At 38.4% G+C, this 72,089-nt stretch overlaps 4 protein-coding genes across 4 annotated transcripts in view; 2 read left to right on the top strand and 2 right to left on the bottom strand.

Moving 5' to 3' along the window:
- Positions 1–2,551, top strand: part of ppp2r3a (protein phosphatase 2, regulatory subunit B'', alpha) — a 38,294-nt gene extending 35,743 nt beyond the window's left edge. The window contains exon 13 of the mRNA XM_066708903.1: positions 1–2,551. This exon is cut by the window's left edge and continues 625 nt beyond it. The gene's annotated coding sequence lies outside the window, so the exon portion shown is untranslated.
- A 1,632-nt stretch (positions 2,552–4,183) lies between these two features.
- On the bottom strand, positions 4,184–12,093 carry msl2a (MSL complex subunit 2a). Its single transcript, XM_066708904.1, has 2 exons — positions 10,671–12,093; positions 4,184–7,620 (listed from the first exon to the last, which is right to left on the bottom strand). Exons 1-2 carry the CDS (start codon positions 10,810–10,812, stop codon positions 6,005–6,007), a joined length of 1,758 nt encoding a protein of 585 aa, XP_066565001.1. The 5' UTR covers positions 10,813–12,093; the 3' UTR covers positions 4,184–6,004.
- A 1,804-nt stretch (positions 12,094–13,897) lies between these two features.
- On the top strand, positions 13,898–23,602 carry pccb (propionyl-CoA carboxylase subunit beta). The gene is made up of 15 exons (XM_066708906.1): positions 13,898–14,164; positions 15,485–15,604; positions 15,909–15,977; positions 18,043–18,099; positions 18,338–18,451; positions 18,563–18,673; positions 18,956–19,064; positions 19,934–20,054; positions 21,273–21,354; positions 21,495–21,618; positions 21,966–22,073; positions 22,292–22,392; positions 22,641–22,739; positions 22,878–22,977; positions 23,363–23,602. Exons 1-15 carry the CDS (start codon positions 13,928–13,930, stop codon positions 23,482–23,484), a joined length of 1,674 nt encoding a protein of 557 aa, XP_066565003.1. The 5' UTR covers positions 13,898–13,927; the 3' UTR covers positions 23,485–23,602.
- Positions 23,603–25,371: 1,769 nt separating this feature from the next.
- stag1a (STAG1 cohesin complex component a) lies at positions 25,372–69,698 on the bottom strand. The gene is made up of 34 exons (XM_066708902.1): positions 69,528–69,698; positions 42,341–42,531; positions 41,337–41,457; positions 40,760–40,912; positions 40,530–40,626; positions 39,876–39,952; positions 39,094–39,298; positions 38,331–38,482; positions 38,029–38,102; positions 37,817–37,940; positions 37,367–37,465; positions 36,905–36,984; positions 36,278–36,385; positions 35,496–35,610; positions 35,206–35,323; positions 34,750–34,853; positions 34,558–34,650; positions 34,302–34,391; positions 33,987–34,190; positions 33,808–33,878; positions 33,579–33,666; positions 33,351–33,431; positions 32,968–33,060; positions 32,679–32,853; positions 32,283–32,422; positions 31,933–32,034; positions 29,985–30,133; positions 29,458–29,586; positions 29,039–29,244; positions 28,417–28,588; positions 28,156–28,266; positions 27,803–27,917; positions 27,505–27,585; positions 25,372–27,230 (listed from the first exon to the last, which is right to left on the bottom strand). The coding sequence occupies exons 2-34, from the start codon at positions 42,367–42,369 to the stop codon at positions 27,207–27,209; spliced, it is 3,780 nt and encodes a 1,259-aa protein (XP_066564999.1). The 5' UTR covers positions 42,370–42,531; positions 69,528–69,698; the 3' UTR covers positions 25,372–27,206.
- Positions 69,699–72,089: the final 2,391 nt, after the last annotated feature.

Genomic DNA, 72,089 nt, shown 5'->3' with positions numbered 1-72,089 from the left:
TCACAAACAGGGCCCCGTTCCTCAAAGCTGCCTAACTGAGTTGGCCATATAACTTTCAGGATAACTTGACAGAAGTCTGGCTTTTTCTCTTCCTCAGAGTCAATTATCATAGGAGATATACTGTCTTAAATTATCAGATTAACTGAATCCGGCTGATTAGCCTGAATTAGTTAAATCAGGTATGAGGAACAGGGTCCAAGTGTCTGCCACAAGGAAAATCTCCACACAAAGCAAGGGGGTCCTCCAATAATTTGAACAATTGATTTATTTACTCTACATCTCCACCTTGTGGTCATAAATTGCAACAACCACAACATTGAATCTCCAGTTTGTCCCATGTGAGCCAGTGCAGAGCTCAGTTGTCTGGAAGTGGCAAAGTGTCCTCTCTTTGATTAACAATGTAAAGTAGAAAAATAAGGGAGCACCCAAGGTATTCTTTACCACAAAAACAATGCATTCTTCATCCATAGCAAACATATTTGCCATTACACCATCCTTAGTTCACAGTTGTATGTTTAGCATTGCCCATAACAGTCTTGGTAAAGAAAAACGAAATGGTCAGGCTTTGAATTTATACTTTATATTAAAACTAATGGAAAAGCTAAACTAAGATTTTTGTAAAAGTTTCCTCAGTATTACCCAGTGGGTTAATTTAATCTTATTTTGTAAGTATTTGAATTATAAGTCCCTGGGCCCTGTTTCTGTAGCTTGGAGGAAGTCTCTCTTTCTCTCTCTCTCTCTCTCTCTCTCTCTCTCTCTCTCTCTCACTCATATATATATATATATATATATATGAGAGAGAAATATATATGTGTGTGTGTGTGTTTACAACAAGAACAAAGTAAAATGCTTTTATCTGCCATGTGCTAGGAAATATTAAAAGTGTGAATTGTACTTTGTCATTCTGATTATAGATATGTGTACAGATGTATCGGGAGTTAAAGGTTTCAGAATCTGAATTAGGCTCCGAGTGCCAGATCCTTGGTGTCAAATTGTCAGGGTAAATGGATAGATAAAAAGGTTACCTTCAAGCTTGTAATATAGACATAGTTATAGATTTAAATAAAGAAAACAAAAGTGTAAAGTAAAAACCTGATTAATGTAATTGTAAATAGGAATAAAAGCATAATATGTCTTTCTGTAAAGGTACTGGTACTTTTAATCTTCTGGGTTTTATTCAGGGTATCTCCCCCCTCTCTAATGGTGCTCACTTCAACTAACATTATCTTCTATTCAGTTAGCATTATCAAGTCATTCGACTTCTCACTTTGCAATTTTTATGTTTGTTTTTATGCTCTATTGCAACTGAGGTCCTTTGAAGGTATTTTTTCAGATGTTGTACTTTGATGTGTGCATCATACAATTTGACTTCTAATTCAGATCTTACCTATTGAATTGAGCCATTACCTATGAATCTCAAACAATTTAAAGGTAAAGTTAAATGATGATTATTGTAATTTATCATTGCCTTAGTGATGAACTCTAGTCAGTCCATTTTTTTCAGTCATTTTCAATGGTTATAATAACCCTCTCAGAATGCTTTTATGATATATATTTTAATTACCAGTGTGTATTTCATAGCTTTACTAGTAAAAAAATTACATTTGATATAATGTATATTGTTTTGTGAATTTACAACCATGTTTCCACAGTAGCCAGACAAAAATTGGTTATCTTTTGCTCATATCCATAAATGCTTGTACAGCACCTTCTTATTTTATATACATTTTAGATTATTTTGCTCCAGTATCATAAGGCTGGTACTAGGCAAGCTAGTCTCCATGAATTAATTGTACTGTACACAACTTCTAATATATATATTATATATATATTTTGTAAGTAGTGTAAAATATTATATTGCAAAAAGTGCCAAGTTGCAGTTTATATTGTAATATGTGCCACATGTAGCTCTTTCTGTAGTACAACTGTTTTTACACTTGCAATAGGACAATTTTCTATAGCCATTGTAAATCTTTGTATTTTATTTTCCCAATTGATCTGTTCCGCCACTGAGTGGCATGGTTTTAAATAATTGTACTGCGTGTTATATTATACTCAATCAAGCTAGGTGAAATTAGGGAGGAATCCTGACAGAATTCACCGTATGAAGACAATCAACTGGATGTTTCAACTGGTTTTGATGTATTAGTAGACATTTTTGTTAGTATTAGCTTACTAAGCAATAAAACTGCTGTACTTGTAACACACTTTAATAGAATGATTTCAGCAACCATTTACCAACTGCCTAAAACAAAACTTGAGGAAAATAAATACATGCAACTTGTATTTTTTTTTTTTTTTAGCTCTATGCAAATCAGAAATTTTGTACAGAAAAAGGCAGCTGCTTAAGCTATCCAAACTGCTTGGTGCAACTTTTAATTCTTAGGTTTTAGCTTTTGTTCCATGTGTAATGTTTTGTTTGCAAAAGATGCAAGAGGCAAGTGGTATCCATCCCACTTGGAAGTGTAACGATGACAGTGCTTGTGTTAGCATGGCTTTACTTTTTCCTTTGGAATTCTGAAATTAAATAAAGTTTAAAAGTTGTAATTTCCTATTTCGTTCACATACTAATCAATATAAGCAAATTTATTATTTAGCGTTTCCTAGATGTAGAAGACACATGTAGAATGTACAGAAAGTATTACAATTGTTTTAAATGAATGACCATATATTTTGGAACTAGAAATTAATTCTGTGGTTTGAATCATGGAATAGCCCTCCTTGCTAAATTATAATTAGAAGAAACCTAGATAGGAACAGCAATTTGAGGATTCAAATAAGCAAGAGCTATTGCAAAGTAATGTACAGAACAGGCTTTCTTGTTTCTTGAGACTACACAAGGTGTTTGTAGTTTTTATATTACAGGTCACCTTTTGTATAACTTACCAACTTCCTTATTTACAGGGAACAATGAGAAACCATGAGAAACAAAATAGGTACTAGTTCAGTGCTATTAAATCTGGTGCAGCTGTTCAGATAAATACTTTATGTACAGTGGACTATAGACTATTTTCCCATCTTAGAAAATTGGAGGAAGTGGGTTTACAAACTAGGTAACTAGTATGTGCAATTATATTTTGGGGATGTTATTACACATTTGTGGAGGGAAATTGATAGTGTATTCAGATTTACAATCTTCAATGAATTCCAATCCTACAAATAAAATGTTAAGATCTGGTTTAAAGAAACCCCAGGGGGGTTACTTTTTTTTAAAACATATTCTTCTGACAATATCCTGGAAGTATGTCAATATCAACTGAATTATGCATGGTTCTGTCCTAAAAATGCAAATACACAATTGGAGGTTTGTAGAAAAAGTTAGCATTCCCTTTCTTAATCCTCAGGGGTGGACTATCTTTTAGATAAGTGTTTAAATTAATATATTAAATTAGCTTCAAAACATTTGACAAACTTAGTTAATGGTTGTGCAAATATTTAAATAATTGTGGAGCATAATACTAATATTTGATTAAATTTAACTCACTCGATCACAAACGATAAGCCTGCATGACAATGGAGTCGCTGCACAAGGAATATGAATATTACCTGTTACTTGAAGGCCAGTTCGATGCACAACAGATCAGAGCCCGTTTTTTTAACATATCTACAACATTGCAGTAGAAAACTATCATTTATTGATCATTGCATTACATGTTTTAAAATGTGGCAGTGAATATACCAGCAATAACAGGGAAACTTGTTTCCAGCAACTTGAACTATCAACAACAACAAAACTGTAATCAGGGCTCTAACCAATAACCAAGTTTGCAAATGAAAAGAAAGCATGTTCTATTTTCTAATCTCACTGACCACTACATTACCTGGTCTAACAGTGTAGCACTCTTTATATATTTGGTCAGTTTAGAGCCCTAACAATAGCGTTATCAACCATTTTATTAAAACTCTGCAATTGATGAAATGTTAACTGCTGTTTACACCAGTTTTCTAATACAACGGTGGAGTCGTAAACACACGAGTATTTTTTAAGCACCAACACTGTTGGTGATGGGTTGGCTTGATGGGGTCTTTTTTTGTTGTTTTTTTATATCATGTTTTCTTTTTGGTCAACATACAGAAATCACAATACAAATGCAAAACAGTTTAAAAAACTGAGGTATTGGGGGGGGGGGGGGAATAAAATCATGTGCGTAAGTTGACAAAAAAAACACAAGAAAACTACATGGCATTTTCCACCGTTTACTCATTATCAAAAATAGTTTTTTTTGTTTTGTTTTTTCTCCAACTCTTGCAAATCAAAACAAACAAACAAACAAAAAAACAAAAGAAATACAGACGGGACACAAATCACATTTTTTTTTCCTATGGCTTCAAAAAACACTACCTGACCACATTCACAGGAAATGACACCAGGTAAAACTACAAAACAGAGGGTGCCATCATATCTGTCAGAGAATACCTGCACATTCTTTATTCTGTACACTGGGTGAAGAACTGTCATTGTGCATGCTGTGTGCCAAATCAAATAGGTTCTATATTGTCAGGCTGCAAAAACAATGCTTTCTGGGACAATATTAATGGAGGAATGGGGGGGTAGATGGGGTGAACAAAATGCTGTTTTCACTACACATTGTGCACTGAAAACAAAGACCAATGCAAGGACCTAGAAATGTCTGAAAACTTGCATGCACACAGTCGCAATGCCCGTTGCCTGTATGCCATGAATTCTTGGCTGTATGAAACATTTAATTCTGCATGCACAAATTAATCCGATTATTTTTGGACATGAGTAATGCTGACAACTCCCACCCCCTGAAATTCCTAGAAACATTACCCTGATGCTTTTGCATGTTCCTGGTCTGACGGATGAGATGCAACACAGATGTAAAAGAGAGGTGGCCTTAAATTTTGCAATGCTGTATGTACGAAGATATCTAGATATCATCCTGCATAACCGATCATGGATGTGAATGTCATGTAAACTCACACTTAGGGGGAACAGTTACTGTTGTGAAGGAATATTGCTATGTTTTACCAAATAGGTTCCATCGTTATTTGGCGTATTAATCACACTAAGTGCTTAAATCCAAGTCTCTGCCGACATGAAGTGCAGATAAAGCAGATTTCCACCTATCTATTTGAGTGGCAGAGACTGAATCCTTGCCTGCAGACTATAGCATTGAAGACAATGCTCATTTCATAACTGCTGGGGGAGTACTGTGCACATTGTGGAGGGAGGTTACCAAGGCTGTGTGCTCGACTATATAAAACACATATTTTACATTCGGGAGGGGAAGGGAGAAGGGAGAAGGGGAAGAATAAAAATCAACATTTATAGTCTTGTTTTAACTTTCATTTTTGTGGAAATGCTATGTTACAGGTATGTTACAATTTTGTTTTTCAATGCCCCGAAGGTGAAAAAAATATTTGAGACAGCAGAAACTAACACAAACAGGACAGTAACATAATTTAGACAAACTGTACATACTGCATTTCACCACCTTGCATCTGTAGAAATGGTATCCTGATGATGCCCTAAATAGACAGTACTCTATGTTAGATGACATCCAATAAATACTGCAAATGTTGTTAATGTAACTTATAAAATATATCTTAAAATGTTTTTTGTTTTGTTTTTTAAATGGAATTCATTAAATTTGTATACAAAAGATTATAAATACAACCCATTCTCTACTGACATTGCAGGTACCATTTCTTGAACATGTCTCTTTACCTGAACCTTTTATTTGATTATGCACAGAGCATGACCCGCAACAATGAGGTCAAGTTTCTCTTGCCAAAGATCGTGAAGTATAAATCACTTGTAGTAGATCACTTACAGTAACAATACTCTCCTCGATCAAAACTGCAGCAGTGTGTCAGACAGAACACATGATACAAGGGATTTACAGGCAGGAGCTTTGGCAATTACTTTTAAACTGAACTGGAACAGAACCATAGCTGCCTTAATATTGTAGTGACTCCTCCCTTGCTTCCCCAACCTCCCTGTAAAACCTGGTTTAAGGGAGGATCACCTTAGTAGAGCTCAACAGTCGAACCTCATGTCTAAAGTCTCGTCAAAGCTTTTGTCCTCATGAGGGCTGGCAGCTAGGAAGGAGGTGACAGGGGAGCCTGCTGTGAGGACACTGGTGCTTGTGCTTGCATTCCGCACCGCGATACTGGTGACATTAATACCCAGGGTGAGCCGGGTCTGCTCCAAGGCCTTCTCTGGCACAGCAAAAGCCTCCAGCTTCTTCTCGCCATTGGCCATATAGGAGTTCTGGCAGCCCCGGCAAATGCAGTCCAAGCAGGCTTTGCGGTTGGAGTAGCACGGACACCGTTGGCCGCGACACGTAAGAACACTTGGATTTTGGGTGGCCCGACCGCACTTGCAGCCCTTCTTCTCCTGGGGCTTTTTGTACACAACTTTGGTGGGACTCCCTGGAATTAAGTTATTATTGGGGAGTCGGTCTTTCGTTTTGTCCTTGGTCTTGGAAACTCCCTGTTTGGCCTTGGAATAGGCTTTCTTGGCCCCGTGGTCAGGATTTTTCTTTATGCTCTTGCTGGACACCAGTACTGTTTTGCTGACCTTGGGTGTTCCCCCATTTGGCACAGTAGCCACCGGCTGCACTGTTACCTTGGGCTCCCGTTTGACCATCACGGGGGCGGCTGCTGCCAAGGGGGGGCCCCGGATGATGCTGGAGATGGGCAAGGGCTGTATTTTCTCACTGTCGCTCTCTGACCGTGACCGCTTCCGGTTCAGCCGTGCTGCTTTGGGCGTGACTGCTGAGCAAGAGATACCAGAGGAAGGCTGGGGATGACAAGGGACAAAGACCCCCGACTCCAGGGGAAGGGAGGATAGTCTAGTTTCAATGAAAGGTCCGTTGAGGCTACTTGAAGTCTCCAAGTTAGACTGCAGTGCACCCGGACCCGGACAGTCCTCTGAAACTGGGTCCGGCTCAAGGCTTCGGAGCACCTCCTCCATGCTTAAAAGCAGGGGGTCATTGCTGTGTTTAATCTCCTCACTGAAGCTACATATGTCAATGCCATCAGTGCACAGCTCTCCTGAAGCCACAGCCTCACACACGGGCAGCTCGTCAGGAAATCGTTCCGTTTTCAGGTCCTCCACGGTGCTACATACATCAATGGTAGCAGGTGCATTTCCAGGGGAGGGCAAGCTGGCTGCCAGCTCATCCACTGTCAGACCATTACAGTCATGCAGTCCATTCATGCCAGGTGTGCTGACTTTCAGGTCCGGAGCATGTTCCTGAAGGTCGGAGGAGGCCTCCAGCTGCGTGCTATTGTGGTTTTCCGAGGTCGACGGTGCTGGGGAATGTGAGAGATTTAGTGACACAGAAACGTGGGACTCTCCTGGCTCGCCTTCCATTAATGCCAGCCCTTCTTTCAACATTGCCAAAACATCAGGGGAGCCTCCAACAGCACTGGCAATTTGCTGAGCCAAGGGGGACTCTGCGATATACTCACAGAGCTTTCTGTAGCAGTCCACAAGAATGCAAAGTTGCTTGTTTTCTTCAAATTGTTCATAGTCCTTACACCAGCTGCAAGAGGGTTTCATCATCATCTTTTTGCCTTTACAGGCTTTGCAAACATAGTGCTGGCAAGAAGAGTTGGTTGGAGCTATGGGATCTTGCAGCAAGTTCCCTGAAACACAAAAGGATAGGGGTTAACAACAATGGTCTTGAATTAAAACGTATAAAGAAACTATGCAAAATTAAGATGCTTTCACTTGATTGTGTCCATGAAGAAGCACCTGGTGAAATTTCAAACAAGGATGAATAATATGACTAAAGACTCCCTTGAATAGCAAGATTCTGTTCCTGAAATTGTTCAACCACTAGCTTTTATCAAATATTTTGTGTCTTGGCAGAAATGCATAATAACATAAAAAATAAATCTTGTTAAACAAAATCATTATTATTTGCTAAACATAAACATAAAACCTTCAACCAACTACATGTGCAAACATGTACACTTCAGAATTTCAAATAAACAGGCTCATCTTCCTTCATATTTAGTTTTTTCTATTGTAATGTCTTTTTACAACAACCATACTTAAGGACATCTCTTGATTTACAGATGTTTATTCAAAATGATGAATATTGCATTGGCTATAATATATAGATATGCAAAGCAAATATATTTCACAATACTTTTAAGGAGAAGGCAATTGGGATAAAATTGCAAGTATCCAGATTCTAAAGCTTATATTAACAAAAAGCATATTTTTAATATCAGCAATAAGTTTGAGAGCTACTTTGTATTCAGTTTTGCCTTAAATAGACAGACATGCCTAAATATGCACTTGGAAACGTTTCCATGGCGACCCCATCATTCTGCCTTTGTATCAGCACACCACTGATGGTAACAGCATGGATGCATTAGATTTCCATCCACATGCAGACACACTGAACTGGAACAAGTCAAATAGGTTTGAAGAATCCCAGTTAATTTAATCTAACTGCCTAGGACAGAGTTTCTCCTAACGATACATATGTTTACAGTTTATCACACTACAGAAAGAACTTTAATTGCATGTCAATAAATAATGCATGATTACTAAGCTTGAAGATTACATTTACATAACTTTTGCACTTCACTGACAATTCAGTATTGGGGTTTTTTTTTTGGAGGAGGAGGGTATGACATTTCAGAAAAGAATTCCGAATAAAGCATAATGGGGAACATAGCTAACCCCTTATGGTAGTAGTATGCCTAATCATACAGTAGTGGTGTTCTTTAGACGTTAATACATGCAGTTCTTGAGTAGCAATTCATATTATTCAGTCAGTTTATATTTTAAAATATAACCAGTTATGCGGGGGTGATTAAGAGTTTAAGATTGAGCGGTTTATTACACAACGTCTGATACATTATTGTATTTGTTTAATTTGATATGGGGACATATACCACCTTGTTTGAATTAAAATTGGGAATAGTTGAGTAATGTAAGTGGGCAAACTTAAAGCATAAAAATACCGGTAGAGAACGCTTGTTTCTGAAAGACTCGTTTTAATGTAATAAATTGCAATTAAAAGCGGTTCTTTTTCACACACATTGCCTAGGAAATAAAAACAGGAAAGCGACCTGCGCTTTCACACTGGCTTCCTTAGCAACGCCGGCTGGGGAGAAACGTGGCCGATGAGCTCATGTGTTGATGCAGATGCGAGACCAGGCTCAGGGGATTCGTCTTTCCTTAGAGAGGAGCTGACCGCAACGGCCTTCGATACAGCACGAATCTGACTACAACCCCCGATGTTCTGCACTGCTAAAGCTGGACGATAATAAAGATCCCTGAAATAGTACCCTTCATTGACACGATTCACATCGGCTTGGTATAAAACCAAGTCACATCCTCAAATGAGATTTTTTTTTTTTTTTAAGCTGAATGTGTCATTTCCGCTAACAAAATGCACAGAAGAGTTACTGTCACTAGGAGTTTTCACTGACTTACTAAAAATAGACTTAACAGACTTAAGACATACTTTTAACTAAAGACATCTGTCATTGTGGTTTTCATTCATAAAATACCTAATGCGAGATCAACAGATTTGACCATTTTAAGGCAAGATTTGAATTTTAAGTTAAAAAATAAATCTACACATGGGCTTCTTCAGCAAGGGCGGTGTGCACGAGACTCCAATATTGCAGAATTGAGGAGTCAAAGGCACGTGCTGCATGGAGCGCCGATTCCAGCACATTTGCCGTCATTTCTGTCCCGGTACACACACACACACACACACACACACACACACACACACACACACACACACACACACACACACACACACACACACACACACACACACACACACACACACACACACACACACACACACACGGAATAGGCGTGCTTAGCTACATGCAAACACAAAATAATTACGCCTGCAACAAGCATTTGTTCATAATCATGAAAACCAATGCAAGATTTCTATCACTGCAAATATTTTAATTTAAAGTGGGGGGAAAAAAAAACGCACCAATACGAACCGATTCCTAAGAACACCGGCGTTGAACGTTATGTAACAACATTCTTTCATAGCATTACTGATCCTAATATTGATCCTAATAATGCATGCGTCTCATTTTCCAAGTTCCTTTATCTTACATTTGACAAGTTCTAATAATCATATCCTCGCCAAAAAAAATGATTCCATATATTTGGTCATGTAGAAAGTTATGCACATAATATTAATATGCTACTCCATCTCTCCCCCACTACAACACTTCATAATTTATCTACAAGCGAAGGCAATTGGTTCAGCCCCTCAGTACCTAGCATCAATCATCCGACGAGAGCAGCAATTGCAGAAAACTTCACATCCTTCCATTTCTGGACAACAATAACGTTTCAAAAAGGGATCTTTTGCATCCAGATCGCTCATTACAATATTACGTAGACAGAAGATGCTCGGCAGGCTTAGGTTACTTGCTGACAGGAACGTTTTCCGTTAATCGAGAGCGCTGTTTTTGCTCACGTCTGAGACAGCAGAGCCATATACCATATCCATCAACAGACCTACCCATCTGTTTACAATCGTATGGGGATGGTGTGTGGTAGCTACCTACATCACGACTACCTACTCGGGTTTCGGGCAGACATGTACATTGTAATACGATCACGAAATGTGCATTTAGATCCCAAAATATACACACAGTCACATTCAAGTATAATGAGAAGTATAAAACCTCACCACAAACAAGGCATGAAAGAGACTGCCTGAAGAATGGCAATAGCTTGTAGAGCTCAGCAAAGGACTGTGGGTCCCGCGGATCGCACTGCAGCACCGAACGACAAGCTGACACATAGAGAGCGGTGGCATTCACCGGGTTCATCGCAGCAACTTCGCACCAGATAGATCCAGTTCTGGAGAAAAATAACAACACGCAACAGATCCGCCCGTTTACACTGGAAGATATCGAAGCCAGATGCTGTTAATATGGACAAGGTCCGGTACTACTCCAACCCCAGTTTCCAAGGAGGGCGAGGAGCTTGCATTCAGCATGGGTGAATAAAATGAAGTGCGGCACAATTCCGGGGATAAAAAAAAACAACAACTGTGTATCCCCCCCCTCCCCCCGGTGTAAGGGAGACTGATTAGATGTACAAATGTGCAATCAACGGACTCACACAAAACAGTCTGCATTCAGAAACATTGAGTAAAACAACGGCAGCGCAGCACCCGTCTGGCTTAGCGCTTTCCTCTCTTCCATGGCACGAAATACGCCCAAATGAACATCATCACATAAAACAGTTCATCCAAAACTGAAGTTGATGAAATTTAAAAGTCCATAAGAAGTCCGGATTATTGCTCCTGGTCTCGATTCCCCAAAGCGGATCACTTGTCTTCCATATCAGCCGCGTTATTCCTATTATTGTTATTATTAGCTATATTCAACAACAAAACACTGGTGGCGCTCTGCTCACGGTCGAGTCAAACCTGGCTTCCAATCCCCAGTGGTAGTACAGGCAGTCTGGCCAGAAATCCCAACCGAGCCCCTTTGAATCGAGGGCTTTCTTCTGGGGCAAACACTGCCGTTCTTCCTCCCCCCGATGCTGCTCTGATCCAATGCATTCAGGGATTGCGAGGGAGTGAGCAGGCCGGCACGAATGGTGTTTATTGTCCGACGCGGCTGCTCATGCCATGGCGGTGTCGTTGCAAAAACAAAACAGGCCGCTTCTCACTCTCCTCTCCTTACCTCCGGCGAGCGACTGAGCGAAGGGCTCACACACACACTTCCTGTTTTGCTTTCAGCAGAATAAAGTTAGCAATTCAACCCGTCCATTTTCACGCTGCGAGATCTTTCCGGCGGGGTCGAGGCTGCAGTAGGGGCTCCGGGAGATTTGGATCAAAAATAGGCCGCTTTTTTTCTTTTCTTTGGATTTATCCCTCCTTTTCCGTCCTCCCGGGTGGGTTTCGAAGAGCCAGCAGGAGCTACGTTGTGTGTTTGCTTGATTCGGGTTCCACTTCGCTTCTGGATGCGTTTTTTTCCTTCTCCAAGATTGCTTGCGGTTTGATGTTAATATGTATTTATAATTCAACAGTCTGCTATAGCTATGGAGGTTTCTCCCCTCCTTTTTTTTTTTTTTTTCCTCTCCGCATATAAGAAGGAGGAGGAGGGGGGCGCTGCGATTCACATCTCGCGAGATTATAACCCAAAACTCGCGCGATAACGTGGTTCCCTTGGTTACGTAAGGAGTTTTTTCTTAATAAACACAATGCAGCAGGAAGAATGGGCAGAGCGGTGTGGGGGAGCCACCCTCTCACTCGCTTTGTGTGCTTCATTTCACGGCACTTAAAACTATGTTCTGGCCTTCCGTAGACTATAGTATGCCTTTCCGTTAAGGTATAATAACGGTTTACCACGTTTGTATTTTAAAATCCCAAAACATTAGTCTAAATAAAGCCGGTGAATATAAATGGTCTTATGAACGAATATTGCTGTTCGTTGCCATACGATTGTTGATCAGCTAAATGAGTTCATTTCACCGTCGGATATTTCCAGTCCTCTCTGATTTACCTTATTCATCCGTTCCGTGTTCAAACTAAGAAAACAACACATCTAGCAAATGTATTCATGTGTTACAAATGTGCAGCGCTAGCAGACGAGGATAATCCTGGACAGACTGTAGAATGACTAATCGGCAATCTGCGTCAGTTTCTTTTCTTCTGAAGAAAATAATGCACGGATTTTTAGAAAAAAACATGCATCACTATATTGCCGATTAAAAAGCCAACTTTCCTGCATTCGTATGTTTTATTTAATACATGTAATCTGGTATCAAACTATATATCTGTCCATCTTCATGTTAAGATCAATTTTATTTTAACAACATAAATATATGAAGACATACGCTACAAATATCATTTCTAACGTAGGCGTCTTATTATGGGTGCTGGAGTAGACCGTTGTTTCCGGTGGTTTGACAAATTGAGATTTAAGATGGGATTTGTCGCCAGAGGCTAGTGCCGTTTCAAATACAGTAAGCGACGACCGAGCAAAACACGCACACACAACAATAAAACAAATCTGATCAAGAAACCAGGATGTATGCTTTTGTCTTGGTTTATGTGACATACCGCATTCAAAATCCATTATGGCTGCTTCGTAAGTTGTCGGAAAGCTTCGTTTTTCCGAAACATTTGTGGGCAGTGTCCCTGCCGCTCTGTCACATGAGCATTACATATATGTATACACACGCACACACATCATCAGCAGCAATCTGCTCCATCCGCTGCTGGGTGATGGCTCCTCCGCAAGTTGCCATGGTATTTTTTCATCATCAACGTCAATGTTAATAAAAATAACCTACAGTTTTAGGCTACACTACATGACATAACGAAACGTTCAGCATATCAAATCGTACTTCCTTCCTGGTCATGTTATTTGTACCCATAAGGTGTGCATTGGTACATGTATTACAGTACTGCCTCCCGTTGAAACAATGTTATTCGGTGATTCATTAACTGAATCCTTAACTAAACATAATTATTATATTTTCAGAGTTTAAATGCTACATTATATTCACTTTGTTATTGCAGCCTAGATAAATATATCTAAATCCAGATCAACATTCCAGTTGGGTTAACTGAGTCAATTGATGCATATCTATTGATAAAAAGATGAAAAAACAACAATATGGTAATGCATGATGATAAAGTAAGGACCCTGACCAGTCGTGCAGGTCTCCCTCAACCAAACCTCTTTGCAGCTTGCGCTTTGCATAATCGGATTGCGTTCGTTGCGCAGATTTCAGCAGATCTGCACCTCTGAACCAATAATATTACAAGCAAAGAGCAGATCTGTGCAAAACAGCGGGAATCTGCACGACCCTACTGCGCTGTCGACCGTCCAGATTTGTTCCGCCGAGAGAAGAGAAGGAGCCGATTGGTTGAGACAGAGAAACCCCTTAGCCAATTGGAAAGGACTAAGTTGCAGGGTTACAACCATGGCGGCCTTCACTGTAGCGAGCCGCGGCTGTAGGTTGCTTTGCGGATTCAGATCCCTGTACAAGAAATTCCCACCGAGCCATGGAGGCGCCGTGGCCTCGGCCCGATCAGAGCTGCGGTGCCTGCCTCGACTGTACTCTGTCGGCCACGTTTCTGTGCAAGAACGGATAGACAACAAACGCAAGGCAGCGCTAATTGGAGGAGGTCAGAACCGAATAGACGCACAGCACAAGAGGGTAAGTGCCGTTGCAGCCAATGACATATCACATATGCATCAACAGCATATCAATATAGCAGCGAAACATCCAATATTGAAATGCTATTTTTGTTTTGTTTTTTAAAATATGAAGGTTCCCGGTTGTTTAATACAAAATACTACACAATGTAATAATTTATTGCCATAGATTTTCCAAGATCAAAACGCATGACCTCCCTGCAACCTTTTACTTGACTTTAGATAATTATTCATATATATTTTCAATTATAACACAAGTTGCTGAAAGCCCAAGAAGAAGTGTTTTTTCTGGTTTGGACGTTTTTGTATTCCCCCCCCCCCCCACCCCCGAGTTTTACCCAGTCCCTTCTACAAACCAGTTAAACCAGTTGTCCAGTTAATTCTCATTTGAGTTGTATTGATCGTGTACTGCATAATATTAATAATCTTTTTTAAAAACATTTTCTTTGAGCTTATTGAGGCCATGTGTCTTTTTGCTAGTGATCTCATGCTGTGCAATTATTATTATTATTATTATTATTATTATTATTATTATTATTATTATTATTATTATAATAATCTAGTTACATGGTCATACACAACTGTAATCTCACCAAACCCTTCACTAATATGCGTTTAATTCACCATCATAATATAAGCATGTATGTGTAGATTTCTTGTAATCAGTTCTTAGATAAACAGATGCCAAATATCTGCACTACCAGTAAGGCACACGTATTTTAACTTTCACTTTATACTTCCTACATCTGACGCATCTGGATTATATGTATGTAAATATTTTAGTACTGATTTTTATATATATATAAAAAAAGTTCAACAGAACATACTCCAAGCGTTCAGTTACATGTATTTGGCGTCACCCTGTGGTTGAGGTGAGTCTGTGCACCTTGAGAGACCTCAAAACTGAACCACTCAGGACTTAATTATTATTTTTGTTTGCTTAGTTATTTTTTTTAGTGTATTTCTTAGTAGATGCCCTTACCCAGAGTGGCTTACAGTTTTCACAAAATATGCATAATTCACATGAGCATTTTAGAAAATATATTGGAGAACATATAATATGGTCCTAGTTAAAGTGATTAAAACTAGAGCATTGGACTAAATACAGTACAATAATCTTATACTAGGGTAGTTAAGAAGTGAGAAATGTGGCTATGGTTACATTAGTGTTTCAAGCAGTGGGGACAGACAGGCATATTTAATAAGAGTAGGCCGTAACAATTAAGGCAATTGAAAGTGCAAGAATGAATACATTTAAAATAATTGACAACAACTGTTAAATACATTTGCTGACGTTGTTTTCCCATTCTGCTTGTCGTAGGGGAAGCTGACAGCTCGAGAGCGGGTTGAGCTGCTGTTGGATCCAGACACCTTTGTGGAATATGACATGTTTGTGGAGCACAGGTGTTCAGACTTCGGGATGGAAGCTGATCACAATAAGGTGAAATGACCCTTCTTTCTTTGTTGTATCTGTGCAGTACTGTTTGCTCCTGTCAGAAATGCACCACCTGCAGATTCTTCATTTTCATATAGTCTGTAAGTATAGTATATTTGTCTGTAATCATCTTCTTCAAATTCAAGCATGACCATAACACTTCGCTAAACCCATAAAGCAAACCAATAATTATCTCTCAGTGCGTAGCTTGTTGAGTTTTGCAGGGTGACCTTGGTCAATTGTGTATTTATTTATGATTCAGTTGTTAACTCCCGAAGCTCTGGTCTTTTTCAACAATGTTATCTTCCAGTATCCCGGGGACAGTGTGGTGACTGGACAGGGCCGCATCAATGGGAGGCTGGTGTACATCTTCAGCCAGGTACATTTGACAGAATATGCATTTGTTCTGAGGCTAACCTACATTTCCTTTTGAAATGGGACAAACTTGGATTTCAGATGATGGCTGATGTGTAGTCTGCATAACTCAGTATGATATCTAGGCAACCCCATAAACAAGACTGTCATTATGTATGTATGTACAGTACTGTGCAAAAGTTTTAGGCAGATGTGAAAAAATGCTTTAAAATAAGAATGCTTTCAAAAATAGACATGTTAATAGATCTAGATTTATCAATTAACTAAATGCAAAGTGAGTGAACAGAAGAAAAATCTAAATTAAATCCATATTTGGTGTGACCACCCTTTGCCTTAAATTCTTCTAGGTACACTTGCACAAAGTCAGGGATTTTGTAGGTATATAGTCAGGTGTATGATTAAACAATTATACCAAACAGGTGCTAATGATCATCAATTCAATATGTAGGTTGAAACACAATCATGAACTGAAACAGAAACAGCTGTGTAGGAGGAATAAAACTGGGTGAGGAACAGCCAAACTGAGCTAACAAGGTGAGGTTGCTGAAGACAGTTTACTGTCAAAAGTCATACACCATGGCAAGACTGAGCAACAAGACACAAGGTAGTTCTGCTACATCAGCAAGGTCTCTCCCAGGCAAACATTTCAAGGCAGACAGGGGTTTCCAGATGTGCTGTCCAAGCTCTTTTGAAGAAGCACAAAGAATCGGGCAACGTTGAGGACCGTAGATGCAGTGGTCAGCCAAGGAAAGTTACTGCAGCAGATGAAAGACACATCATGCTTACTTCCCTTTGCAATCTGAAGATGTCCAGCAGTGCCATCAGCTCAGAATTGGCAGAAAACAGTGGGACCCTGGTACACCCATTTACTGGTCTGGTCAGAAGTGGCCTTCATGGAAGACTTGTGGCCAAAAAGCCATACCTCTGACGTGGCAACAAGGTCAAGCGACTCAACTATGCACGAAAACACAGGAACTGGGGTGCAGAAAAATGGCAGCAGGTGCTCTGGACTGATGAGTCAAAATTTGAAATATTTGACTGTAGCAGAAGGCAGTTTGTTCGCCGAAGGGCTGGAGAACGGTACACGAATGAGTGTCTGCAGGCAACAGTGAAGCATGGTGGAGGTTCCTTGCAAGTCTGGGGCTGCATTTCTGCAAATGGAGTTGGGGATTTGGTCAGAATGAATGGTCTCCTTAATGCTGAGAAGTACAGGCAGATACTTATCCATCATGCAGTACCACCAGGGAGGCAGCTGATTGGCCCCAAATTTATTCTGCTGCATGACAAAGACCCCAAACATACAGCGACAGTCATTAAGAACTATCTTCAGCGTTAAGAAGAAGAAGGAGTCCTGGAAGTGATGGTATGGCCCCCACAGAGCCCTGATCTCAACATCATCGAGTCTGTCTTGGATTACATGAAGAGATAAAAGTAACTGAGGCTGCCTAAATCCACAGAAGAACTGTGGTTAGTTCTCCAAGATGTTTGTGCCAACCTACCTGCCGAGTTCCTTCAAAAGCTGTGTGGAAGTGTACCTAGAAGAATTGATGCTGCTTTGAAGGCAAAGGGTGGTCACACCAAATGTTGATTTGATGTAGATTTTTCTTCTGTTCACTCACTTTGCATTTAGTTAATTGATAAGTATAATCTATTAACATGTCTATTTTTGAAAGCATTCTTACTTTACAGCATTTTTTTCACACCTGCCTAAAACTTTTGCACAGTACTGTATATATTATGTGTATGTAATATGTATGTATAAAGGTAGATTTGTTGCTCCTTCCGCAAATCACAGTATTCACAATGATCCTTAAACAAAGTCTACAATACAAGGATTTAAACAAGACTTATCCTTAAAGCCTTGTAGAGGATATAAACACTACATAAAAGCAATTAAAAAAGAGGAAGTTCAGCATGTGTTTATTTAATTTCAATCATTCTTCATTCACACAGAAACATGAAGACATACATGCAAGTGAATCATTTAACAGGTTAAGTTGTCGTTCCTTTGTGCACAGCAGTGTTATTTCCAGTGCTGTTTTTGTTGCTGATTTCATATTTCTTGGTAGGATTTCACTGTGTTTGGAGGCAGCCTGTCTGGAGCTCATGCACAGAAGATCTGTAAGGTATGATTTGCAAGACAAACTAGCTACTGGATCAAACTCCTGTCGTTAAATGAAATTAAATGCTGTGGTTATTTATTCCTGTATGTGAACAGCAGTCTGTGATCATGTTTTAAACTTCTGTATCTGGAAAGAAAGTAATTAGGTGCTTATGGAACCTGGCTCTTTCGTCTGATTTTAATTTTTTTAGTTATTTTATTGTCAAACTTTTTAAATGACAGTTCTTTGGTCCCTGACACAGATCATGGACCAGGCAATGATGGTGGGTGCCCCAGTTATTGGCCTCAATGACTCTGGTGGGGCCCGCATTCAGGAAGGAGTGGAGTCCCTCGCTGGATATGCTGACATTTTCTTGGTAAGAGGAGTATCTGAACACACGGAATGGGTAGAAACTGTGGCAGTGGATTAAAAATGAAACAAACATGGGGAATTTGAAAATCTTTCCTATCTTCCCTTCTTTGCTCAGAGGAACGTCATGGCCTCTGGGGTTGTTCCTCAGATCTCACTCATCATGGGACCCTGTGCTGGTGGAGCTGTCTACTCCCCTGCCTTAACTGATTTCACATTCATGGTGAAGGTAAGTCCAATTTCTCATTCTCTCTGGTTCCACCTCCTCAACTCTCAATTAATGAATCAAAGCATTTGTTTGAAAACTTGAACTAACTATGCTTTAATTCAGGACCAAATCTCTTAAATTAGGATCTGCCACTACTGCTGTGTGGAGATATTCTCCATAAACCAAAGATTTGTACTCTCTCACATCGACCATTATCTTGTTGTCATACTGTATGGGGCACGGACAGATGCCCCCTAATTCAGATGTTCTGTAAAGAGTTTCTGTGCTATGCTCATCTTACAGGATACCTCCTATCTGTTCATCACTGGTCCTGATGTGGTGAAATCTGTCACCAATGAGGATGTGACCCAGGAAGAGCTTGGAGGAGCAAAGACTCACACTGCCGTGTCAGGTCAGTCAGCGGGGACGTCACAAACATCATTAGATCTCTGCTACCTCTGCCAGCATGCTGTCCGAACGCACATGAGCTTAGCTTGCAGGACAAACTGCTTTTACCGAACAAAAGTGTAATGCAAGAAGAGGAATAGGAAAGGATGACTATATATAACATTTGATAATGACAACATTGGCATTACTCTCCTTTTTTTTTTTTTTCTTGCCATGGATGAATCGTGATAAAACATTTATATAAAAATAAAAATAAACTTTAGTCATGTTTCCTGAACTTTATAAGTGTAGCCAAATACAGTATTGTATAGTATAGGTTTGCAGAAAATCAAATGACTTGTCTCTGCAGATTACAAATTAACCAATGTTACTTATTGCACATAGCCAACTATAGTGTTCTACCAAATAGCTGTTTGAATGAAGTTATGAATAATCACCTTTTTTGTCCATAAGAATTCGCAGATTTATTTTCCTTAATAAGCTTATATATATTTGGATTTTAAATGGATAGCAGGCAAGACATCAAAGGACCCAGACACTAAAGGAGAGCAGAGTGTAATTAACAAGGAAATGTGCTTTGCTAAAGTTGTTCAGCCACTTATTCCCTAGGAAGTGTGTGTATTGATGTTGGCACTGACTTTTATTTATGTATGTATTTATTTTGGGCAGGGGATTGTGACTCTTTAATATCTGAATTCCTTTTTAGAATTTTGTAGGCTAATCTGCAAATGCAGAGGAATGACTTAAAAGGATTTGACACAGTGATTCTTGTCACTGAGCCAATATAGGTGGGAGATATTGTGTATTTTTGCAGATTTGAACACCTGAGACCAAACAGAGCTGTCTGTGAGATTTGCTTCTTAATTCCCTTAGGTGTGGCCCACAGAGCTTTTGAGAATGACATTGATGCCTTGCTGAATCTCAGACAGTTTTTCAACTTCCTCCCCCTCAGTAACAAAGACCCAGCTCCAGTGATTGAGTGCCAGGACCCCAGGTGAGAGCAGGCGTGTGCATCGCAAAACAATCCAACTGTACCATCTTCTCTTTTTTCTTTGGCATGATGTTTTATCAAATTTCCAAGGAGCTTTTTGGAGTGCAGAAGGAATATTTAAAAAAAATCTCATTGGAGAACTGCATCGTTTTTTTGGCTTTTGAGGTGGTAAGCACTTCTGGTTATGCGGTGCTTAATGGGGATTCCTGTGATTCTGACATGAGATTATTGCTATATCGTCTGAGTAGTTTAAGTATATATTTGTATTCCACAGTGAGTGTGTGATAGTCTGTGGATTGGTTTTATGACTTTTCTGCTAGTAGAAACATAGCGGCAAGACCACCCCATCTCTGTATTTTTTACATACTCAGATTTAAAAATGTAAATTATTTCCCCCCCCACCACTTCCCCTTTTATTATTATTTTCAGTTTCCTGCATTCTCATGTCCCAATAAGGTTTCATGACTGTTTGTAACAGGATCTAAAATAATGTGTAACCTCAGAAGTGTATGAACTGTATAAAGTAGTTCCCATTACAGTACAAAATAAAGGTAAAGGATCAGCAATTGATTAACTCTAACAAGGGGATTTTGTGTACATGCAATGTACACACATCATGATATGCAAAATAAAAATTTGCAAACATACATGAAACATATTTGTTCTTATATGGGTATGTGTAAGCAGCTAACTAGATTCTTTTAACTCAGTTTATTTATTTGCAGTGTTAATTGTTTTTGTTTTGTGTGTGCGTGGGAGCCCTCTAGTGGTTCTACTGCATTATTTCATGCTTTCTTAAAGTATTCTTAAAAATGTATTCATTGTGACAGCTGATGTACAGTCTTCAACTTAACTGGGTAAATGTTAAAATGAAAATGACTGTCATATTTTGCAAGAAGAACAGATTGAAGATGGACAAAATAAGCTATGGATTGGATTCCAAAATTACATAGATGAGCACAAGATGGGGAAAAAGATGAGAAGATGAAATTATAAACTTTGTATGTATGACATGGAAAAGAGAAGCTGTAGATAGTGGATCTTGGGGTGAAGCAGTGGATTGATATGGGCTGATGGTGATGAAATGGGGAAAAAAAAGTGTATGTGTAATATATATACATACACACACTTTATTTTTTCCCATTTGTAGCTCTCCTTAATGTTTAATTCTCATTAGCCTGTTCATTTCAATATTCGATTGTTCTGCTTTTTGTTTTGCAGTGATCGCCTTGTTCCTGGCCTGGACACAGTAGTCCCCTTTGAATCCACTAAAGCCTATGACATGCTGGATATTATTCAGGGTGTAAGTAGTCACTAATAATGATAGGAGGGTAATTAAGCAGGGCAAAAAGATGCTGGGCTGCAGGGCTATTTCCCAGGTTCCCTGGCTAGCCTTGTGGAGGTTGAGTGCAATTCACAAATATGCGTCTTGTTGCTTTGCAGATTGTGGACGAAAGAGAATTCTTTGAAATCATGCCGAGCTATGCCAAGAACATTGTGGTGGGTTTTGCACGAATGAATGGCCGCACTGTCGGGATAGTAGGAAACCAGCCCAAAGTGGCGTCAGGTGAGAATTCTTCTGAATCCTTGTGAAATGTGAGTCAGTAGCTTTAGTGCATTGTAATTATTGATCCCAAACTCTGACCGGCCTGAAAATGTATCCACTGGAGTCAAAAACAAAAGGCTTTGTACTTGCAGCTTCTTAGAATTAAACTGAATGCTCATTGCACAGAAGATCCTCATAGGTATACTTTTAAAAGCTTTGCAGAGGAAAAATTACTACTTTTTATTTTTATCATTATTAAACTGCATTACTTCAAGTTCAAAGTCAGGGTGTTTTATTTATTGCTGCAGAAAAAAAAAAAAAAAAAATCCCATCTCTTCCTCTAACATACTTGATCTTATTGTCCCCAGGCTGCCTTGATATTAATTCCTCAGTGAAGGGGGCTCGCTTTGTGAGGTTCTGTGATGCCTTCAATATTCCCATTATCACCTTTGTGGATGTTCCTGGATTTCTGCCAGGTATGGGGAAGACTGATTGATTGAGGTTTAGTTGATTTTCTTCCAGTGAAGGCAGTGGAAAAACATCCCTTCCCTGTAGTTTACATGAATTGCACATGCTTTACCTCTCCATACCCAAGACACTCACAAAGCAGTTTAGTATATCTAGATATGTTTCAGGACTGTGGATCTGCTGGAATTTGTGGATTCAACTTTTGGTGTTGTCTTTTAATTCCCAGGGACGGCACAAGAGTACGGAGGTATTATCAGACATGGGGCAAAACTGCTGTTTGCTTTTGCAGAAGCTACTATACCAAAAATCACAGTCATCACCAGGAAGGTACAATGACGTACAATTAAATATATAATGCATAAACTGAGAACTGGTTAAAGGCTTTGTTTTTAGATGCTATATTGTAAGTACTGTCTTTCAGGAATATTTAAGGTTTAGTTTCTTGTTTGCCGATAATTTAACCTACAAAATATCTTAATATGAAAGGTATGTTTTTGTATTGTGACACCTTGTTGACCCCAGCAAACCATTAATGCCAGTATGGGAAGTCTGTAACCTGTTCTTGTTATTTTAAGGCATATGGGGGTGCCTATGATGTAATGAGCTCCAAGCATTTAAGAGGAGATGTGAACTATGCATGGCCAACAGCTGAGGTTGCAGTGATGGGAGCGAAGGTAATTAAATAAAATGTTTGTTTTTGTGAAAGCAGAACTGCCTTTCATAGAAAAGCCTTGTATGAAAACTAGCATTTTCTAAAATATAACGTACCATTCAGTATAGCTGCACAATATATGACCACTCTGCTTTTCCAGGGTGCTGTGCAAATCATTTTCAGAGGGAAGGAGAATCAGGAAGAGGCCGAGGCTGAATATGTGGAGAAGTTTGCAAATCCATTCCCAGCCGCTGTCAGGGGTATGATTTTATTTAATCTAAAGTTTTGTTCTTGCTTAGTAGAGGTTTTGATGTATGAACCATGACTAACCAAATAAATCATAGGATAGAGCAATCCTGGAGTGCAACAATCCTACAAGTTTTGTAGCTGTTAATCATGAATTACTAAATACCTGGCACAATCGTTGAAAATTTATTAAGGGGCTTGGGGAAAACAATTCAGATGTGTTTACAGCCCTGTAGGACCAGCTTTTCTGGGATATAGAGTTTAGGAAGACACCACTGTATGAAGAAAGCATCTTTAATACACATGGTGGTTGTTAAAAGACTTACGTGTATAGAAATGTACATATATCTGCCCTTTCAACCACTGAGGTTTACAGATTGCTCTATTTGCCTTCTGTAGGATTTGTGGATGACATCATTCAACCATCCAGCACCCGAAGGCGAATCTGCCGGGATCTGGAGGTTCTGGCAAGCAAAAAGCAAACAAACCCCTGGAAAAAACATGCCAACATTCCTCTCTAAATGTGTGCCAGAGAAAATGATAGTTTGTAACAGCAGACTCCTCAATTCCTTTTTAAGAAAGGTTGTCTTGTAGATCTTTAATACAATCAAATAAAAAGTTTTTCAACAGGAAAAAAAATGCTGTCAGACAATATTCCATCTTGTATCTGGGGAAAACATTTGTCCTGTATTAACTGCAATATGCTTTCACTGGATTGTGCAGTTGTGGGGGGGCTGGTGTAGTCTACACACTTTTTTTTTTAACCACTTTCTATTGTGACATTTTATTCTTGATGACATTCACTCATTTGTCTCCTGTTTTACATCTTGAATGCCATGAAGCCCAATTTCCATTTGTGTCCCAGGTGCCCCTGCTGATCTGGAAAAGCTGCTCTGGTTTGATGTCTTCCATGATTTTGAAGACTTGAATCAAGTCCCTACATAGTCTCCTCTGTTCCAGGGTGAGAAGGTTCAGTTCCCTCAGTCTCTCAGTAGGCCATTGCCTTCAGACCTGGAATAAGTCTGGTTGCTCTCCTCTGAACTGCCTCTAGAGCAGTGATATCTTTCTTGAAGTGTGGAGCCCAGAACTGCACACAGTATTCCAAATGAGGCCTAACTAGTGCATTGTACAGTCTTAACATTACTTCCCTTGTTTTAAATTCTACACTTTTGACAATATACCCTAATAATCTGTTTGCCTTTTTTATTGCTTCCCCACACTGTTTGGATGGAGAAAGTGAGGAGTCCACATAGACTCCTAGGTCTTTCTCATGTGTTACTTCATCTAGTTCTATTCCTCCCATAGTCAAATTATAGTGGATATTTTTTGTAACCTGCATGTATTACCTTGCACTTGTCCACATTGGATTTCATCTGCCAGGTATCGGCCCACAACTGAATATTATCTAAGTCCCTTTGAATAACCTGTGCTGCTGAGATTGTAGCTGCTGACCCACCTATTTTAGTATCATCTGCAAATTTGACAAGTTTGCTAACTATCCCAGCATCCAGATCATTAATATAAATTAGAAAAAGCACAGGCCCTAGTACTGATCCCTGTGGAACTCCACTAACAACCTCACTCCAGTTAGAAACAGTTCTACTGGAGGGATGGAACACCATTCTTCCAAAAGATATTCCCTCATTTGGTGTTTTGATGATGGTGGTGGAGAGCGTTGTCTAACATGTCAGTCCAAAATCTCCCATAGGTGTTCAATTAGGTTGAGATCTGGTGACTGCGAAGGCCATAGCATATGATTCACAATTTTCATACTCATCAAACAATTCAGTGACCCTCGTGCCCTGTGGATGGGGGCATTGTCATCCTGGAAGAGACCACTCCCATCAGGATAGAAAGTTTCACCATAGGATAAAGGTGATCATTTGCAGTGACCCTTCCCTCTAAGGGTACAAGTGGACCCAAACCATGCCAGGAAAAATGACCCCTACAGTGAGGGGGTCCAGAGGCTCTGTTATGCTGTAGGGGTCAAGCAGTCAGGCCTGTCCCATTCTCTTGGTGTCGCCACACATGCACTCACCCACTTGTCGAAAACACTAACCAGTTGAAAAGTCTTTGTGACGGAAGCTCCTGCCATTCGTGCCCCAATAATGACCCTACTTTGAAAGTCACTTAGATCCATTCCTCTTGCCATCTTGATCCAAAATCAAGGTCAGCTGGGCCTGTTCAGCATTTGAATACATGCCACAGAGCATGATAGGATGTTAATTGTTTAATTGGATCATGTAATACACCTCTTTAGAGGCATCTGCATTCCTTATGTTCCTCTACTCATTTATTCAGGATTTTTCTGTCACCCATCTGTAGATTTAAATTGCTATGGAATATAAGATCAGCATTGCACCTGAAAAGAATAATCATCATGTGTTAGAAATTCACAAAAAGCAAAGCAGTTTTAGAACAGTTTATTAAAGGAAAAGGTGACGCATCAGCTTTAAATTGTACAAAAAAAACTTTTTTTTTTTTTAATATTGAAAATGTACAATTTACAGGATTACTAGCAAAACCAATCAAGGAGACACTTGAAATATAAAAGCTATTGAATTTGAACTGAATTTGAAATGCACCTTGAAGGTACCTAAATATGAAACCTTGTTATGCACTCTACAATACTGTCTAAATTAGAATTCCATTTTGATACAGGTAACTGTGAAGCACAAGGTTTGTTGCGACTAGGACTCAAACCATGCAGCATCTATTATGCTTCTATGCCCACAGAACTACAGTGGTAACATTTTAAACCAACCACACACTTCAGGACTAGTTAACTAGTTCAATCCATTACACATTCTAGACTTCATTTAATTTTACTGCAGTCAAAACAAGTCCTGACTTGCCAGTGGTTGGATTAGCATGTTGTCCACTATCATTTGGCAACAGATCTGTCCAAATAGAACTGTACAAACATTTGACAAAAATCTCACTTGATTCAAAACTTCATACTAAAACTACTAAAATTCAAAATATTTTTTTACTTTATTTGTTTAAAAACCTGGGTAAATGATCTGTGTGGCTTCCTGGAAAATACTCGTTAAGAGCTACCTTAAACTGTACATGTAAAAATGCTTGGTGTCTTTATTTGTCGTAAAATGAGACCCAGAAGTTGTGTTGCTTTAAAAGAATCCCGTTTGTCAGGAATTGTTAGAATTAAAACTTGAGCTGTCAAGCTGCTGCAGTATCTCAACAATATTATACACAAAGATACAAAGATTTCGTTTTCCCATAAACACGGATAACAAAAACCAGTTCTGTAAAATCTAGGTACTCTCGTTTCAAGGGACTGTGTTGGCCGATATGTTGCCAATCCCAGGGACAATTTCAGACCTAGTAGGAATATTTTAGAAGACACAAATTAGTGTGTTAATCAAGAAAGAATAATTAGGTTTTCCATGATTTAAATCACTTAATTTATCACCACAAAATTACTGAATGTCCAGGGGGTAAAATCTAAACCCAGTATTTTTTGGCTAAGTAAAGGACAGTCCTTAAAAAAATATATTTATTTTTATATATATATAAATAAATAAAATGTTTTTAAGGACTGTGTATATATATATATAAACCTGTTATATGCATATAAAAATATGGTGAACAGAAAGAAAACTGAACCAAACTGCAAGTGACTGTACAGTATCAGAGACCTGTGCTCAGAAACAATTATAACATTTACATCTTTAAAACATGGGAGAGTGGAATCTAAATTCCAAAGATAATTAAAGCGTACCACATGTTAACCAAATCCAGTGTGATTCACAACATATCTTGCATTGCTAATAAACATAAGCAATGGGTTTCAAAGAATACGTTTTAAGCATGAATGGGGTTTAACTGATTTTTCTTTTTAGAAATTTGTTTTTTTCATATGAATTGTAAGATTTCCTTTTTTTCTCTCTGCAATGAAAAGACTATTGTGTGTGGTGTCTATTGTGAGGAGTAACACCTACTTAAACCAACGTAGCACCAGTACCTCCACTGTTAGTTGACAGTTTCTGCAGCTACCCATTTCTGGGAGGCACCACCACCAGTCACTATACGAGCAACAAGCTTTTTGATCCTTTTCTGCATCTTCTGACTGACGATTTCTTTTTTATTTAATTTTCTTTTCTTTTTTTTGTCAAAATAAAGTTGATCAATTTTTAGAATGTTTATAACAAGCAATCACAGTATGAAGGCCCCTTGCTCCAAACACACTTCAGTTCTCGTCTTGAAATGTTTTCCTGGTTCTTCAGAACATGGGCATCCCAAAACCCTGTTTAAACAAATTCGGAAATGTCAATTGTTTAAGACATTCGAAAACAAAATCTCATTCACATTTACTAGCTGCATCAAAAGGCTAAAACTTAATTTTGACAAAGGTTGAATGTGAAAAAAATAAACATTACCATGGGCAGAATATTGAAATCATTATCTTAAGAGTATCTACAACACTTTGGTTTTAGAAAAAAAGAAAATCTTGGGCATAAAAAAAGTGATCAAGTTTTAGTTATTCAGATTGCAGCGATGTTATGTGAGGAGTTAGTTACCGAGTCGTCTTCTATTATAGCTGCAGAGTCAAAGAAGTCTGGTCTCAATTCTGCTCTCTCTCGCCTGTTCCTTGAAGGGGGCTGCAAAAATATAGATCATAACACAAATACATAACTATTCTGAAATCAGATCATTCAAAATTAAGATCAGGAACATGCTTTATATTAAGTATTATCCATAGGTGTCAAAGACAATTTTGCATTAGTTCTAAAATGTGTTTGAAGCATTCTACACCCCTGCATTCATAATCAAATGCTTACAGTTCGCAAAACATAGAATGAATGACTCAAATCTCACCAGATCGATGACCATGGTGTCCTCAAACTCCTCATTCATGTCCTCCAGTTGTCCGCGTGACGACATCATCACGTCTTCAAAGATGGGCTCCGCGTCATCCTCCATGAGGCCACGGCTGGGAAAGAGAAACCAACCATTGAACAACTGTATACAGGGTTTTCAAATGCTCGATTGTGTATTCAACAGCAATTGTAAATTAACTATTGCATTGCTTTCCATGGGGGGTTCCTGAATATAGCAATAATCTGAATACACAAAATATTCAAATCAAAGCTATAAAACTGTAGTAGAGATTAGCTACATATTGGGAACCTCCAGTGAGTAAATACAGGTAGAATTGCATCTGAACTTACACAGTCTGTCTGACCCCAGCTCTGGCCTTCATGTAGTTCATGCCCGTTCGGTCTTTCCGGTTCACTTCCTCCAGCTTCTGCTGCCCTAACCAGGACATCTGCATCTGTTGACTGATGATGGCAATAATTGGTTAGATTAAAAGGGACTTACCAGAAGCCTTTAGCAGCAGGAATTGAGGCTGGTTTAACTCTCAATGAACAGCATAAAGTGCGTTTCAACCCTCTCACCCAAGTCAGACTTTACATATTAGAAACGCTTACTTGTGCACGTAGTCGGTCTCGGAGCCCGGCTCAGAGTCTTGATCTGGTATGTGTTCGCCAGCTTGCCGGGGGTTTTCCCGGAGAACGGTGGAGGTCAGCTGTGGCGTCTGCAGTGCCCCTGGGGTCTGAATGGTGTCGTTCCTCATGAGCCAGGAGCCTTCGACACTCTCCTCTACAGGTTCACAGACCGGAGGAATCAGACACAGAAGACTCATGCAAACATGCAACTACAGATTTTCAGTTTGATCCGATTTATAAAAACCACAAACCCTTATATACATTATTTGGTGAGGCCTTCATCAAACAGTTAATATTTAGGAGACATTACAAAATGATCATCACAGGAAGCGTATACCAATTTAGTTCTTCTAACCCTAAGCCTATAATTTCTAATCTATATGTAAAAAGGCTAAAGCGCCGGCCTTGCTTTCTTATTTGGTAGCAACAGGAGATGCATGACAGCACTGGTAAGTGCTGTGTACACCATAAGAACATAAGAAAGTTTACAAACGAGAGGAGGCCATTCGACCCATCGTGCTCGTTTGGTGTCCATTAATAAATAAGTGTTCCAAGGATCCTATACCAGCCCAGTATAGCCCAGTAACAGCATGCTCGTCCTCACCGTCTATCCTCTTCTTGTGCAGCGGCGGCCGGCCTTTCTTGCTGCGCACCGAGGCAGCTTTACTGCTGCTGCTGCCGCTGGTGACGGACAGGCGGTCCTCATCTCCACCGGTCAGGAGGGAGTTCCTGTAGGAGATTAGAGGCAGCCACACATCCTCGCGCCGCTCCATCATCTGCTCCGTCATGAACTTCTCCAGGTACGAGTGGCTGAAGGGAAGGTGGATGAAAGGAGAGCTGTTAACCCTACTGCAGTCACCGGACTAGTAGGCCGTTTTTATAAGCTCAATTTCTATTTGGCTGATGCTTCTACACATGATATTGAGCACACAAGCAGAAGGCAGAGGCAAGGGGACACATAATAATTATTTTCTAGTATCGGGAAACAATCCTTTAAAAACTTACAAAAGCTATCCTACTTACACAGTTTTCTTGTCCTGACGAAGCAGCTTGGAGGAGAATTCACTGAGGACTTCAAGGAAAGCCAAGTTTGGAGGAGGAAATTCAGGTCCTTTGGGGTTCTGATATTTAAAGGCAAACTCTATACCATCCCTGGAAAATGAAAATTAAGCACCAATGAAGATCTTTCCATTTTATCAGAAATAAACAAGCACAGCTGCTACTCAATTTTAATGGCAATGGCCTATAGTACAATGGAGATGTAATAGAAAGTTCATATTTGGTGCGGTATCCCATGCAAATGAATCAACCTTGCCCTCATTCAAGTGTAATTAATATAGCAAAAATAGATAGTGAACCCTAACCGACTTAAAGGTAATACATACAAGAGCTGTTTAGTTAACAGACTTAATGCTTTTATTATTGGGAACTGCATTTCTGCTGCAGAACAATTAAAGACTTTCCTTATCCAGTAAATAGCCTATTTCAGGGTGTGAAGAAAGTGTCTGAAGACATTATTCTCTGCCGGAGTTAAAGATGCCTGTACTCACTTATGGAGAGTAGCAACAGCCTCTCTCGTTTTGATCTGATCCAGACCAAATGTTAGTGCGAATCTGCGAGCCAGCTCCTTAATTCCACTGACATGAGAGGATGTTCTGTCCAGGTTAGGGCCTTGATCCTGAATAAGCTCATTGAAGAGCTAAAACAAGAACACAATCCAGATGCATCATTTTCACATCGTTACAGGTGAAAATACTACAGGTGACACTTGTACTGGCAGGCATGTACAGTGGGGGAAAAAAGTATTTGATCCCCTGCTGATTTTGTACGTTTGCCCACTGACAAAGAAATGATCAGTCTATAATTTTAATGGTAGGTGTATTTTAACAGTGAGAGACAGAATAACAACAAAAAAGAATCCAGAAAAACACATTTCAAAAAAGTTATAAATTGATTTGCATGTTAATGAGGGAAATAAGTATTTGACCCATTTGACTTAGTACTTGGTGGCAAAACCCTTGTTGGCAATCACTGAGGTCAGACGTTTCTTGTAGTTGGCCACCAGGATTGCACACATCTCAGGAGGGATTTTGTCCCACTCCTCTTGGCAGATCCTCTCCAAGTCATTAAGGTTTCGAGGCTGACGTTTGGCAACTCGAACCTTCAGCTCCCTCCACAGATTTTCTATGGGATTAAGGTCTGGAGATGGGCTAGGCCACTCCAGGACCTTAATGTGCTTCTTCGTGAGCCACTCCTTTGTTGCCTTGGCTGTGTGTTTTGGGTCATTGTCATGCTGGAATACCCATCCACGACCCATTTTCAATGCCCTGGCTGAGGGAAGGAGGTTCTCACCCAAGATTTGACGGTACATGGCCCCGTCCATCGTCCCTTTGATGCGGTGCAGTTGTCCTGTCCCCTTAGCAGAAAAACACCCCCAAAGCATAATGTTTCCACCTCCATGATTGACGGTGGGGATGGTGTTCTTGGGGTCATAGGCAGCATTCCTCCTCCTCCAAACACAGCGAGTTGAGATGATGCCAAAGAGCTTGATTTTGGTCTCATCTGACCACAACACTTTCACCTAGTTCTCCTCTGAATCATTCAGATGTTGGCAAACTTCAGACGGGCCTGTACATGTGCTTTCTTGAGCAGGGGAACCTTGCGGGCGCTGCAAGATTTCAGTCCTTCACGGCGTAGTGTGTTACCAATTGTTTTCTTGGTGACTATGGTCCCAGCTGCCTTGAGATCATTAACAAGATCCTCCCGTGTAGTTCTGGGCTGATTCCTCACCGTTCTCATGATCATTGAAACTCCACGAGGTGAGATCTTGCATGGAGCCCCAGACCAAGGGAGACTGACAGTTATTTTGTGTTTCTTCCATTTGCGAATAATCGCACCAACTGTTGTCACCTTCTCACCAAGCTGCTTGGCGATGGACTTGTAGCCCATTCCAGCCTTGTGTAGGTCTACAATCCTGTCCCTGACATCCTTGGGACAGCTCTTTGGTCTTGGCCATGGTGAAGAGTTTGGAATCTGATTGATTGATTGCTTCTGTGGACAGGTGTCTTTTATACAGGTAACGAGCTGAGATTAGGAGCACTCCCTTTAAGAGAGTGCTCCTAATCTCAGCTCGTTACCTGTATAAAAGACACCTGGGAGCCAGAAATCTTGCTGATTGATAGGGGATCAAATACTTATTTCCCTCATTAACATGCAAATCAATTTATAACTTTTTTGAAATGCGTTTTTCTGGATTTTTTTGCTGTTATTCTGTCTCTCACTGTTAAAATACACCTACCATTAAAATTATAGACTGATCATTTCTTTGTCAGCGGGAAAACGTACAAAAATCAGTAGTGGATCAAATACTTTTTTCCCTCACTGTATATACTGCAGTATATGGGGATCCTTTCAATTCAAAGTGTGAATCAATTGTTTTGTAAATGAAAGGCTTCTGTGTTGATTCAGTTCAACACAGCACAGTTTGCATTTCCTTACCTGTTGCAAGCTTAGGATGAGAGTTTTGGCACATTGGATCTTGTCCGTTTGCCTGGTTTTACTTAGCGTTTCTTTGATGATATCTCCATAATCATTGTAGTACTGAGAAAGAAAAAAATTATTATTGAAATGAGACTTTCCAAATATGCGTAACCCCCTCCCCCCTCCAAAAATCATCAATGTAGTTACATAAATGCTACTATTTTAATTGATATAACTGCTCTCAGATCAAGGCAAGATATGAACGCCATTGTTTTAGGAAGCGTTTAATCCAAATTACTTTGTAACTTGAAGAGAATGTAATATGAAAAAAAGGAATATATATGCAGTAAAGACAGACAAAGCCATACCTTCATATAGTGTTTGAAGATGTCAGCAGCAGCATGCATGTCTACAATGTCATAGATAATGAGCTTGCTAAAGGCTGCCAATAGGTTCCTCCTCTTGTGTAAGGCCTCAATCTTGTTAGCTTCATCCTCTTCATCTCCCTCTGTGAACAAAACACACGTAAAATAAAAATAAATGAACAGGGGACATCAGAACAAGTAAAACAGCAACCCTCAGAACAGGGAAAGTAGGATACTCTACTCTAGTCATAAAACCGATAAATAAGCAAACCAGCTATAACAAAATAAGTGTTCCAACTTCTACAACTCTGTATACATACATTTTCCTAATTCATTGCAAACAGGCATAATAAATACATAAACAGATTCACAAGTTCCACACTGAACTATTGCGCTCACCCATGCTTTGGTTCTCCTCATCTTGATCTATGAAGACGTGGTCCAGAACGAAGTTGAGGAGCTCGTTCTGGAGCGGCGCGTCTGGGTTGAACACCAGAGGCTGCAGGCCTTCCCTGCTCCCCGTCGTCAGCTGGTGGCTGAAGATCATCAACAGGTCGCACAGCAGCATGAAAGCCTGAAGCAGGTAGGGCAGCCAGGTTACTACTCGGGGTCACTAACACATTGCAAAAAAAGCAGTAATGCTCTCAAAGCACACTTGCTGCAGAAAGAGAACTAGCTCTTTAGTTACCTGCTCCTTCACTGGAGTGTTGACATTCGACAGGCATTGCTGACAAACAGCCAGGAAAGATTTGACAACCCTCCTTAGTGCAATGAGATCATCCTACGAAACAACACAACACACTCATGAGAAGACAGGAGTATCCCTGAGGTTAAAGGAGAGACAATGCATTCATTTTGGAACCTTTCTGTACCAATGAAAGAGAACACAGTCAAGGTTTTCATTAAACTATTCTGTGGGCATTAATAAACCTGATGTCCTACCGTGCATTGAAAATAAAAGACATGCCCCATAGCATTCTTTTAAAATTACAAGCTGTAAATCAAGACAGCCGGCAGAGGAAGAGGAACTGCTTTTATTGCCACACAACTTAAACCAATAACAAAATGTACCTTGCAGGGGGAGCCTTCTGTGATCTTGACTAGTTGCCATAAAATGGAGTAATGTGAGCACTGCAGAGCCTGCACTGCAATCTAGATGACAAAAAATAAACTTCATAGAACACCAAAGAGAGAGAAACATGACAAATGCCATAACAAAAGTTTAAATTAAGTTTAAACCTTAAACAACTTAAAGAATAATAATCCAGAACATTATCAATGCAGGGTTTAGCTTTTTACCTGCTCTGGCATTGACCCTTGTTCAATACCAGTCTTCAGCAACCTGTAGCAATTCCCAAACAAGTCCCACTTTGTGAGATCATGTGCACTGTAAAGGAAGAAAATTTACAGTTTTAATTAAACCAAAATGATGAATAAAAATCAAACACCATTATCAAAATCAAAACTTCTAGAAAAGGCAACCTGCATAGTGAGCGTGAATACCAGACACACAAAGCCCTAAACTTACTTATGAAATGCGGTCAGCCTCTTCAGAGTTGAAAGCACGTTGTAGATGTCGTCGTCGTCCGCCTCTTCACCCTGAGAAAAGTTTCAAGTTTCAAGTTAATTTAAGATCCGCTACGGTCTCCCACTGGATTTGGATCAGGAATGTAACACCAGCTCAGAGCCATGCATGGCTCTACAGACCTCTTGCAGCAAGTCTTCCACAGAGTGGCTGAAGCGGTCCACCATCTCGTCAATGAGCTGACTGCGGGCTATATCCACTCGGTTCATGATGGTATACTCCTCACTGCACAGGATGCTGTACGTTTTACTGCACGCCTCCAGGACTTCCGTCTCTGTGTGCTTTTCCACTACAAACTTGATCTGCTTCAACAAGGCATCTAGGTGCTGAGAAAGAAAAAGGAGGAAACTAAAAGATTGTAGCTTCACCTGAATGTAATATACAGTTGGTAAACAATAGGGCTGATCAAAACCAGCACAAAGCAGCTAAGCCTTTACCTTCTCCATCCTCCCAGCGCTGTACACATCTAGGTCAAAGAACTGAGGGATCTGTAAGAGGTTTGCCACCTTCTCAGAATCAGCTTGATACTTTAAAATGAAAAAAAAAAAAAATATATATATATATATATAGTCAATTGAAGGACATAAAAACAAAAGAGACTTTTCAAAATGCATTGTAAGATATTATAATAAAATTTAAAATGCATTTAAAATATGAAACATCACTTAGGACACATGCTCTTACAAGTCTTACCTTAGAAAGTAACATTGGAAGTGCCATAATGAAGTGTTCTGTTAATTTATTCTTGTCATCAATCTGCGTTTTTCTTTCTTTGGCAGTGAGAACCTACAGAAAAATGTATGGGGTATTTTTTGTTTTTTTTCCCTCTAACATGTAAACAAATATTGCATTTCAGTCAGAAGTTGAAGCCCTCATAAATCTTACCCTCTTCCCAGTTCCTCTGCCAACTGGGGGGTGTGCCTCTGCTGCCTGTCGAATGGTACAAACCATCAGCTCTATCAGTGCACTCTCCTGCCTGTCAGACAACACTACAACAAGGAGGAAAAAGTCAATTACAATAATGTAAGTCCGAAAAAAACTAAAAAATATCAGAAGAGAAACAAAAGAAACTAGAGAAAATAGATTCATGCCTAATAACTTGCAGGTGTTTCCCACCACCCATGAAATGGATATCGAGTTTCTAGTTTAGATGGCTTATATTGTTCTATTGGGAAAACAAATCTGCACAATTATAAAGTTGTGGTGTTGCCAAAATGTTAGATGAAAATATTCCAATCAAGAGAAGAGGAAAACAAATCTGTTTTGACAACCTCAAATATCCAAAATCTATCAGGGCAATTTTCTCTTCTGTCTGACTATCATTAAATTGTGGTACAGTACCTTCCTCGCCTTGCACAGGCTCCTCCAGCAGCAGCTCTGTCATGCACTCCCAGTCTTTGAGAAGTTCCTGAGAGCTTTCCCATAAACTGTCCACCAAATACGCAGCATGCTCATGCAGCTGTCAATCAGGAAACAAATGCATTGCTAAGTAAGTCTGCATGAAATGAACAACACTTCAAAAGTTTCAGATAAACTAAATAATTATAAAGTGCCTTAACAGTTCAAAAAATAACAATGAAAAGCCAACAGTGTAATTCATATATAATATAAGCCTCTTAAAAAACACTTACTTCACTTTCTAAGAAGAAAAGCACCAGCATTCTAATAAGATTCCCATTGGGGCTGTTTCTCCCCCTTCTTTTAGCCAAGGCTTCTTCTGCTTGGGGATCATGTCGGCTGAACAATCTGGGACAAGAATGTGAAATCAACTCAGTTTTATTCTATTTATCTATGTTTCTATCTATATAGTGTACAGTGCTGCCACCATCTGAGTATTCTTGATATTGCGTCATTTATTTAACTTCAGAATTATATTATGTTCCTTATACTAAAACAAATAAACAAACTGGGGGGTGGGGGGGGGAATAATGATGTTTTCATGTTCATAATATACCAGGGCAAATTTAGTAGTTTAAATGTAAAACCTTATGTCCCAAGTTTAAACCCTCCAGGCACAAAATATTAAACATCCTTCCAGAAAATACCGGTTTTATATGTAGCATGAGAGGCATAAACACCTCAGCAAACTAATCACCTTATGTTCCTAAACATCAAAACAGAAAGCCCACAAAGTATTTATAGGGACATTAGAGCCTGTCAAAATGTTGTGATTTAGAAATGCATTTTATGAGCTAAAGGCACCTAAAAAGTAAACAGGGTCTTAAATGTCCCGGAAAAACAATCAAAGGAAAATATTAGATTTATAGGCACTCTGTTTCGAGGAAGCAGTGGGGTATATGAAAACCAGAGGCAGACGCTGATAAAAGGGAGGCGAAGGGAAAGTTTATTAGAGATGCGAGTCTAATTGCCAGTTAACTGGGGAAAAGAGGAAGAGATTTTATTTTTGACTTACTTCCGATGGAGGAACTCTCCCGCAGCTACTGCCACAGGGCGGTGAGCAGAGTAGACCAGATGGTAAACATTCTCACAGTCTTCATTGGACAGGGCGTCCTCACTGCCCCTGCAACATTCAAAACAGGTCAGGTCAGGGCAGGACACAGGGTTCAATTACACCAGAACAACATGACAAATGACTCTGTCAAGCCACACAAGACTAGCTGGTTGGGTCTGTGGGGTGCATATCACTCTTATATGATCTCAAGTTGCAAATCATTGGAATATGGGCTTCATAGTGCAAAGGCAAAATATTATTATTATTATTATTATTATTATTATTATATTGATCAGAATCCCATCTGGTTGGTTTGCCAGTACTGCTATCTAACAATTCAATGATTTGAACAGTATTATCAGCAATTTTCTGTTCTAAATGCACCTGCTCTTCGTTTGTGTATTATACATGTTCTAGAATAGGGCCTAGAATACCATATAGCTAATATACTTTAATGTTTCCAAAGCCTTTGTCTTCATATAATATCAGTAACATTTAGTCACTAATTAGAGATTAGCATTTTCCCCAGTCAATGGATATAACACAACATGATCTGTTAATCTGAGTACAGAGCTAAGCAATACTCACTGCAGAATTAATGTGACCAATCGAATGGCCTCCACAGCAACATCATATTCTTTATCAAGGGTCATGGACACGATACGATCCTGGAAACAAGAAAAATAACAAAAAGAGTTATTGCAAAATGCATCTGAAACAAGTCTGCTTTGATAATATTTGTCCTTGGTTTAACAGGTGTTACTAATGAAAGCAAAATTACTCTGCAAGGTCCCTGCCATTTTAAATGTACTTTTGGAGGTTGATGCACATGAATATAGATTTATTTCTTTCCCCTTGACTAAAATCCACACAACTCGAATGACTAAAATGTTTCAAAATAAACAGACAACATAATAAAGGAAAGGTTGAATATATTATGTTCTGTACTACAAATACTTATGTCAACTTTGTGCTGCTCAGGGGTTAGGCACTGTACTACAGTTTTAGAGAACGCTTGACTTTAAAGAAACAGTTCAGTGTATTTCCTACCTTAAACCTGTTTGTAAAGAGTTCCAGTTTTGGAAAGAGTTCCCGGTTGGTATAAAGGTTTTGAAGGGCTTTCAAACACTTCAGCCTGACTTCACCTTGCTAAAATAAATACAATGGCAAAAACCATAACACACACTGTGAGAAATTGGAATGTGAAAATTCTTCCTTTTAAACAAGTGAGCAAAACAAATGCATCAAACTAATCTGAAAGGAGCCAAATTATACCACTGTTCAAATGTTTTAAGTCACATTTTATATACAATTTAAAAATCTCAGGATCACAGCAAATTCATTTTTGGAATATAACAGGCAGAGTTTTGGGCAGCTTTTTTAATTTAGTGGACGGACTAATAAGCAGTTGTTTTTAAAGTTTTTCTCTAACATTTTTTCTAACAATAATGAAGAGGTAATGCAGTACAAACTAACAACAACAACAAAAAAAAGACTTACTCGATCATGCAATGTCCAACCAACATACTTCAGGTAACTATCATTTAGAAAGGCATCACTGTACATTTTCATCCACACACCAATCTCCTCTATACAAATAGCTCTGATCTCAGCAATAGCATCCCTGTGAAAATATGCAGAAGTCTATTTCAGTTTGAATTCAAAAAAGGATGTCCACACAAGATCTCCATATGAATGCTCTATAAACTTACCTATATCTGTGAACAAAAATACCCTTAAAAATTGAGTTCATCATGTTCTCAATCTCATCCTGGTTCTCTTGCAGCTGCGAAACAAACGTGAAAACGACATTTAAAACTAAAATAATCTTTAGACTGAAAAAACGTGATTTTGGCAATATGCAGAACTTAGTTTGCATCTTCAAAACAGATCTATGTGGTGCTTTCATATTCATTTTATGTTGCTACTGGAGAATCTACAGTAGGAGTGCCACATTAATGCATTGACTACTTTCTGTTCCAGCAGAATAAAAGGAGACTCAGTAGGTGCCGACCTCTTTCCTCTTTTCCAGCAGCAACTCCAGCTTCTCGTTTGCTCTCTTCCCAGCAATCTTATTTCTCTCTGCCTCATACTGTCGCTGCGTGTTGTCCTGATGGATACTGAGATTCAAAGCCACATTGACGAGCGCGGTCATAAGCTTCATAGCTACAGAGGTGAAGAAAGTAAGTGATTAAGCAGTTCCGTTTCATAAATACGTCTATTCCAGAGTTGTCTAAAACATTTTTACAGATGCAGGGTCATATTATGGGTTTTTGATTATCTGCACATAGGTAACAGCTACAAACAGCTCTGTGGAAAAAGTACCTCCATCACTTTTCAGTGAGTAAACACCTGGCAAGATGCACATTTTAGGATTAATTGAATTAGAGTATAAATGTTTCATCAATACACGGCAGCTACAACAAGTCAATAACAGACCCGTTTCAAACTGTGGGAGAAGAAAGGTCAATTTATACTAACTTCTGGGCCTCAGGGGAGCAAGACATTTTCTGGACAACTAAGTAAACAGGCCTAGCTTTCAGACCGGGCAGGGTCAGATCATTCAACTTCAACTTAACAATAAATTGCCCAGGAAATACAGCAACATTCAGACGGTCAATTTCCTGGGTGATCCCTATTATAGTAGAAATAAGGATTTATCTCTCTGTGCCATCGATACCTGGATAGCAGCTGCTTCCACAAGCCTGTACGAGTCTAAAGTGTCATTCACACACAGACATCTTTGACACCAGACGTAGAAGAAGCAACCATCTTACCTGCCAGTGTACTCGTGTGTCTGAAGGCTCTGACCTGTGAGTCTGAAAGACCAGTGAGCAGAGAGATCACCGTGTCCATCATGTACTCATCGTAAATTATACTGTACTGGCACTGCCGGATCAGAACCCCAATGAATTCACAGAAATTGTACCGGAATTTTTTCCATTGAGGACCTGGCATAGTGAGAGGGTAATCGCCACTGTCCTGGAAAACAAAGAGGGAAAAAAAAAAAAAAGAAAAAAAAAAAAAAGAGGCATTAAGGGCGATATGTACATATGCATTCTGAGAAGTTATCAGCTGGAAACAACAAGACTCATGGTTACCATTTAAGGATTATTGACCTTAAATAGATAATTATACATCTTAAATGGTTAGAAAAAGAAGAATAAACTTTGTGGGACAGATTCATTGCTGGCACATGCCTCAAAAATAATACTACGTACATAGCGATTTCTCTAAATCAGTTTACCAAAAGACAGTTCTCCCTTGCCTAAGAGTTATAAATTGCAGTGCTCACACTGAATTCAGTTAATCCAAGATACAGAGCTTGAAAATGCTCACCCTTCTACAAAGACCCTTAGGAATGTCAATATATAATGAAATATATTCAGTTAATTCTAGTTTGAGCTGCTTTATAATGAGATCTCATTATCAATACAACTATGATAAATGTATACTAAATAATACCCACTTTAAGTCAATGTTACGTTTCCTTAAGACAAGCGTACATCAGAGGTGGATTTCAAGTTACCACTACCTAAAATATACCAATAACAGTTACCTCATCAAACTCCTCTGTCATCTTTCGGATGATTTCTGCATTCTGCATGTTCCGGAACATCTCTATTCTCACTGTGCCTGTAAAGCAAAACATCACTTAATCAGTTCAAATGTTTGGAGGGGGAAAGACTATAGTAAACATTTGTTTTAAGCAATAAAGAAACATGTAAACAATAATATTCTTTGTTTGCATGCATGCGTGTTTGAGTGCATGCGAGAAGAATGGTATGAAATGCAGAACAGTTGTGTGTATGTTTTTCTAAATCCATGAACATAACATTTTAAATTCACAGTCATCAAAAGCTAGAAAGTAAACTTTTGATGATGATGATGATGATGATGATAATAATAATAATAATAAAACAAGAACAGCTGGGCAGAGGCCTGTAAGACTCCTCTATTTGATGCCAAAGTTCAAATCCAGTTCAAGACATGAATAAGAACACATCTGGCAATGTCAGATATTCCATTACTGGACTTTCGCCCACAGAACAAAGCAGCCAAACAGTATAACAGCTGCGTATGTTCCTGGCTCAGGGATGAAGAGCTGGCATAGTCAGTTTAAACGGTCAGCTGCAAGGAGGAGGCTATTAACATGAGCACAAAACTCAGAGGCCATAAAAATAAACAAAACAAAACAAAAAACGAGAGTTACCTTTACAACCAGAGCACTGAATAAAGAAGTTGATCAAATCCAGAAGTGCTATATCTCTGTCCTGCTTGTAGGACTCGATCCAGTCGTCAACAACAGACTTAACAGAAAAAGAAAAGAGAAAAATGACAAGTGCCTTCTAACTCTAACAGGCAAAAAAATAATGATTCTGCAAACATTCTTTTTAGTGCAGTAAAGTGTGTTGACTGTCAAGATAAGAGTGGAAGCTGCACCTGCATAGCACTCTTGCCCATCTTGACCACTTCAAAAAGGGTTACAGGGTCTCCCTCGCCATTCTGCTGGGGGATACCGTTGGCTTTTCTTCCCCGGGGGGCTCCAACTTGGCTTTTTTCAGCAGGGGTCTTTCGAGGCTTCTTGTTGGCAGACTGGGGAATGAAATGCAACGACATGTGACCAGGTTTCCTCCATAACTTATATTTCAGAATCACTCAAAACCACAATGTTCACTGCATCTCCCCAGTGCAATGAAGTTCAACAGTTTCCTTCACTTAATGCTTTCCTGTCTGGAAACAAATGGCTAAGATGAACCCCAAAGGGTTGCTGAGGAATCTGTGACTAGAGTAGGTGGCTACAGTGTGAAATCGGCCTGCAAAGAATGTTCTGCCTGCCTTACAATTCCAAGTTACTCTAAATGGCCACCAAAATAGTTTGGGAAAGAAATGCACTTTCCTAATTTCGATTATTTATTTAAAAAAAAAAAGTCTGTACTATATAGTGTTTCAAACCTAAACTCCTCTGAAAATAATTAATCTTTGTCAAGTCTATCCCTGCTCCCCCTGCCCCACTTACCGGTGGTCTCCCAGGCCTTCCCCTCTTCCTCTTGCCTTTCACCTCTCCAGTGTCCTCCAGCTCACTCACACTGACTCCCAGACTGACTGTTTCAGCCTGCCCAGACTCATTAGTTGAGTCCCTATTAAAAAAAAAAAAAAAAAAAAAAAAAAAAAAAACTTAACCCCAAGAGATCAAGTTCTTGGATGTAGTCTGCATGGCACAATTGCTGGAATCAATCCAATAAAATGTTTAGAAGAGGCTAATGCAATTTATGTCATTGAACTACCCACACACAAAGTGCATCTCAGCTGAAATAGTATGCATTCTTGAGAGAGAGAGAGAGAGAGAGAGAGAGAGACTCCCAGAATGGTTTAACACCAAAACCATATATGAGGAGAAAACAAATGCATAGGGACATATACACATACATATCAGGGTTTCCCACAACTATATTCAGATCAGCGGCCTGCCTGGCCAAAAATCAGCCTTCTTTCTTCCATATTACTGCTGCAAATTTGATAATTTCATCTTTGCACCTTTTATGTGGTCATCTTCTAGTTTTTTTTTTTTTTTTTTCTCATGCATACACACATCAGCCCATCCAGTGCTGGATGAAGGTATCCCTGAGATTTTTCCACTTGCTTCGATCTATGGCTTCCCTTTTCTCTGTCACAGCTGAAAAGTTTATTATTTAATCTTCCCATCTTTTATGTGGTTGTCTAAGTTTTTTTAATCTCTTGGGATTTGATAGCTTCCTTTATCCATCTTTGATCTTTTCTTCTTGTAAAGTGTTTGGCACATTGCCATTTTAACATTTTCACTCAATTAAAAAATGTTTTGTTTGTTCTCGGAAAAAAAACAAAAACATATACATCTTATTATGTCAAGAATACAGATTACCATGCCTCTGTGTCATCCACAGTTTCTGTAACATTTTTGCCTTTAGCGACCAGTTTCCTTTCAACAGCATACAATTTCTTCCAAATGCACTCCATATGTATACACACACAGACTATACTTACTGTAATACTGGCAACTCTGAAGTTATCATTTTTCTCAGCAGCTTTCCACCCCAGGAGTGTTTAACTGTATTCAGGAACTTCTTCCCCAAGTGCTTTAGCGAGTTGTGTTTTTGTTAAATATGGGCAACGCTATAGAAAAGAATTGTCTTCTTGTGCAATCAGATGACTTCCAAACAGTCATATCCCACAATCTGAAATTAGAAAATAAAAATCAGCCAATAGTTAAGCTCCCCATTCTTTGAAGACATTTTAACGAGCTTAAAAAAATAAATAAAAATCACATTGTACATATTTTTCCATTGTTGAAATATATTGTAAATATGCTGGTATATTTATATCTGCATATTGTTCTTTACACTACAGTCCCTTTATCATTTACTACAGCAGTTCATTCAAAATGAAGCAGGCTACATGGTGATACAAAAAAAGTAAACAGAGACACCAACTGGCCATTTTATGTAGTGCAACAAAACAAATTAGTCCGAAAATGTACCCATGCAGTACATGATTCATTTTTTTTATTTTTTTTAAGGGCAGGAGGCAGTACAATTATTATTATTACTTTACTATTATTGTAATTGTATAACCATTACACAAATCCCCTAATTATGCATATAAAGCAGTATATAAAAACATGTGCCTAATTCAATAAAACCTTTTATTCCACTTCCAAAACATCTAGAAGTGGATGAAAGAAACCTTGGAAAGGTAATTTAGATTGGTCTGCTTTATTTTCAATTGCATTTAGGTATGGGTATGAATCATTATACTTCATCGCATTCAATACTAGTTATTCCTATGAAAATTTAAATTAAATGATAAAGGATAATGTTAATGGTTAAATGCATGAAACATTTTTGATAGTTCAGGTTTAATCTCACTATTGGCATGGCATTTTTATCTAACCACTAGGGGCAGTGTTATCCACAAAGTATTTGAACCTATGAGAATAACAATTTACAATATAGGTTGCTGATAAACATTATGACCTTTGAAGTTTTGCTTAAAAACAAACAATGGTGTTACCTTTAAACTCTAAATTTCCTAATGGAATCCCTTTTGTTTTAGGATCAAGGCAAATAAAATGTTTAAAATATGTATTTAAAAAAAGTATATGGACAACAGTAGGGGGCAGGCTAAGAAAGTCTTAATTTAAATGCTTCAGATCAACCCACACAGATACATCCAGAACATTACTTTATATAGGATTTTGGCACGTATATGTGAATATTTTGTTAAGAATGGTTTTAGCCACAGCACTGTTCATGTAAGTGGACAAATATCCCCTTTTATGTAAAAACATGGAAGCAAAAATATTTAAATATTTAAGTATTCATTTCCATTGTGTCAGTATTGAGATTTAAAAAGCAATGCAAGTCTTCGTCACTAATAAATCAAGCATAACTAAGTTCGGTTGCAGAACATTTCATTTTTATGTATTTTTTGGCCAGTGATGTGTGCACATGCATGTCAATATGCATACATATCAAAAGTTGTCGAGTCAAAAAAGACAGGGATCCAGCACAACCCGAGAGTACAGGAAATGGTTAAATCACCAGCTTGTGTAGCCTGCCACTAGATGGCTGTATGTCGTAGGTGGATAAGTTTTAGTTTTGTGCAGGTGCTGCAGTGCTTAACTCTGCATACACAGTAGAGCTTTGGCAGAATTTTCACTTTGCACACAGCGTGCTGTACATTACCAGCAGAGGGGTCTGCGGGATAAGGAGAATCGTACACAAAGCCAGTTAAAAAGGATGCAGTATTAGAGCACACTGTGAAGCGAGGAGCGGGCCTTCCCCCCCTTTCAAAGCACACAAGAGACCCACAAAAACAGAAGCACACAGCTTCAGGTAGCAGGTCACGCTGCACTGGTTTCCACTCAATGACAGCTTGCCTATTATGGTCACATCATGTTGGGATTTCAGCTCCATTCTCATTAGCCTGTCCCTCAAGAATAGCTGGACAATGCCTACAAGCTTCCCTGGCAACCACGAATCTCTCTCTCTCTCTCTCTCTCTCTCTCTCTCTCTCTCTCTCTCTCTCTCTCTCTCTCTCTCTCTCTCTCTCTCTCTCTCTCTCTCTCTCTCTCTCTCTCTCTCTCTCTCTCTCTCTCTCTCTCTCTCTCTCTCTCTCTCTCTCTCTCTCTCTCTCTCTCTCTCTCTCTCTCTCTCTCTCTCTCTCTCATCCCCCACACCACACCCCTCCTACTACTACTGTTGTTTCAGATGACGGTACAACACAAGGGAAACTCTACAGCCCGGCCAATCTCAAGATGAATGGGGAGATTTTTTTGCGGAAGCAGAAGACCTCCCCTCCCCCAGCTTGCAGCAGACTCGCTCTCTGGAGAGGGGAGGGCTCTCAGCCGGAATGGCGTGTTATACTTATGATGACAGAGGACAGAGATTACAAATAACTGGTGGATTCTTCCTTTGGATTTGCTACCATTATACAACAGTGAAGCTGGATAGGCTGAGAGGAGATGTCTGCATTCTAAGCTGGCACAGGCCAAAATAAAAGCAAAGGTTTTGATATTCACGTTCAATTAGCAACTAGCATGCTATGAAAACAATTAAATAGCAAATTGGATGAATATCAGTAATCATTAAATAATCAGAATGAGCAAAAACACCTAAAACTATAAAATTATGCTTCTTAATGTTCAATTCACAAATGCACTTCACATATTTCTGGTTGACATACAAAAGCACAAAAAATGAATCATTTAAAAATAATCCAGTGCAAAGCAAAGTGCCTTACTCAGGTTTCAAAAAATGTTGTGCTTGTCCGTTTCCTTTTTAAACCCGTGTTCCAGATACACTTAATCTTTCAGTGTTATACAAGAAAATGTGAGTTTTATGTTTGCTTCTACAGTTCTTGCATGTGCATGTACTTGTAATTATCAGGTACTCTACAGTCCTGTTGCACATTACTGCACATATTCAATGTACACAATAGTGTGGATGGTGAAATGCAATGAATGACTTCTGGCTGGGGACAACACAGGAGGTCAGGGGAGGGGAATAGGAAAGCCAGGCCAATGGGTCAGAGAAAGGCTATGGGAAGATTTCACCATTACAACCCCACCAGTAGGGTATTTCAGTCCTGCATTGATATTTAACTTGTGCTTAACTGAGGGATGCATATCGTACACCCCAAATATTGTGGGACCAGCCAGCCATGTAATTATTACCTAGTTATTTCTATAACATATCTCAAACTTGTAACTGGTCACATTTTTTGCATATATCCTGCCTGACAGTGCAATAGTAAATCAATAATATAATAGTCTTGAGTAACATAAATCACTGGTTATATAGCTTTTCAGGGGCTGCAACTACTTGCCCCAGGGACCATGCTGCAGACAGAGTGGAAGAGCTTTTATTAGGCAGCAAAATTAAGGGGGAATATGGGACACGTGTATGCATTAATCAAATGCCACAAGCATAAGTGCCTGGATGACTTTCCCTTTCTGCCCAAGAGAGTGAAATAATGGGGATTATATTCAAGCTACAGGTTAATGATTTTCTGAGTATGACTGAGTAAAACAAAACAAAGAGCAACAAAGGCTAGAAAGAGCACATTGGTGCAGCACAAGGGAAGAATGTAAAATCATTAGCAAACATTAATTTAGCCAATAAATAAGATTCAGCCATTCTGTTTTTCAGATGCTCTAACATTACATGTGACAAGGTTGTGAATTCATACTCTCAAAGGTCAAACAAAGACTGAAAAAAGTTAAGAACAGGGAAATGGGAACACACAGCAGGTTGAACATACAGGAGTATTTAGATCAATTATCCAACAGTACCAGGTTACACTAAGGAACAATGCAAAAGGTCTATTTCACCCGCCCAGGCAACACCTTACACACAATTATCCATTTTTTAAATTATGTAGTTGGGATTTTTTTAAAATTTATATTATATATATATGGACAATCGTATAATTATTCAACCAAAGAATGGAGAAATCCATTTTATCGGAGATAGTATCACCCTCCAGTCCCATCCCCACAGCAGCCAGCTGTGCTCACGTCAACTGTCCCTCTGGTCTGTACGGCAGTTTGCCTTCCACTGGCACCCCAGCAAAAATCCCAAGCTTTGCCATCTTTCAAGGCAGAGCAACTGAAGATTTTCAGTGCCAACAGTTCATTACATTTGCACAAGCTCTCAGACAAGCTACTGCCTCATGACAAATCCTATCTCTCTGTTACTGTCTTTAATGCTGCAACTACGCTTGTTGTTTAATAGCTACAACACTAAAACAATCTGTGTACATTTAAGTATTGAAGCAGCAGGGTGAGAGCAGACGTTGAGGTACAAATGCTTGGAGAAACAAAGGTTCAGGGGTAACTTTATACTGAACCTAATCTGGGCCTATGCCAAACTGTATTCATACATTAAAAATTTCAGTTCTCAATTTTACACACACACAATATAAATAACCTTTATATATTAACTTCTGTAAATTCTGATGCTACATATAGCTTCTATAGCACTGATGTTGGGATCCAGGGCAGTCTTTGATTAGTGCAGTTCTCCAATCTTTCTTGTAGTCTTGAAAACACTGTGCTTCCATCCCATCACTATACAGCAAACATTCATCTGCTCCCACTGGAAAACCCCACAACATAAAAAAGAAACCAAAAATAAACTGAGAAACTGGTGCTTATCAACTGACATTTAGAGAAAATGTGCCTTCTTTCACATTTATAAAGTCCAGGACTACAATGGAGAGTGGTTTGTGTCATTTACAAAATATCTTTATTACAGGCACTGGTGTCAGTGTCTAGTTACTAAAACTCCATCTGCCACCCTATATCCAAGGCAATCTTTCAGAGGCACAATACATCGACTAGAACAAATTACAATCCTTAATTGCCACTGATAAAGGTTCGGGGGGGGGGAGGGGGGTCAATGTCCACTAATGAGAGGTAAATTGCACTTGGAATGATGCATCTGTGAATATGTATTAGATACATTCGGAAAGGCAGTCTTAAAGCTTTGCCAGTTCATTCAAAAACCTTGCTTTGCTAATGTTAATTAAAAAAAAAATGTATTTTTTTTTTAGTGTGGCGACTAATTAGTACAGAAACATGAATATAATGAAATTCTCTGCTCACTGCAGATTCATGGCATTACTGTCCTTAGGCATCCTGAAATAACTTCATTATTATGTTCATTATTTACACAATTTTATTCAATTATGATTCAGAGTCAGCCTTTTCCACAACCAGTATATGTATGGCCTGAAAGCCCCAAGCAAAAACACTGTTGCATTTCTGAAGCAATTCTCAACCTTGAGAAAGCAGTATAGCACATACTGGTCATCTACAGCTCCTACTACTAATACTTAATTCATGGCCAATTAAATAATAATAATAATTAATAACAAAAAAACTGGTGCTTCTAGTACTAGCACAATCCATGGAAGTTGAAGAGGATGATACTGGTCCTGGAAAGGGGTCTCAACTATACCAGCGCTAATAGAAGTACATCTTGAACCTCTCTCCTCAACCCTACACCCTGCTGGCAGTGATGACACCTGCAAGTTCAAATTAAATGTTAATTAAAGTGTCATTTAACTGACAGATATAGTGCAACATAATGACACTTGTGCATTTATTCACCGCTTTATGCATGCCAACAATTTTTTTATGGAATGGGGACAGGGATCTGCAGTATTTACAGAGAGCTGCCCAGTGCTCACTGACGTTTTGTAACAGAAGGGAAGAGGGACCACAGAACAATAAAACAATCACAGAACAAACAGCCAAGGATTCCATAGCTCTTAATGGGAAAATAATTGGCTCTTTATAAACCCGCAGCCGATGTGTTGGATGTCAGCAAGTGCTTGGGGACTGTAAAGCTTTCCCCTAGAGGGCAATATTTTTAACTCGTCTTCCATTTAAGAGATACATTTTACAGGGGGCAAATAAATAAATCTAATCCTTGTGCGAGTCACCCCCCACCCACCTCCTTCTCACCTCTAGTCAAATGTCTACAAAAGCACAGATTGTCCGTTTCTTGTTTGGAGTTACTCACTTCATAATGGCACAAATCCAGATAAAACCACATTAGGCATCTCCCTCATTAATCCTGAGAGTTTAGAACGGCTGTTATGTAGATCGGTTGCCCAGAGTCTCCGGCGCGCGGACGCACACCCACACATACACGACAATACATTTTCCTAATGAGCTGAATTACATTAAAAGTATGAAAACATTCAACTAAAAGAATGGCTAAATGACAGGACCAAATAACATTCACTGATTTGATTCCACTCATGGGCCCAAACCACAAATCTGACAACAGTATATTGTTTAAATATTACTGCTCTAGCCATGCTTAAAGTATTATGCAGTAGATTAACACAGGTCACTTAGACCTGTAGCAGAGGGGAAATTGTGCATGTCATGCATTCATTTTTCTTTATGTTCAAAGTACATTTCAATTGTCATAATATAAAAAAACAGGAGTTACAAATCATGCCCTAGATTTATTAAGCTTTGCAGCAGGAGTGTTATTTCCTGTCCTCCTAGTATAATGAAAACATACAGATTACAGTATTAATCAGCATCCTTACATTCAGTTTAGACAAAACTATAAAACAAAAACTGTGCATCTGGGACAAACCTTTGAAACGTAGCAAGTAACATAAATAAATAAATGGGCCTAACTTACTGGGGTGATGAAAAGGACACTACCATGTCACCTCTGTATATAGCCAGCTCAAACCAGTGTATAGAGCACAGTTGGGCATAAAGTCTTAACCCATCACCACCAAAAAGTCCTTTCCTTCCCCTAAGATCCCCCCTCCCAAAACCCCAAACCCACAGCAGGGGACAGTTAGTCTCAATTATTCATCTATTCAGAAGACAGCTGGGAAGCAAACTATTTTGTGTTTCATGCTACCTTGTTAAATTAAATATTGTGTCTGGTCTCAAACCATCAGTCTAATTGGGATATTTATTTCGTCACAGTGTTGCCGTACATCTATCATCCTTAAAGCAGCAGACACACTTTTCCTGCCATAAGCAATCATCCCAACCAAAGCTGCCCTTAAGTTAATTTAACCAGCACAATGCAATACACATTTCTCCAAATGTCCACTATATATTATTAACAAGATGCACATCCTGCAATACTTATCCATCACCTGATCCCAAGACCATAGTACACAATTTTCAGAGCAGAAATTAGAAGATTTTATTTTTCTGGGATTCCTTCTGATCAAGTTAGGAGACATCACATGTTTAGAAGAAAAAAAAAACATCACACTAAAAATCGGCCTTAGAACCCATGAGTAAACTGAATTTCTGTTCTGTAACATTTATAAAATACTGAATTAGTGAAAGAATTGCAAGTGTGAAGTTTTTTCTTCTTCTACTATTTAAATAATGTCACTGCCAACTGCTTTTCAAACCCTTTGCATCAAGCTCAGGGATTCGTGGCAGATCTTTCTGGAAAGCAGCAAATCTCACAGATGGCATCATGTTTTTCATTTTGCATCTTATTTACAGTGATAAAAGGTAAGGTACTGGAAAGTACATGGGAACAACCAGCTAATTTCATATTAAGAGATGGAGAGCTGGGAACTGATGTGTGTTAGACCAGTCAGCCTAAATTGGAAAAAATAATAATTTAGCAATAACACAAGAGCTATGAAACTAATAAAATGCACATTAACACGCCCCAACCTTGAGAAAGTTCTTAATAAAAGCAATACAAAGGGGAATATTATCTGTAGAAGGAAGCATTGCACAACACATTTATCTTTTAGTTTCAACTGAAGGTTAAGTTTAATTTAGGTTTTCAATTTGTAATGGATCCTTACAGTGGAGTACAAACTATATTTTTGTAACACTTTCTCTTTGTCAACCTTTTGTTAAAGTAATACCCTGTGAATGTTTTTGCCTCACAAAGACCTCACTGCCACAGCAAATGCAGCTTGTTATTAATGTATTTACAAGCAATTTTGTGAGAACATTTACATATTCCTATTTATAGGTAACTTTCTCTTCATACACAAGTGTTACACTCTACAGTGCTATAATAAGCCTGACAAAGTGTTTACATTACAAAGACGATGCATGACACCTCAAACAGATTTTTGTTGCACAGCCACACAACCATGAATAATTTGGTACAGTCTTGCTATTCAGCTTGGGATGCTCAAAAAAATAAAGCAGAATAAATACAGTTTTACATACTCTGAGATCAGTTCCAATGGCATCATACAGAACAAGACAGTATAATTAAAATCTAACACTTATCCTACACAATGAAGAAAAAACCTGTGCATTTTAATTATGTTAAAACACTTATTCTGTTTAAATGGTAAAGTTAAATATTAATTGGGTGCTGTATGTCTTACAAAATATTTCTAATAATAACCTTCCACAGAAACAAGCATCAGAAATGAGGCCTTAACAGACTCACACCAGACACCTGTTCAAGCAAGATGCTTCAGATCTCTACCTATAAGAAGGATAACAGGATTAAAGGGACAATAAGAATAGCTTGCTAGAAGTTTGTAATCGCTTTAGTAAACTGAAATGGCAATGTCCGAATAGGGGGGGCCGGACAGGATGCGTTTCTAAACCTGATTAAAATAAATACATACATGGCCAGCTCTGTGCACCTAATTAGACCCCACATGACCAGTACTTTTAGTGTTTAGTGTCAGAAAACCTCTAAGGTGCACCACAGAAAGCACAGAAAAAATTAAATTAAAAAAAACAACTGAAAAACAATCTCTTTGGTTATGGTTGTAAATAAAGCAAAGAAAGCCAGAACAATCTCTTGAATAAACAAGCCAAGACATAAGAAAGTGATTAGGAAATGTTCTCATGAATGGGACAGCTGTTTTATCTTGCACTTGCTCTTCCAACTCTCTTTACATTCAAATGATTTGCTGAAATATTAGCATTAGCACTGTAGAAGAAGAAAAGTGACCATTTCAAATTATTATACTCCAGGGAATTTTTTGTTTATGTTTTTGGCTAATAAACTTCTTGCCTTGCCACTTTTATAATCATGGCCTGTCAAAACAAAGATGGAAAGAAAAAAGTACATTTTTAAACATTGACCAAAAAAATTAAAGTGAGAAAAAGAAAATCCCTTAGCAGTTTCCCTTTGGATTATCCTGACACCAGTGTCTGCTAACTCTTAAAACAATCTGTTTAACTCCCTAGACATGCAAGTCAGCCTTTCAGGAAATAGATAATAAAAAAAAACACAAAATGAAAATGTACAAACAGCAAACACAGGATAAAAGGTCTTCTTTTGGCTTGTAACTGTCTTAAACACTCACTGATCTCTCCAGCCAGCTATTCTCTAGTCAGCCAATCAAATCAGACGAAGAGCTTATGACCTACAAGAGGGTTACCATGGCAATGCCTGCCTTCTGGAATACATGTCATGCATGTTAAGTGCCTTCCAGACACACATACACACACACCAACTGCCTCAGACTGAACCATTAATAAAGTGTACAAATCATTTACAGAATTTGAAGCAAAAAGAAATGAGCAGATATTACAACGGTTTGTTCTGTTTGGCTCTTGGTTTTTCAAAGGAACACGTTTATTTCAAAATCTCTAATGCAAGGAAACACTAAACATACGAATGAGTCATTAACAAACATCCGGTAAAATGGTACGCTCTGGTATGTACCCAAGAATTAAGCTCTTGATTGATGATAAAAATAGCTGCCAGCTATGTGTATCTTTATCTCATGCTAGGAAGTATGTGGAGAGTAGGAGTTCAGATTCTTAATCTGCCTCAACTAGGCCTCACCCACAGCTAATTCCACCTTGGCCTGTCAATCGCCATTGTGTAAATGTTTTGTCCGTAAAGGCTGGAGTTAGCCTGTGTGCGTGCACCATGATGCTTCACTAAAGATCCGAGAGCATGCGGAGAATTCAGATTGACAGTGATGTAGAAAAAACAAAACAATAAAAACACACAGGTTGGAGACCCTGAGAGACCAAGTCTGGCAAGAGTCCTAGGGGAGGGCAGGAGGGGGTCAGACTGGGCTTGAGGAGGAGAGGCAAACCCTACTACTCCTGTGAAGTGTAGTGAAGTCCATATGAACACCCCCTCCCACACACATGGATGATGTGTCCTGGCTGCCTTTTTTTTTTTTATTATTATTGACACAGCAACCAATTTTTAAATTAAGTTTTATACATTTGGAAGACTATTCCTTGCTTAGTTTTCTTAATGGGGGGGGGGGGGGGGGATTATTATTAATTTAGGAATAGGAAATTAACTTCAGAGTTTCATGCATTTAAATGAGAATTTTATTCCCCAATTATACTCCATTCTGTTAAGTGGGAAAATGTTTTATTTTGAAATATATTCAAAATACAAAACTGAAATATTATAATTAGATATGTCTCACCTCCCTGAATGTATACTTGGTGGGAGCAGCATCGGCAACAATTACAGGTGTAAGTCTGTTAGGATAGATCTCTACCAACTTTGCACATCTAAAATTGCCAATATTTGGCCACTCTTCTTTACAGATCTGCTCAAGCTCTCTCAGGTTCCTTGGAGAGCGTTGATGGACAGCAAAAGTCATGCCACAGTTTTGCCACAATCAACAAGGTTGATGCTCTGACTGGGCCACTAGCGTTTACCTTTTTGTTCTTTAGCCACGCCAGTGTGGCTTTAATTGTGTGCTTTGGGTCATTGTAATGCTGAAGGGGAACTTGAACAGGGCAGGTTTTCCTCAAGGACCTTTCTGTACTTTGCTCCATTCATTTACCCAGAGACTTTGTTTTATTGTTTTTTTGGATAGTTCAAATAGGAATCAAGGTCAGATTTCTTGAATAATGACTTCCTTCTCGTCACCCTACCGCACAGGTCAGCTTTGTGGAGTGGTTCAATATTGTCACATGCACACTTTGACCAGCATTGGCCATAAAAGCTTGTAGCTCCTGCAAAGTTGCCATTTGCCTCTTGGTAGCCTCTCTGATTAGTCTCGTTCTTGCTCGGCCCTCCAGATGGAGGCCACTTGTTGCGTGATTTTGAAGGCAAGTGCTTACACCTGAGCTAATTTAGTATTGCTATTGCTAAGTTGGGTGGGGACACTTATCCAACCAACCTATTTCAGTTTTTTTATATATATATATATATATATATATTTTTTTTTTGGAAGTTGTGGGGTAGGATATATAAATACATTGGGGGGGAGGGGTTCTTTCCTGGCTAAAAGGCAACAAAAAGATGACATTTTAGAAAGGGGGGGTTTAGACTTGCATTCACATTTAAAGGTTTATATACATATACAGCAGCAGCAGAAGCCACCAGAATAATCATCTATCTTTTCCACAGCTTCGCAGAGCCCATACATACATGTATACAATGCATCAGCGCTTTTTGTGAGGAATAGAAAAAAGTTAGATTGCAAATCTAAATCACTTTCACCCTGTTACATTCATTTTATGAAGGTGTGTGTGTGTGTGTGTGTGTAGTCGGATAACCAGCGGTCCCCATGTTAACATGTAGATGCTTTATTGATACATTTGAACAATTATTTGACTGATTCTAAATAAGTCAGTACTGTGCATTTCAGCATACAGATTATAAAACAATCTTCAACAGTTTAAAGTTGTGTATGTCTTTTCATGGACATTTTATAATAAAGATATATTGTAAAGTTGATGGTTGTACCGTGTATTCTCTCTTCCTTAGTAGTCTTAACTGTTCATCTGCACCATTTAAGTGTCACATATTGAAGAGTGCCATTCCTGCAATACTTTTGGTAAAAGGAGCCTGACACTTAATGAGGTTACTGTTATGAATAATTACTGGTTGTTAATTTGTAATTTTGCAGTGTTGGTGTATTCATACATACATGTCACCATATAAAAAAAAAAAAAAAAAAATCAAAGGAAAGATTGTAATTTACATTGTCCAGTGTGAAGAAGCTACATCTGTAGAAAAACTATCCTTTTAAAATCTTGCATTAACAAACAATCAAAAACTTCAAAGCTGTAGAAACTGTACTTTAACAATATATAGGGTTTTATATATTATGGTAAAAGAAGCTTAAAATAAATAAATGTTCAAATTCTGCTTGAAATACTGCTTAAAAGTAAAGATTATACAGTACTAGTTTGACTATGACCTTAATTAGGCTGTTAAGTTTATTTGGATGGTTTAAATTCTAATTAAACTTAAACTGCAGATGTGCACCTGCTGTTAAGATTACCAAGAACAATTGTCAACCTAAAAAAAACAACTATATTTTAAATGATACCCATAGACAAAACCAAATGTAAAGCTAATATAAACAAAGATTTTCTAAAACTTCCAATCATAATTCTAATCAGGCTGGTGTTAACAGACACCTTGTTTAGACATCACAATCCAGTACGAGACAGAAAAAGTATTTTAAAGGCTGTGCATTCTAGCACATTTCATTAGGGCCCATTGCAATGACAATTTTACTGTTTATATGATGCATTTTTTTGTTTATGTAATTTCAGTTAAGTTACATCAAATGGTGCAAATAACCCTAGACCAATGCGAACAACAAGCAAGGGCAAAGCATTTCATTCATATTTCAATTCACTAAAATTAATAAGGCTCAATGAGTAGCTCAAGGAGGTAATTTGTCCCCAGAGGTTCTGCGAAAGGTTGTTTTTATTGTTAACATGAAAAGGCAAGCACTGCATGAGCTCACTAACCGATTCAAAGATGAATTTAAGGTGTGAAATGAGGGAGGAAGAAAAATGATTTTTTTTTGCATATGGGCAAAAAGGAAAGCTACTCACTATGTATGTCTGCAAGATCAATTTACTGCTATGAACAAAAAGCTTGGTCGATGTGTCAGAGGAATGTGTAAAACAAGTTCAGGCACTAAATCAGCCAACCTGAAAGTTATTTTTCGTAAAGAATCATAAATTTAAAATGAGGTTTAAAAGAAATTACACCATAAAAATTGATTCTCTATTTTCAAAAGAAAAATTAGCTCTAGACGTTGGTCTACTAAGCAGTGAGTTCATGTTTATGCCCCCTTCCTGCTTTTAGATCATTTTATATTTACCTTTTTTGTTCTGAACATAAGTTTTTGCATTTTCCTAACATTGCCTTTATTGAGGTACATTTTTCTTTCAGGGCAGGGCGGGGGGTGATCAATAGCATTCAAACCACTTTGTAATTGCAACATAAACCCCTATGCATTCCTACTGCATACAGGAAGGAACTGATAGGATTATTTGTAACTGTGCTTATAAAGCTTTATTACCTTGAGTACACAAAAGCACTGTGGTGATGCTTGCCAAGAAAAATAAGCAAAGTCTGTTACCATGAGCTGCATTACTATACCCATTCCCCTCCCCCACATTTACACTACTTTTCATGTAAAATCAATCAGTGAAATTCAATGATTAGCACAGAGGCCTTGCAATGCTTTCAAACATCTGCCTTCAATATAATGCTATAGTGCGATGCACCAGCTATTGAATATCAGGTTTCAGAGGCTTTTTCCCCAGTGAGTGGAGGGTAAAAAGAAAACAAAATTTGCAGTGTCCTGCCAATAATGATGGAAACTTGATACAAGCAATTTTTGAATTAAATGTGATGAAGTGCATTCTCTAAAGTTTTCTGGCATTCATAGACACAATGTTACTATTAACAACTGAATCTGTTTAATTAACCTGTATTAAAGGAATGAAAAACATAGAAGTGATACCCTTTCTTACATGTCCTGATCAGATTACACCTTTACAAGTCAAATCTATGTCAAGAAAGGCATATAATAAAGTGCACTTGTAAAGGGCAGGTATGAATGCAGTGGAGCCAGTTACCCCTTTAAACCCTCTAAACCCTGAATCTAGAGTGCACACTGTTCACCATGCCTTGTGCCTCTGTCTGCAGTGATTATCATTCTAGAAACAGAGGCACAGGCAGCTCTAATAAAAAACACTTCACTGACTAGAGTGGTGTACAAGGAAGCACTGATCAAAATGTACAAACAAGTCATATTGCATCTCCAAATCACTGGAGCCAGAAGAATACCTTCATTTCACAGACTAAGCATTGTTTTTAGCCCACTGGATTGAACCGGTTTATATGTTAATCTAAATTAATAACATACACTGCAAGCATGTAAGCAGTTTGTAGCAAATTCTAAAAGCAAAAATTCCAGGTCTATGATGTTGTACTATATTGCACAAGGCTGCAACTATAAGGCACTGTGAGAAACAAAGCACATTTTTAAGACTTTGGTTAGATTAGATAATGCTTCACAATATTCATATTTTGCAGGTCTCATAATAAACGCACTTGAGAAGACATTATGGGAAACAGCAAACAAACTGTTTAGAAACTACTTTCTGGGTCTACAAGCAACAACTGTAAGGGGGCTCCGTCACTAAATATTTAAAAACAGTAACCTTGGTAATGCCAACATGATTTGTTTCAAAAGCTGAAAACCTGCTGTTACCAATAGCAACACTGACCCTAACAGCAGGATTTAGAATTTCATATATATTTTCTTTTTAATAGCAGTAGAGATGTGTTACATGGGGCCTAATAAAGGTTTCATAATAATCTTCAACTTTCCTCTACATGACCTAAATAAAGCTAACAAGCAAAACCACCAAGTTACCTGGGTAGAGGGGATACACAGCAACATTAAAAAAGAGAAACTTATCTCTTGAGGACTTTGTTAAAACACAGGAAAGGGAAAGAACTGCAGCACTCCCTTCTTCAGGCCTGTAGCCAGACAAACCATGGAAAAACATTACCCTTGTTCTCATATGGAATAAAGGGCCTATTCACCTGAATGTGGAATGCTGAGCAGGGTTTTTAGGGGCGAGAAGAGTAGGTCATGTCAATGATAAATGATGGCTAATGAGACTACAGCCTTTCCAGCACTGAAAGCAGAGAGGGAGGAGACCTAGGGACTTCCAGAAAGCTTTCCACACACAACCCACAAAGGACCTTAATCGTAAGAGGGTTTATAAGATCTAAGGTGATCCTTGATCTGTGCATAAAAATAAATAAAATCATAGGAGAAAAAGAATGCCTGATCCCGACTGGGAGAAAGAAGGCAACGACTCTACACAGGCAATAGCTCGTTTAGATAAATTTAGCATTTTTTATCATAATGGACAAAATTGCATGCAAATTAACTGAGATAAAATAGGAGGAGCAATTTTGTACCAGTCTTGCTGAATTACTACTGCTGAAATGAAAACAAGGAAACTCAATTAGGGGAAGTGACACAAGTAAGCCCACCAAAATCACCAAAGTTTTACATGTTTTCTTTGCAATAGCTATGCAAATCGGTTCCCAATAAAGTGGGTATTAAATCAAACATTAATTTCTAAACACTTGTGGTAGATTTTGTCAAAAATTTACTAAATTAAATTACTTCATTGCAAAAGTGAAAAGTCCAGAGTGGGCTTATAAGGTACATATGTACCGTTTAAGCCCACATGTGACCCAAATATGCTCACAAGAGTTTTAAGAGTAAATTCTTCAAATTGTATTAAGCACTTAATATTTTATAGATTATTGAGTTCAGATGTCAAATAACAAACCTAACCAATTAAAATTGTATTTTTATATTATCTGCAACTATTTTCCATCACATGGAACTGTTGCATTTGTAGAGGCAGTTTGCTCTGCTGGTGTGCGGGTTTTTGTGGTTGGGGCTGGGGCTGTGGAAATCTGCACAGGTACTTCAGAAAAAGGACCATGATTTGTGGACACTTGTCTGTCCACCCGGCTCTGGCTCACAGGGAATATTCCAGGACTCTCAAAGACACTGATGATGTTCTCTGGCTTAAGAGTCGTTGAAAGCACATCTAGTTTCGCAGGGAATTCCTCTTTTAAAATATTGTCCCTGCTAACACTGGAATGGCAGCACAGTTCTTTCCTCCATTAACTTTTGACTAGGGAAGCACCGATCGATCGGCCACCGATCAGTATCGGGTCGAAATGGCAAGAAATTACTTTATCGGCTATCAGCCTATTGCTTTAAAATGGAAGATATTTTTGACCGATATTTCTGTCTGATGGTGCTGCTTTTATTGCATTTAACTAAGTATCTGATTTGTTCAACTCTTGTACCTTTAACAAAATATGAATAACGCACATGAACTGCAATGCAATTCCCCCCCCGGCCTGCTCTTGTTCTATAGATCAGTAAATAATAAGAAAATATTGGTATCGTCCGATCTTGTTATTATTTATTTAAATTTTTATTTCTTGGTTGACGCCCTTATCCAGGTTATATGAATATCAGCCCAGAATATTCATATGGGTGCATCCCTACTTTTGACTTCACCAAACACTGTCTTATCCAGTGGCTGGAGGATGTGGCTGAGGTGAGATGGGAGCTGGAAAAGCACAACCCATTTTTTTCTGGCCTTGATCGCAAGTGCTAGGGAAATAATCTGAGGCATGACCATAAAAAATGTAAACTCTTGGCAGTCCCATGTCAGAGATCTTTGGCAAAAACAGCATCTCAAAATACTCTAAGAATACTAAAGTATTCTTCTCTGTCCACCTGTGATCCACACGAAATTCAGCAAGCTTCGTTATTATGTTATTGCAGTTCCTATATTTTTTTCTTTGCCTACCAATTTTTTCGTCATAATGAAAATAAGGTACATAGTTAAGTTAATGAATGAAAGGGATGTATTCTGAGTAATATTAATTAATTTAAGGCTTTTTTTAAAATGTATATGAGGTACAATGGGTTCTGGGCTTAGTGGGCTTATTAAGAAGAACAGTGGTCCATGGGAAATTAACCTCAATATTTTTTAATAGAGCTAATGTAAACATGTATTTTATTTATTATAAAGACATATTACATTTTTTTTTTTTTCAACTTAGGCCATGTTTATAATTGTTGGTAGAACAAATTAAATAATTATTCTGCTTCCAACCCATGTGCTAATTAGCTTTTCAAGGTCACTGTTCCTTTTAAGCCCATGACAAAAACAATTTAAATTATAGATTATAATTGATAGAACAATTGTTGTTGTTCTACTGCATCCATCTGTGTGACCATCATTCTGACAAGTGTCCTGCGCTAGCTCCAGAAACTGTATTTTCAAATACAAATTAGTGCTTCTAAATACCAAGCAAATTCATCATATAAGGTATCATTTGATTTATTAATCTCTTATCAACACTCACCAAGTTTGGTGACCAAATTCAAGAAAAATTGTCTCTCATAAAGCAAAGTTTTGGGGTGACTTCTAAAAATGCTGCTGCAGAGTGGCAGCACAAAGTCATACATAATTCAAGAACAAAAAATGTGATTGACTCCAAATAAAAAGTAACATGACAGTAACAACTTTGTGCATTTGCAAATCATGCTTCTAATATTTCCTGTCTTTTCTGTATTTCAAAATAAAAGAGCAAGTGGGCTTATATGATACGTGGGCTTAATTGGGTCACTTCTCCTATAGTAATTTATTTCCCACCCCCCCTTCTTTCTTTCTAATGAAAGCTAATTTCTTCACATTAACAATAGATGGTCACTGCAGGTACTGAATTTGATAGTTATAAACAATACAAAAATATGTTTAAATTACAAATTAGGCTTCTTCAACTGGGAAGCACTTATTTTTACAGTGAGCAGGGCCCTGGAGAGACTTTCTAACCATCAGAAGTTCCAAGCTGCTGATACAATGTTGAAATAAATAACTATGCACTTAATCCTGGATTCTATCAGATATAAACATTATGAACAACAGACTGGCTGAAGATAAGCAGAAAGTGGTGCTGTAAGACATATAGTCAACACCATTAAGCATTATGCTACAGAAGAAGGGAGAGTAAAAATCAAGGACAAAGTGATTAATTAGACAACCAGTTATTTTATAAGCTTACACCTGCTCATTGAGAAGCAGTTCTGCTTGTTAAAGGCTTTGCTAAAATATACAATCCAATCAAACACAATATTTTTTCACTTTAAGTTTTATGTCCTTTGTCAACTTAACAGCAATTAGATGAATAATTCAGTCATCTGCTCAAATCCATTACAATGAATCAATGAAAATTTGAAATATGTTTGCACATTATTAGCCTTTAAACAAGCACACCAATTGCATATTTTTAACTGCATGTGTAGACTTTTACATCACTGAGTGTACATTTCAAGTCTTGAGCAAAGTAAATAGTTATCTTCATTAGAAAGCTCTGGGGGGGAATAAAAGATGAACTAACATTAATAGCCTTGCTTCTTTCCAGTTAATCAATGTTATGGATTCTGCAGTACAGTCTTATCGGCTTGCTTTTTAACTTACAAGGTCTTAACAGTTTTATGTGGTTTATATAGTAATGGCAGCTCAAACTGTACATTAGCATTTTTTCTGCGGTATCACAAAAAGCAGAAGTATCAGATTGTAACAAAAAATGTAATCTTTAAAGTCACTTGTAGGACAAGTCATGGATATTAAAGGGTGTTTTGGAGAACAAATTTCTTGGTGTATGACAAGCTAAATAATTCCCCAAGTTTGGTGGCTAGCCATGGCAGGCTTGGTACAAAGACATAGCTAGTCAACATGAACAGAAATCAAATCATTGTTATCTGATCTGTGTATGCTCCAATTCCTAATCTCTTACAGTTTGTGAGAATGTTGGGGCCTTTCCGTTATATGCAATAATGGGTCCAGGAGAATCTTAGTAATCCTTGACTATAGAAGCATTCTGTTTGTCAATGCAAGACAAAACAGCACCAGTTGGCCACTCAGCGGTGAACAAGTAAGATGAAAGCAAGAACAACCACTGGGAGCTTTGTTCTGGTTTGAACAAGTTAGACCCCGATTATGATATGTCAAGGTCACTGCGTAAGAACAAATGGACACCATTGAGGATACAAATTCAGCCTAAAACCAGAGAGCTCTGCAGTCAATCTTTGGTATGTTTTCATTAAAGGCCCACATGATGCCTATTTAATGGGGAAAACAAACATAATGCGGCAAAAGATCTCCAAATCTATTCTGTATGGCAGAATAGATTTGGAGATCTTTTGCTGCATTATGTTTGTAGATACATAAAGATTAGGGATGGGCATGAATATTCCAAGGAACATTAGAATTCGATTACTTCTGAGAGTAGTTGAACTCTTTGAGATTTATAAAATACAAATATAAACGCATGACATTATCCTCAAGGTTGTGACATTTGAAATCACATGGTACCTCTAGCACCACCACCCCACTCTCACATGGTATCGCTGGCACTAGGATGACAGTCACGGATTTTAATTTAAAAAATTGTCCTGGTGTCCCAACAACTCTCTCAAGATCATTTAAATGTCCCGGTTTTAAGCTTTCCTTTGTTAAGGCTGAATTAAAACTATGAAAACATTAACAATAGACAAGGATTGTTTTATGCGATCGTTCGCATGGAGAAGCGAACATTTTAATTATATTGGTAAACCCTAATTTCTGGTAACTATATGCAATACAGTAATGCTACTATTACTATTAATGCTACTATGACAACATAGACAAAAGGCATGCAGTGCACATGCGTCAGTTGTGTGCCCAAAGAGACTTTAAGTTGATTGTGAATCCAAGGTGAATTTGACAAATGCCATGCAGATGTTTCTTAAATTTACTGACTGCAGAAAAATAAAAATCACTAACTTGAAAAATTACTGATTAATACAACCACTACCTGATCCATTGACAAAGGTGACAGGACAAGGTTTTTTTTTTTTTTTTTAACAGGAATCCCATATAAAATAAGTCGATGTTGCACACGATGTTATAGATGTGCGATTAATTTATTTAGCAGACTTATACTGTAATTGATTAAGCTTATATGGAGGTTATCCAGAAAAAAAATGCTGAAATTGTGAAAAACAGTTTGAATAAGATATGGATCCCAAAGTTTTGTAGGCATATTCACAATATTATATCAACATATTAGTTGTTCTTAAGAATACGTTCTGCCAAGTTAGTTACAATCAGGGGGGTACATATACAGCTATGACTGAATATTTCAAACTGATATGCTAACACACATGACTACACAGGACAGATTTCAGCAACACATACAGGCACTTTTAATACTGGAAAGCAGTTTAATTCTCCCTCAGAGAAATAATAATGGAAAACATTTGGGATACTTATTGTCAATATTGTCAACGGCAAATCTGGAAATTAAGTTTAACAAATAACATATTTTAAAGTGATGTAACTTTTATAAATATTTTTTCCAATGTCCCAGTAGCTGGCACCCCCCCTGCTCTCATACAGTAATGGTATCAATCCCCCCACAGACACACACTTAATTTTTTCTAATATTTTCAAATGGAGAGAGATAAAAAAAATTAAAATAATGAAAACATCTAAAATGCCCATCCCTAATATATACATAGAGAGAGACAAGGGGGGTATAGCGATATAGATATATAGGCATGTTTTTTTTTTTATGTATTTTAAGAGCGCTTGCTTAAGTGCTTTCTGCATTGTAAATATGGCTGTTAATTTCATTATTGAGGCAGGAAATCTCAGAGCTTACAGAGAACATGAAAAGATTTGGGGCTTCTGTCTACATTTTAACTATGATTGCTTGGTAGTAGAAATCTTGAAAGGAGGTACTTTTTAAAAGTGATGAAGTGATGCTTTCTTAGATTATATTCATTTTAATTAGTTATTTAAAAATGTAGTGCTGCCAATAGTCTTGGCATTTGGCAGTAAAATGCGTAATTTTATTTAGTCATATCCATTGCAGCTTGAGTCTTCTTTATATCACTGTCATAATAAGAATGTGTAGACAAGTTGCAACGGTCTCATAGGACAAAGAGCATTCTTCCTTCCAGTATCTGGGTTAGGGTTAATATAAAATACTATAGATGTGGCTAGCAGTTCCACTGTACATTTCCCCAATACATTTTTGCCATTTGATTTAACTCATTTCAAGTATCTGCATATAGGAACTTCAGAACATAATAGAATGGCTCAGCATGAAAACAAATAACATTGGTCTGAAACCAAGGGAGCTACAATACAGTAACAACACAGCTCCTCAATTAGCCTGTAGGCAAATATAGTGCTTATGCATGCGCAAACAGTGCGGCTCTAACCCAGGCGACTATGACATCCTTCAGATCATCTTTATTCTATTACACTGAAACAGTGCAGTATGCACAATTACAGTACTGTAACCCCCAATCCCTGGCAAACTTATACAAGAGGGGAAGAAAGAATATTTCTGCTCCCACAGAATCTCAGATGCTTACAAGCAATACTTCCACTTGGTGTTAATGGCACAATTAATCAACGACATTCTTTTATATAAGGGGATTCTACTCATGTCTTGCTTCCAGTCATAATTTTTATACCATGTATTGAAAGACAGCTTTCACCATAAAAAGTTCCAACATGTGTATGAGGTGCTGTCAGCAGCTTCAAATAAGCCTGGGTAATTTACTGTGAGCAAAGAGACTCAGCTCAGCCTTACCTATGACACTCCTGAAAATCCAGTGCAGTGATGTATTAGAGTAATCCAACACTCAGATAATGAGGCCCAATGACATCTTTGAGATGCACAGCATCAATAAAATCTTTTCTGAAAAATACCCTAATTGAAAACTATAACTGTGACAAAAGCTTTATAGTTTGAATGTGAAGAAATATTTAAATCTGCATTTTATAATTTATATCTGTGATTAGAAACTAATTCAGCACTAGAGAATTCTTCTCCTTAATCATAAAAACAATTGATTTTGAGAAAGACTTGCATCACCCCTAAAGTACAATACAAAAACACAAATAAATCCAAAGACAAAGAGGGTAAATGGCTTTCATTACAAAATCATACAGTTCTTACAGTTCAAACATAGGTGTTCCAGCAATCTCAAGGAACAGAAAGTGCTAGAACACAATTACCTAAAACCCTAAATGCTTTTTCTCCCCTCTTCTTGACAGTTGAAAGAAGTTACACCTGTCAACCTTGACTGTCAAACCATCATCATAAGGTTCAACACCTCACTGTACACATCCCGCATTCCACTGTGGTCAAGCATGGGAGACACTATGACTGACTCACTCCCATTATTTATTTTAACGATTTCCTTTGTGCTATGAAAATATCAGTCTTGCATGGTGTAATTCCTGAGGTTATAGTGTGTAGACAAGTATTAAATCTCAAATACACACACATCCAATGTGGTAGGAAACTCAGGCCTCTCAATTTCCTACCAGAACATAATGGAGAAGACAGCTGTGGATTCTCCCAGCACATTTAAACTGAGAAACAAGTCTTCCTATCAGCTTGTGCACTGATCTGCGGTTAAGTCTCTACCCGCCCGTACACCTTTTGATAGTCTGAACTGTTCCGTTGACATATTTTGACACACTATGCGGTAATCACATGAGATATCAGTAGATGTCTGACAACTGTAGTGAAAAACTGTAAATGATTATGCTTCATTCGGGGACAGATTTAACCAAGCTACTTCTGTTGCAGCAGTGGCAGTTATAGGAACGGAAATGGGACTTCAGTTCAAATTCAGACACATTCCACTGGAACTCAGGCTGGGTCATTCTGTTGAAGGTCAAGGTTAAGAAGTATATATGTACATGTATGGGGGAGGAGGGTCTTGACTCCACACAGGGTAAACAACCATAACACAATCCAGGCACATTACATTTGATTTGGGGAAAACAAGGCAGGTTTCAGTGCAGCCCACCGAGACCATGGGCTGTTGTCTGCTTGTGTGTGGACTGCAGCAGCTGATTAAATACACCCTCCTGGGACCACTACTTCAATGGCAGTTTACACAGGCCATCATAATTTCATAAGAAACAAAGTGTCGTCCTTATCCTCATTCCCAAGTCTTCCCTCATGTTTCCCCTCCAGCTGCATTATAATAAAAAACTATATAAACTCTATAAAAATGCTATATCAAGTTTATTCTTTATCTTAACGACAAAATCCAAATATAGAAAGTATATTTATGAAAGTCCAGGATTTAGATAATTTCATGAGTAAATCCCACTAGATGAATGTATCATTGTCATAAATGCTTGTTTATTTGGCAATTTTCCATACAAATGACAACTGCCTTTATGACAAGGTTAAGACCTGAAGCTCTTTCAAGGAATTCAATAAATGCTACAGATTTCATTTGTGAGAAATGGCCATTAGCATCCACTTCACCAGACCAAACTTCCCACTTTTATATGATCCATATATAAAGGAAAAAGAGCTTGGCAACTTCAGAGAATCTAATCAAGTGTGCAGTTAGCATCTAAATCAGTGAGCAAAAGAGAAGCAAAACTAATGTGTGAAGCACTTAAGTTATGTACCTTCACAGGTAGAACTAAGTTTAAACAAGTACGTTGATCCAGAAAATCTGTTAATAGAACAGAAAAGCTATTGTTCCCATGACAAACAAAAATATTCACCTGCTTTTAATCTATTTGGAATTACATATGGGTTACCCAATGGCCCTTGAAATTTAAATGCAATAAAAAAAAACTTGCTGGGACAGGGGAAGAGATGAAGAACATCAAAGCCATTTGGCATCACAAGAAACCAGAAACAAACAGTATCGTAGGTACACAAACTCTAGCCCTCTCTCTGGGATATTCTTCTACAATTGTTTTTGTCATTATTCGAAGGGCTCCATGCTGACTGATATCAAATATGGTGCTATTCAAGCACAGAGGATGTACCTCCTTTAATAGAAATAGAGCAGGGGGGATTAAGTATGCAGTGAAGGAAATATTGGGATCTCTTGGGGACCTTTTGAGAAGATACATCAGAATTAGTAAAGGTCAACAGTACAACCAATTGCTGACCAGATACAATAATACATAATGGTCTGACTACCAGACAGGACATGACAAGATGGGGATTTAGTTACTGCATCTAGCAGAGCTCTACAGAATCCCATAATTGGATACAAGGTTATCTTGAAAGCATGAAGTAAATGTAGCAATTTCTAATCAGCACCTGTGATAACCTGCTCTGTTCCCACTCAATCAAGTCCATCTGCTTTGTCTATTGCTTCTTGTGCCAGCACTGTAGGCAAATAGCCTAACTCAAAATACATTTACCACTGAGTGCTCCTCTAAAAACACCAACAATAAAGATAAACAATGGTATAGAACAAACGGCATGTGCATGTGCACACAGCAAAAGACTGGCCAGGCGATATGTAAAATGCTTCGCTATCTTTAAAAGATCTCCATTGTAAAATCTAAAAAACCCAGTCGCTGCAGGGCAGATCTGCCTTCTGCAACTTACACTTAGGCCTGGCTTCCTGAGTCGACAGATTAAAAATAGCTGCAATCCTTGCAACGAGAAGTCAGTCTGATCCAGACTGACACTGCCTGTCTGACCAAATGAATACCATCTTAAAGTTACACAACGCTTAACAACTTCATGGTGAAAGGATCTATTTCAGCACATGACTAAGCATTTGCTTTAGGCCTTCCTCAGAAATTACTAACACTAGTGTTTTTTCAATGTCTCCGAATCAACGTATATGAAGATATTTACACCACAGTTCAACATTGAACAGGTCTCTAAGGACAAGACGTTTCACATTTGAAATTGACATGTGCTTCAGCCAAGGCTGTATACCAAGATGTCCTTAAAATACTGCTCATGTCAAGATGAACCAATTGAAATGCTTGCTACAGGATTAGTCTGCAACCAAAATAATGAACTACCAAAAAGTAAAATAAATTGATAACTGGCTTTCCAATACAGAATGTATCAATTATGTGAATACAAGATCCACTGCCATTTAACATAATGCTATATTTGCTGTTTGCAGGTCACAAGATTTGTCAACCATCTTAATTCACCCACTGGTCGCGATATGGAATACAACTCTTTAGAAACATTAGTCTTCAGACTTCATGTTTTGCCGGACACCTCTTGTGCACAACAATCATAGCAATCTACTGAAATACCGTCTTGGCAGGGCACTAATTACTGGCACTAAAACAGCCTGTGTGTACCTGGTTTGCAATGATCAGGGTCCATTCATTAAAATGTCAGCATCAAACTAAATCAGCTGACTTTCAAAATGCAACCTCTCTTTAAAAATGTGTGAGCCTCATACTTTTTTCTCCAAATGAAATCACTGACAGAAGGCCACAAACCACCATATTGAGTAAAATCTCATGGGAAGGCTACTCAAGCAAGTCAGATTTCTTCTCTTTTGAGTCAATTCAATGGGAGATCTAGCAGAGATGGTGGTAATGCTGGCAATGTTTACTGGCAAAAACAAATTCTTGTATGTGAATAGTAAGTGTAATTTTAACTAGACCAACTGCTGTCCATCAAAGCACCACATATAATATAATAATGCATAACACATACCTCAACCTTGGTCTGAAAGACAATCCTGTAGAAGTGATGTTAACTTCTGAAACATTCACACTATCATACTTACACAGTCTGGTGACTTAATATAGCTATGAACCCAGACACCTGGGCATGACAGGTTGTAATTACTTGATGCACTTCTTACTGAAAATAAAATAAAATAAATCTAGAATATCTTAATTTAGAAATGCATCCTCTACAATGCTACTTTCATCACATTTATACAATGTTCACTATGAAAACAGATCAAAATGTGTGAAAAACCAAAAAAGTATATTTTAGGACATGATATTAAGATACTGGTCAAATTCAACTTAACCTCATATACAAACCATTCTTCCTTAGACTGAACTGCAATCGTACACTGCAGTTACCCGCAGTAGCCCTGTTGTTATGTGCATGTTTGTGCCATTGAAATAACACCTTTATTAAATAAATCAAAGTAAAATTCCAAAACTGTCACCAATGTCTCTAAACTAATAACAAACAGTGCCTCGGTAGACCAACACAGGAGTTAACACAGGAAACAACTGCAACAGTTGTTGAATGTATTAATGTAACAGGTATCCAAGCTACACCAAACAAATAAATGAATAAAGGTGTATGCAGAATTAAGGAGAGTGGTACATTGAGGCCACTGTCTAAGGTACATGTATAGGTCAAGCCTATAGAGGTAGAAAAAGTGTCCTGTGTCTTTATTTGCAGAGTGCTTATGATAACACAATGATCTGCCCAATAAGAGGAGAATCAGAAGCCTTTGGTACAGGAAGTTTTATGTATGCTAATTAAGAAGCGTGTTTGAATGAATTTCATTGTACTGAAGCAAGACTGGATCCTTGCCCCCAATGCAATTTAAAGAAGAAATAAAAGTAAAGTAGATGTCAGTTTTGATTTGCAGAACTTGCACTCTCGTTAGAGGTGGGAAAGCAGGACCACCGTTTACAGTCCCATTGGACCCGGGGTTCATACACATGGCATGTAAACAAATGCTTGAGAGGGTCTATCGATACACAGATTGAACACTTCTGGACGTGTGGGACACCAGCATTCACCAAACAAAACAAAAGTCATATTTGCAGGGGGGTGGATTTGCACACAAGTATAGTGTGTGACTTGGGTTGTTATTACATCCCCTCCCCCTTCACCGATTTCCAAGCACATTTACCCATTAATTTTCCATAAATTCAGGCTGGACGAAAGGAAAAAAAAAGGGGGGGAAATAAAATCATCAGTATGTCGTCATCCGACTCCACTTATAATACATAGAAGTGCAATGAGGTTGGTTCAAGTGACTACCCCCCCCCCCCCATACAAACAAATAAAAATCATCATCCTTTTATTTTTCTTAGAGCATCGGATAGTAACCAGCCTTCTGATCGACAATCGCGATGAAACTGAACATAATCGACTGCAGAATAATCCAAACACAGTAACCGCCACAAAGAAACTAACTCCTGAGCAAGAAAGCAGTACAAAAGAGCTCCTGTTTTAGGCTGGATTTTCGCTTTGTAACTAGGCTGTCTGCATGTCCGCCTTCCACACACACACACAAAAAAATACTGATTGCATTAAAGTGGGACCTCCACAGGAGCGGGTCGCTTGAAAACGAAAGCGATCGGAGGAAAGTACGGTTTCGGGGATATTTTTCTACTACTGTTAGAAACCGTGAGAAATTATTTAAACCCCTAAATAATGTACGCAGAGAAAAGAAAGCACATTCCCTCCTTCAGCCGCTCCCATCCCCCACCTGCACCCTCTCTCTCCCTCTCTGTCCTCCATCTTTAATCTGCGCTCCCGTCTGCCTTTTTTGTCAGCCCGCAAAAAAATACTCGAAACCCACACCGACTTACCTTGGCCGTCCATTCCGGTACCGTTGACCCCTTTCCGTGAACAAAAAATCGAAAATATTTTTAAAACGGCAAAGATTTTTTATTGGAAATTGGACCGCGAGCGGAACCGCGCCTTTCAGAAGAGCAGCAATCCTAAGCCGCCATCTGGTGGCATTTTCCACAATCGAATGGCGCAATTGCAGACCGGAACCAGGGCGCCCTCTGGCGGACACGGCGGGGAACAGCAAAGGCGCGCCCAGGGGCTGAAGGGAGGGCTTGAAAGACCCCGCCGTTCATGGCAGCCAACTGAGGAAAGCGCCCGTACGTGAGCAGGGGCGGGATCCTGCGCCGAGATAGCAGGGAGGAGGGACCGGCGTTTACAGTACGCGGGGTTGTTTGTTTGCTTTTGCATAAGTGGCGATGCTATAGATCTTCCAGGAAAGGGCACGGGGAGGTGGGGGACAGGGGCGTGTTATGTTCTCAGGCAAGCAGCGTTAAATTATACCCGGCACCTGCTTTCGTGCATGAATAAATACATGCATGCAAAGCCGCCGCGCAATTGGCAAAAGGTAAACACTCCAGACTGAAGCCAGATCGCCTTAAAAAAGAGGCAGAAACTGTTTAAGTCAGATGTGCGCTTCTGTGGTGTGACTGCAGTAGTTGGAATCACATGGGGTGGAGAGGAGGGCAGGCACAGATAGCATGCATCTTCTTTGTTTTGCCTTTACGTTTGTGTAATAGGACAGCATCACCACACACACACACACACACACACATATATAAAATGCAAAACAGTCCACATCCCATACACAAGTGTGCTCCACAAGCGCATTCCCCAATGTTTGCTGTCCATCAACCCTGGTTGCATGTATTTCCTGAATGCTGCTGCGCTGTAATTCGCGGTATGACCTCAAGACACCTTTATAGCCCACATACATGCACGTCTAGAATATTTTCTTTGTAATTGTTGTTAACAGATACAATTGCATCTATGTTGTGAACAAATAAAGCGGATGAAATTCAAAATGCTTAAAGCCTTTTTGTTGGTCTTTATTATTGTTGAGGATTTCATCCACAGACTTCATATTTCTCATATGTTAGGACAATTTGAAACATACATGACCCTAGTATATCACACGGGCAAGACCCCTGTTGCAAAAATCTATCTGTTAGTGTTACGTAATCTATTATTATTATTATTATTATTATTATTATTATTATTATTATTATTATATAAAAAAAATTACAAGGGTTCTTCTTATTCTTCGTTATTATGATGATGATGTTCGTATAGTCAAATAAATGAATGTCATGCTATTAGCTATTCATATATTGAGATTTATGCCGGTGACATAAATATAGTTATTCATCTCAGTATTATACCTTGTGCATATTTCTATTAGAAGCATTAACCACAGACTAGGTTGTACAAAGGAATGGTACGTTACATCCATTAAATAAAAAAATACACTGAATAGTGTTGACCATGTGTGCATAATAGTAATTTCCTTCTAAAGTTACGAGTTTCCACAACACTCCCTCTACCTAACATTTTGGAATATATTACAATTGACAAGTCTTTTATTATGATGATGTTTTATTCTTGCATATGACTAAGCATAATATGAAAGAAATGTTTGAAAACAAGGTCTTGTTGCGCAGAAAATGTGAATGAGGCTGGTTCCATGCTTTGAACATATTGCTTCAATTTCAATTTCAATGATTATCCGTTAATGGCACATTTCTGTAGGGACTTATGATGAATCTGAAATTATTATTATTATTATTATTATTATTATTATTATTATTATTATTATTATTATTATCATCACAGGCTGAAAGAATACATAATGATGACTGTAAGAAAGAAAAACTGGGCATTGCAATGTTTAATCTGCTTTGTTTTTGTTGTTGTTTGTTTCAGACTCATTTGTAGAACCATTCAGTGTTATGTTTCACAATAATTAAAGGCACCAGGAACTGAATTGTGAGTCTTCTATATAGGCCTTTAATGTCAACTTCATGCAGTGCTTTTACATTAATTCTTGTCTATGGCATATTATTTAATTATCCAAGAGAGACAAATTAATGCAGTATTTTTTATTTTTTTTTAGAAATCTTGAGTTTTACCACAAGTATTAACATTGTTTATAAACAATTAAACTATTAGTATAAAGCCACATACAAAGTCAATTGTAGCTGCGTTTGTAAAACAGCAAAAAAAAAAAGTTTACATTGAGACATTAAAACAATAACAACAAATAAAGTACAGACTTTACTGGGCTACAATACCTTTGCCACAGTATTTCGTATAGACTATTGCAGATAATGTAAATGAACGTGCATCATTTATTCCACTAGACAAAATAATTAATTTGAGATATGATTTGAGATGTGGGTTAGGATCTGGGTTTAGTAAACTTAATTAACCTACAATACCATATGGCCCACTTATGAGTCATCTGTTTATTCTTATTTTTTCAGTGCTTTCTGGGAGTTTTCTTTCATTGCTGCCCTTCAGTGGACTGCAGCACAAGAATACTGTGTCAATGGGGAAATTCAAGCATGACAGTTTAGTATATG

The sequence above is a fragment of the Amia ocellicauda genome, chromosome 7, assembly GCF_036373705.1.
Source record: "Amia ocellicauda isolate fAmiCal2 chromosome 7, fAmiCal2.hap1, whole genome shotgun sequence".
NCBI classification, from domain to species: domain Eukaryota; kingdom Metazoa; phylum Chordata; class Actinopteri; order Amiiformes; family Amiidae; genus Amia; species Amia ocellicauda.
Note: the sequence above shows the minus strand (reverse complement) of the source record. Positions and strands in the feature narration are given on the sequence as shown.

Bases quoted from the DNA above. Each gene is read 5' to 3' on its own strand.
- stag1a (XM_066708902.1), bottom strand. From the start codon at position 42,369: ATGATAACTTCAGAGTTGCCAGTATTACA. The intron at 36,386-36,904 runs GTGAGTATTGCT...TGAATGTTGCAG, and splicing joins TTGGTCACATTAATTCTGCA to GGGCAGTGAGGACGCCCTGT. The intron at 32,423-32,678 runs GTGAGCGCAATA...TTTTGTTCACAG, and splicing joins TGAGGAGAACCAAAGCATGG to AGGGAGATGAAGAGGATGAA.
- pccb (XM_066708906.1), top strand. From the start codon at position 13,928: ATGGCGGCCTTCACTGTAGCGAGCCGCGGCTGTAGGTTGCTTTGCGGA. The intron at 15,605-15,908 runs GTGAAATGACCC...GTTATCTTCCAG, and splicing joins TGGAAGCTGATCACAATAAG to TATCCCGGGGACAGTGTGGT. The intron at 20,055-21,272 runs GTGAGAGCAGGC...TTTGTTTTGCAG, and splicing joins ATTGAGTGCCAGGACCCCAG to TGATCGCCTTGTTCCTGGCC.
- msl2a (XM_066708904.1), bottom strand. From the start codon at position 10,812: ATGAACCCGGTGAATGCCACCGCTCTCTATGTGTCAGCTTGTCGTTCG. The intron at 7,621-10,670 runs GTGAGGTTTTAT...TTTGTGTTTCAG, and splicing joins TCTTTCATGCCTTGTTTGTG to GGAACTTGCTGCAAGATCCC.